The sequence below is a fragment of the Centruroides sculpturatus genome, unplaced genomic scaffold (assembly GCF_000671375.1).
Source record: "Centruroides sculpturatus isolate CEXI.00-Female unplaced genomic scaffold, Cexi_2.0 scaffold1979, whole genome shotgun sequence".
In the NCBI taxonomy this organism is placed as follows: domain Eukaryota; kingdom Metazoa; phylum Arthropoda; class Arachnida; order Scorpiones; family Buthidae; genus Centruroides; species Centruroides sculpturatus.
In genome coordinates this window covers 26622-92382 of record NW_019386106.1, presented here as the reverse complement: position 1 = coordinate 92382, position 65761 = coordinate 26622, and the positions used below count along the sequence as shown (strand labels likewise).

Here is a 65761-nt window from a genome sequence, read left to right as displayed (position 1 = left end):
AAAAATAAAAGACAAGATCTAGTTTTAAAAAGACTAAAATGCTAAAATGGAAACACTGGTGACCAAATCCATACATTTGCTATTTGCTGAATGCCAAGTAGTGTGGATGGACAACACGATAGGTGGAAGCAAATATTTGTCTCCACCTATTGTGGTGGAGACAGAACTATTCAACACGAGAATTGGAAAATGGGGAATGCCGAACATTCATTGTGAGTAAACTATTCACACTTCTCTCAGTATTTGCTGAATGTTTGCTTGGAATTTGCAAATAACAAATATGTGGATTTACTGCCATCACTGAGAATTTTTTACTGACTCATGCTGCAGCCAATACAGTTTGGCATAAAAGGGCCAACTAGTGATTAGCACATGATTAACTATGCAGTAGAAAATTCTCTTCAAAGATGGCATTAAACTCCAGGTCTACTTTTTCCAAATCAAATCATCAGCTGCTGTTGTTGCATTTTTGTGTTAATTAATTATAGATAATAATATGCATAAATTATGTTATTTTAGATTTGCTTGGTCCAAATACATCTTGGTGATATTTTCATATTTTGAAATTTTAATAAAAATTCAACATAAAAATGATGCAAGTTTGAAAACATTCTTGGATCATTTCCAAATTTGCTATGTAAAGTGACACTGCTGGTTCTCCAAAATTATGCTATGAGAAATTGCTAGTCCTTCTAGCCCTCCTTTTGCTCACATTACCATACTTTCTCTAGCATGATGAACTGTTGCGAGGTAGACACATTATTAATGATTATCCAATCTATTTTGTCACAAACCTCATAAATATGGCAAATAGCATGTAACATACACTCAATCTCAAAATTAATGAGAATAGTGAGTTGCTACAAGCTCTGATATTACAATATTGAGCTAAATTGTATCACTATATATGAAGCATTTTATGACATTAGCTCTATATACTTTTATACAGAGCTTAAAGTTTATATACTTGTCTCATCTACATTACAAACTTGCTTAGAGTATAAGCCTTCTTCTACAATTCTCTAAAATTTGTGTGTGAGCTGCAGATGAATCAGCAGACAATTTTTCTCCACTTATAGATGAACAAAATGTAATTTTTTTCCAATGTGAAAACCATCCATCTTTTGCAAAAAATTCACCCACATTATTAATTTTTAAATAGAGAACAAGAGTTTTCTGTTTTATAATCAATTCACTAATTAATGTTCCTCTCTAACATTCCTCTTTAGACCACAACAAATTCCATCAATATAATAATATTCACATTTTGGTTTCTTCAGCATATATCAAGATGAGAATTTTTTCTAATACAATCCGTGTGCAGAAGTTCTATAATGACTGCCTATTTTGTTGTAAACTTTTGTTTTACAGATTCCCCTTAACAATGTGTTCTAAAGCACATATTTTCATTGTAATGACATGTTTACATTTACATCATTCATGTTGTAAATTACATTATGTAATCATTACAGTATAACAAAATAACCACACTGTTTCAGTGACATGCAAAAATTGAATAAAAGTCAAATGCCAATGGCCAGTTAAAGTGGCAGATGATTGATCTGCATATTGTATATAGTTTCATAAATGTTACAATAAAAACACCCCTATGTCATTTTAACCTTTTCCTTTATATAAATCAGACCCAAATGTGAAAACAAAATCTGTTTTTGTAAATATAGATTTATTGTTTAAATATTTTAAGTGGAAAAAATATGTAATTAATAAGTAGAGTCTAGAATTTAATGTTTTTTAGAATGAATTTTATTGTTCAATTGTGTAAGTTATTAGGTCACACAAATTACAGGATCAATTGTGTTGTTAAACAGTATAACTCCCAAATAAGAACAACTTAATTCTTATAACATGATTAAACTTCATGGAATTAACAGGAAAAAGACTATTACAGATTAAGTTGATATATCTTTCCATTCCATTTTTACTCCTCTGTTTGCATTTTAATACTACATAATGAAAAAAAAAAAATAGATATTCATCTTTTGTTTTTTTCTTTGAGTTTTATCATCTCCATGAACAAGTTTGTTTGTTAGATATGATTCTAAATAGATAAAATTCAAAAATATTGAAATATGTTATTCATATTTCATTTACTTCACACAAAGCATATTTTATTAGTTATCAGAAGGTTAAATTAAAGTTTTGCTATTTATTTTTTCCAATTCTTGAATTAGATTATAACTAAATCTCATCTTTCGATTTTTAAAGAACAGATTAAAAATAGATATAAATAAGAATATAATGAATAAATAGAAATAATGTGTAGTTCAAAGCTGGAACATATCTTAACATTAATCAACATTACACTGTTCAATTATAAAGTATGAAACAGGGGTGGCAACTGTTTGGACCCAAATATGAAAATTGTGAACATGTAAGGAGAAATCATCTGGCATGTGATGTATCATATGATTTTGATTTAAAATCTGTCTTTTTCAATCATTCTTTTGGTTTACCACTTGATCATCCTTTTTTCAATCAGCTATTTTTACATTTATTCTAATTAAAGCATATTCATTTAATTTCTTTAAATATTAATGTACGAGGTGCAGTCAAAAAGTTCTGGGACTGGTCCAATAAAAAATGTCTGGCATACATCTTTTGTCTCTAAAAGATAAGTATATAGTAGTTTTTCAACCAGTTTTTTATCTATAGCCTCAATTTTGTTATATCCGATATGGATGACTGGACAATCATATTAGGGAACATTCTCTATCTCAGGAAAGAATATTTTGAGATAGAGATAATGCTTACGATTTTTTTAAAATTACTACTCAGAAACACCACTGACTCCATCTTTTTTTAAAATGATTTTACATCAATTAATGAACCATTGAATATGCTGTTAATCCTATCTGTTACTTCCACCCATCTGTCTTTCTAAGTAGTTTTTGAAATATTACGCTTTAATTTCTTAACTAAGTTTGCATGCTTTTCTAACTAACTTAGTTTATTAAAATTTCTATTTGTTAAGAGAACATTACTTGAAGCATTTGATTTTACAATCTGTAAAACAGTTATAAAACAAAAACATATCTCAGTCAAAATTACATACTTTATTTGAACTGTGTGATTTTCTTACTATATAATCTATAATTTCATACTCTGCATTTTCAAAAATTTTACAATTTTATTGGTTAAAATTCTGTATTGTGTTGCACATGGAGATAACGTGAACATGTAGAATCAACCTAATAGAATGTGACATCAACAACAAAGACATGATTGTTACCAACAACCAGAATCACCTCTGTTTCTGAGAAATGAATTTCATCTCTTGTTTTGACATTATTTGACTCTAAAAGAAGAGACAAGTGACCAGAATATGGCCCCGGTTCTGAGCTTTTCAAAGATCTGGTCTTTTTTATCTGGCATTTTCATGCAGATCTCTCAAAAATCCATATAAAACTTTTGATTTACATTTTAGCCTTGTGAAACAAGTTCTTGAATAATTCCCTCCCTATCAAAAAAGCATGTTTTCTTTGGTCTGGACTAGTCATGATTTTTTCACTGAGTCGATTGTTGTTTGGTTTCAAGGACGTAGTTGTAAATACATGTTTCATTTTGTGTAATCAGTCTCTTTTTTGTTGCAGCCTTGCCAAGTTCAAAACAAAATTTCACACACACAAACACATTTCTTAGAAGAATTCTTTTTACAAAGCAATGAAAATTGCAAATTGATAAGTACATGCATCTAATCTAAATAGCAAGAAACAAAAACTATATATGATAATGGCATAGAATTTGGCAGGAAGCTAAATAACAATGTCTATTACAAATCCTAGTTCATGCAAATTCAGTACATAGCCAACTGTGGCGCCACATTGTCAGTCCCGGAACTTTTTGATTGCACCTTGTATAATGCCATGTCAACATTAGCTATATAGAGTCACTTTTATCTGCCTATTACAAGCAGTTGTTAATAGAAAGCAGGAGTTTTCACTGTTTCTGCCAAATGTTTGTATTGTATCATTTATTATCATTATTATTAAATTTAACTTTATTTTATACTTTATAGTTTTTTTTTAAAGTTTTTGATAGCTATTCTGTAATATTAGGCAAACATTAAGTAAATATAAACATCCAAACCCAAAGTTATATGTTAAAGCCAAATGACTGCCAAATTATATCAGGCTATATTACTGCTATTATTATTATTATTAATAAAATGCTAAGTAATTTGTAAGTAATCAAGTATGGTTAAGTCTAAATTAAGAAGTCCTAGAAGTGAGAATTGGACAAAGGTCTGGGAAGCATAATTGGCAATGCAACTGCAAGGTATGCATGAATTGCTGGTTTGAGTTTCACTTTTTTTCTTCCAGAACCTTCAAAATTATTGAAAATATTAATTTAATTATAATTTTTTGATTCTGATGAAACCGTGTTGTTGTTATTAAGCTGTTTCTTTGCAGACACACTAAGGTGACATATATCAACACTTGGCAACTTATTGACTATTTATTCAGTTGGGACGCCTTTTACATTACGCGTTTCGGGCATTGGCCCCTCTTCAGCCAACTAGACATAAAAAATAAAACATGAGAAAATTTGTACAAAAATACGCGAGTAGATAAACTGTTTTTTTAAAAAAATTTTTNCGGTCGTTGAAAGTATAACGGCATTTTGTTCGCTTACGATCGAAACATCAACACCTATAAACGATAAACTTCGAATAACTTTTTTAGACTAAACTAATCCTTCCAATTCACTAAGATGGCGGCAGCCTAATACAATACATCCGAATGAAAGAAGACATATTTTGATTGGTTGTTCATTTCGGAATCGGTCAAGAATCAATGTAAACCCATACGTTATTGGTCAAATTTCTGTTGCGTCACGAGTACATTACTATAATATCTTTTTGGCGGCTTATTGGCTAAGTGAGACATCACGTGAGATTTAGGCTCTCCTTCCAGTAATTTGGCAGGTAAGCACGTGACAAAATTAAACAATTTATAAATATTATTAAATTAACTAATTAAAACTAATTTTTATATTTACTATTTTACTATAATTAATAATATCGAAAAGAATTGTCAATTAGTTTAAAATTATTAAGAAAATAATCAGGTTTAACAGTGAGTAAGTGTATTCACTTTTGCCACCCCCCTCTAACGTAGAATAAATATTTATAAAATTCAAATTAAATAAATAAATGTTTATAACTTAAATATAAATTACACAACATCGTTATTATTAATAATAACTCCACGTATTTTATAACTATTATATAATTACAAAAATTAAATTATATTTTTGCTTTTAGTAGGGTGGCGTATTAGTTGACAGACGAGCTTTGCCGCGCCCTATCGGTATCGCGGTACCGGGCTTCAGAGTGGGGGAAGAATAGACGGTGAGTTAGAACGGAATTTAATTGTGAAATCTACAAACTTTCATAGTTTAATGTTAAAATAAATGTTTATATATAATCCGATTTCGTTCAGGCTTTCTAGAACATTAAAAATCGATAAAAAATGCTTAAAATACTAGATGGTATGTTAAGCCTAACGAGAGCTTTCGGATGTAAAATGGTGTAGAATTTTGAATATTTTTCTTATTTTATATTCATTTTCTTATATTATTTAAGCATTTTTTATCGTATTAATTCTTACTTATTCATCTATGATGGATCGGCATTAATTCTTAATCTGTATTAATCATCGGATTCGATTTATTCCGTAATTTATCTAATTTTCATCCATTTAAGCCGAATATTGAGTATTTTTGGTGTTATTTTATGTGTTTTTAGTGTAATTTATAATTTAAAATATATTTTAAGTTGTTTTTAACGTATTTTTCGTCCTAAACTACACACCCATTTATCCAAAAGAATTTTTTTTTAGTAGCGAATATTATATTGATCAGTCGATGTGTTATGTCCTTTCGGAATATTTTATATGCTTATATTTTTTAATTTTAGCGGCATTGAAATACGCTGTTTTTTTATTTTTGGTAAATTTTTAAAAATTAAAAATAATTTATTTTTTTTCCAGTTTGATTATATTAAAATCATTAATAAGATATGAAATTAATTTAAAAAATATGTATTCGTGATATAGAATAAAGTCCCGTTTTTATCTGTCTGCAGATAACATAATTGACCGGTTTTGCTCTTAATAATTACTACTTCCGCAACATTTTCTCCGTCTAAAGCTGCCCCTTAAATGATATTAAGTTAGTTATTTTAAATGATTATTCTACGTTAATGAATGATTTATATCGTTATATATATAAAAATGTTTTTTCCTTTCAATTCTTATAATAAAAGTAAGGGTTAAAATTGGGTTGTTTTCTTATTGTGGTCGTCTTTGTGTATCATCCCACGCCAAGACGGGTTATGTGATGGAAATTCTGCATTGAACTCTTGTGAGGTCGAGTGACGTGTCGGAAATAATTCCCAGGAAGTGAATGATTTGCTATTCTTTGACTCATCATCTGAGTGATATCGCCACGATTTTCGAGGTAGGAAGTACGTGGAAGCGATGTAAGCGTTTAAAATGGATGCCGAAGATGATGATCTCAAAAAATCAAGTTACTCACTCAAGAACGATTTCTAGTAGATGAATTGAAGTGTACCGAACAAATATAAACTAGATATATTTATTATGATAACATATCTTGTGTTAATATAATTTTCCAACATTTATATCAAATAATATTTGAAAACAGTCATGCGATTTTTATCGTTTAGTGTAATATATATATATATATACATACTGTATATGGAAGTTACATATTAGCATGTACTGTACTGTATGTAACCTTGATTGACGTTAATGCTTCCTCGGTCTAATTTGATATGGTCGGTCTAGTGTTTTCTTAAATTTAGTTGTAACTTCAATATTGGAATTAACTATCAAGGTCTTGCGTTTATATGAAATGCGTTTTCATGATGTACAGTACATGATAATTATTCCTACTGTGTTTTAAAGCCCATATTTGCCAACGTTCTAATAATAGCTAATAATAAAATTGAAGTTTGTTAATAGTGCATCGAAATTTTTACAGTTAATTGAAGGTTTGTAAATGGGTTTATTATGAGTAAAACTCCGTATGACCTGGTTAACGGAAACTTTTAAGAAATATTGATTCACAGCCTGTTCAGTTATCTACCCACGTTGACCTGGTTTCAGTTTGAGAAATTTCGTTTTATTATATTATATTTTTCAGTAACTTTTATTGTCATATTTATATTAGAGAGACGCTTATATAATTTAAGATAAGATCCTTCATCGATTTAACTGTTGCTGCGTGATAAGTAAAATTTAATCCTGGAAACTTTAATTATATAATTTCGAATCATGACATTTACGAAATTTTAGCAATTTAATTTCAGAATTTGAATAAACCGAAAATATTATTATAAATTTATGGAGATAATTTTTTCTGTTCGTGTTAACTTTTTTTTGCTTCGTTCATTAAAGTATGAAATTATATCGTAAAGATCGAAGTTTGTCCAACCGCATCCATTATCTCATTGCGATGACAAACTGTTGCCAGACGAGCAGGTTTGATGGTGAATCTGTTATGCTTTGTTGATCATTTGAAAGAGGCGATTTGTCTTATCTGAGATATAATGATGTAGATCAGCTTTATTAATCTAATTTTTCTTGCTCAGTTTTAAGCAGGTGGAGCTTCATCGTGTTGAGTCAGTCATGTGACTAATAAGACCATATTTCCTCATTTGTACACGAGGAAGTTAATATTTTAATAATTTCTTTTTCTAGTTTTAAATAATTTATATTTATACAAAACGATTTCTATGATGGGAATATTTTCCATTTGTTTTAATTTAATTTTTTAATAACAACTTTATTTTGAAACTTTGCCAATTACCTTGAGTCGATTATTTCCAGATACTTTTAAAGTTGCGATTATGATTTTTCTGCACGAATATAATGTGTAATGTTAAATTTAAAAGCGAAAATGATAGTTTTATCAAATTTTACTCATTTTATTATTTCCAAGGGCGTGTCTAGTTCATCGAACTTAACAAACACGAATGGGACGATTACATTTTCTTATTTTCGATGCTTGTTTCTCCTTGTAACTATAGATCGGTTTATTAACTGATCTTTGTTCTGTAAGAACTGGAGTTGCTAGACTACTACAGGATATATTTTGGTATTTGAACTATCCTTGTAGATCGGTAAAAATACGAATAAGAAACGAAAAGTAGGATAATTTTAACTTATGACAATTTTTGATTATTTTGACCTATTTGGGTATTAAAACAGGAAAATTTTTAATCCGATTATTTTAATAAATTTTATAATATAAACAATGAAATAAGAAATGTGCAAATTTATAAATTATTAAATTATTTAAGAAACTTTTTTCTCAAAATGTCTTGCCTTTCTGGAAACTTACTGTTGATTAATAGAAACCAAAACAAATTTTATTATTTATTTAGAAATTTGAAGGCCATACAAACTGTGTAAATTTAAATTACTACAAAAATATCAAACGAATTTTAATTATTAAAATTTTTCGTAATGACAGTCATTAAAATTTCATAAGACTACGTTACTTTTAGTATTGTTTTATCGAAATAAAATATCATTCAATTTAAAATTGTATTGTAATTGTATCATGACAAATCAATTGTGATTTAAATAAGTAATCAGTTGTTACCATATGCTGAAATTAAATGATGTAAGATTTTAAGATCTAGAGTTATAAATTATTGAAATTTCTTAGATATGTGATCTTAGTTTGAAAACATAATTTTTGTATTAGGCTAGTTTTGCTAAAAGTTTAATAGTTTTATGTTATGATAGAATTTGTCTACTGTGTGATTTCAATGAAAGTTATATTTGTAAAATGTTTTAAATTGTATATCATTATGATGGATTTTTAAAACTCTATAAATTTTTCTTTCTACATTTTCTCTCTTCTATACTTGTGATTTGATTAAAATATATAATATAAAAATGTTTTTAGGAATTATTTGAAATATAAAATTCAATCTGGGATTCAGATTTTAAAGAGAATGCAATAAATTAAGAATTATCAAAATTTAATATTTAATTTTATAAAAATTAAACGTCAAACTGTTTTATATATATTTTTAAGTAAGATTTTTTAGTATCTGATTTTGTTTTTACTTTATATTATATATACATTTTTTAACATTTTTGAAATTATGATACCTAAAGATTTTAAATATATAACTAATTTATTGTAAAAATAAGTGCAAACTTATTACATCATGTAAAAATACCTGGAGAATGATGGTGAAAAATACAATTTTAATTTTTTGAATATTTAAAAAACTTATTATATTATACTTAATAAATATATGATATGAATATTGTAAATTCAATTGACACTTACTGATTAGATATATATAAAAAAATTATGAGCTTGTTTTACATTCTATAATTTGGAGTGAATAATTTTCAAAATTATTATTCAAATAAATCAGAGCTTTATGTATAAATATAATTAATTTTTTTATAACTTAATAAATTTGTATTTAAATCATAAATTTATAATAAAAAAATGAAGGCTTCTAAAATTTACTAATATTTTTATAATAATAATTTCTTATGATATCAATCCTGCTGTAATCTTTGATACTGTTAATCATTTTTGTATTCCTAGTTTCTTTTTTACTTTTGATCATTCAGCATTCTAATTTCATTTACATCAGATATTTAATGAAATTTATTGGGGTTTATATTGATAATGATCATCTGCTTGAGAAAAAGATTTAAGATTAAAAAAGATTATTAATGACTTAGTGACAATGTGATTTTACATTTCATATTTCATTCTAAAGTTTTGAAATACACAAACTGTTTTGAAGAACAAATGAATTACTCATTCATGATGAAAACTAAAAGTAATTTCAATTTAATTAATGAAATGAAACACGTCATTTTCATATGTTTACATATACTTTTCTGTTGTAATTGTATATTAATACTATAAAAATGCATGTTTTTATTCAGAAAATCTATCCCTATAATGCCATATTATATGTCAAATTATGTAAGTGTAGGTAAATGTATAGTCAAGATAAAATTTTATCCAGCAGCTAAATTTTAAAACTTTGATTAAGTTAACTGATGTTTTTCTTTGAACATTTTAACATGTTTTGCCAATTTTACTTCTCTTTATAATTGTATTGATTTGAAAACATTTAAAGTGACATTGAAAAGCAAAAGTGCATGTCAAAATTCAGATTTTGTACTTGTATCATTGACTATTGTATTTGTTTAATAAAATCCATCTAACAAGAAGTTTGTCAAACATTTTTATTACTTTAAGAAAATTTGCATTCTAGTTTTCATATAATTTAAATTTTAAATGCTTTTAATTATTTTTCACATTTATCTTAAGAAAAAAGATACATTAAATTTTTTTTGCAATTCAAGATGCAAATTATATTTCTACAATTTCTACAATATTTAAAAAAATATTTTTTCAGTGAAATTAGGTGCATCATTATTAAAATCATTTATAAAAAAAATTTTAATTATTTGAGCATAAGAGTTAAATTTGTGTTAACAATTTTTTTACAATTGCTTTCAAATTAAGTTTTTGTGAAAGAAAATATATCTAATATTTTGTTTAATCATAAGACTAAGTTTTAAATCATGTTATGTTTAAGCAATTTAAAATACAGTATACAGGGTTCCTACACATCTGGAAAGTCAGGGATTTTCATTAGTGTTCAGAAAGTCATGGAATGTCAGGGAATTTGCTTCCTTGGCTGACTTGTTGAGTTTTTGCTGACAATATGTTTGACCAAGTGTAGCTGTCTGCAGGCAGCAAGAAGTAATGTGGTGCAATGCAACTTATGAAAAGCATTGCAGAATATTTTTAGTACCCAAAATTTTTCAAAAATTTACAAAGTACAAAAAATGATAAATAATTTTAATTTAATTTTTTAATAACAACTTTATTTTGAAACTTTGCCAATTACCTTGAGTCGATTATTTCCAGATACTTTTAAAGTTGCGATTATGATTTTTCTGCACGAATATAATGTGTAATGTTAAATTTAAAAGCGAAAATGATAGTTTTATCAAATTTTACTCATTTTATTATTTCCAAGGGCGTGTCTAGTTCATCGAACTTAACAAACACGAATGGGACGATTACATTTTCTTATTTTCGATGCTTGTTTCTCCTTGTAACTATAGATCGGTTTATTAACTGATCTTTGTTCTGTAAGAACTGGAGTTGCTAGACTACTACAGGATATATTTTGGTATTTGAACTATCCTTGTAGATCGGTAAAAATACGAATAAGAAACGAAAAGTAGGATAATTTTAACTTATGACAATTTTTGATTATTTTGACCTATTTGGGTATTAAAACAGGAAAATTTTTAATCCGATTATTTTAATAAATTTTATAATATAAACAATGAAATAAGAAATGTGCAAATTTATAAATTATTAAATTATTTAAGAAACTTTTTTCTCAAAATGTCTTGCCTTTCTGGAAACTTACTGTTGATTAATAGAAACCAAAACAAATTTTATTATTTATTTAGAAATTTGAAGGCCATACAAACTGTGTAAATTTAAATTACTACAAAAATATCAAACGAATTTTAATTATTAAAATTTTTCGTAATGACAGTCATTAAAATTTCATAAGACTACGTTACTTTTAGTATTGTTTTATCGAAATAAAATATCATTCAATTTAAAATTGTATTGTAATTGTATCATGACAAATCAATTGTGATTTAAATAAGTAATCAGTTGTTACCATATGCTGAAATTAAATGATGTAAGATTTTAAGATCTAGAGTTATAAATTATTGAAATTTCTTAGATATGTGATCTTAGTTTGAAAACATAATTTTTGTATTAGGCTAGTTTTGCTAAAAGTTTAATAGTTTTATGTTATGATAGAATTTGTCTACTGTGTGATTTCAATGAAAGTTATATTTGTAAAATGTTTTAAATTGTATATCATTATGATGGATTTTTAAAACTCTATAAATTTTTCTTTCTACATTTTCTCTCTTCTATNTAACTTAGAAGGTAATTTTTGTTTTTTAAATAAAACATAATACAACATTTATTGTAAATTTTTATAATAAGATTTTAAAAAGCAATGATGGCCAATATTCTGATCACTCAATTTGATTCTTATTTTACTGAAGAAAAGTCCTGCTACTGAGAATGCCCTACCCGATTCAATTTATGTGGGTAGAATCATCTTTAATGCATTTAAGACAAAACAGATGTTGTTTTATCGCCTATAGCCTGGAGAATTTCTAGTTCATTTTTGAGATGCATTACAGTATTTCTTTTGTTATCTAGTATTATTGATTTGTCTACCTTGGCTGCTTTAATAGCTGCATCAAGCTTACAGCCTGATAATTCGGCACGTCGTTTGGCTTTAATAATCAGGTTTATGAAGATAAACTTCACACTTTCATACTACATACTCGTTTGTATCCTTGCCCAATTTGCACTACCTGGCACAATACAATTATTGAAGCTACTGAGCATGGTTAAAAATTAAGACAACATAAGCACAATTATTCCAGATATTACGAGTTCTGACAAGTAAAGAATTTTCAGAGTCCAGTTACAAATAAGTTACATATTGATTATTGACAGTCTGTGACATGCCGTAACAAGTAAAAATTTAAAAAACTAATAAGCATGCATAGAACTAAAGTTACTGTGTTTTCTTGATTATAAGACATGCCATAAGTTTAAAATTGAAGTTTAAGATAATTTTTTTTATGGAGAGAAAAATTTTCAGTGATCAATTGATGGGCTCAGTGGAAAAGTGGCATAGTACAATTCAACAAAATTGTCAGGAAAACTTAATTATTTTGAAATAACTACATTTAGGATGCATATATTTACTTAAACATTCATCAATTTTATTAGGTTTTGTAAATAACAAGTTAGAAAATTAATTATTATTTAATCAAATTATTTGAACTGATGTGATTGTTGAATTCTAGATCTGAAAATGTCTATTATTGGAGTGTGTATAAGGCATCTTGTAGTCCATTCACAATGACTTCTGATTATTGTTTTGAACTGTGAATGTAAGAAACCATTGATTCTAAGATGCATTTCTCTTTTAGACAAGTAAACAATGGTAAAAAAAAAGTTACAGAATTGAGGAAATATAGTAATAAAAATTTCCACAATCTGATTGTAAAGAATGCATATTATAATAAGATTCTAATGGTTATATACATTTTTGTTTTTTTCATGTATATTTTATTGACACAAGTAAAATTCAACCTTTGAAATTCCAGCCAAATGTTTATTATAATAAAAACAGTTTCAATTAGATTGATTGGTCTTCCTCAGTTATAGAACATTTGAATATAAAGTTGTAACATTAACACTGGATTATTTTCCAATGGAACTCATATCAGGTTATATATGACCTGAAAATTGCATTTGTTTAAAATTGATTTATTAATGGGATATAAAATTAATAAATTATTTCACCCTAATGAAGAAACATATTTTTCTTCATTAGGGTATAAATTTTTCAAATTGAGTAAAAGTAAATGTAAATTTAAACGTTTTGAAAATTGTAATGTAAGAAAATGTAAAATGACATTGGTGAAAAAATGAAGGTGATAAACATACTTAAAATATGACTTTTTGTTGAAATATTATTGATAATAACTAAGTAAATTTTATACTTAATTCATCTAATAAAAAAATTTTTTAGTCATATATTACGTAATGACATGCAAATGGTATCGTAAGAACTCGTCTCAGGTCAAAACAAGTATGAACACATTTATGTTTTTTAGTATCGAGATGATAATAGCACTAGATAATAACTCATTCTCCAGATAGAATATTACGAAAAGTCTGTTTCTTCAGACAAATAGAAAATAAAAATTTTTTAAAATTGAAAATGCATCAGTCAGTCCAGTTGTTGGTAACCTATGGCATGCATTCCACCTGGTGGCTTGCAGAAAGTTTTTTGATGGCATGGCCTAGGGAATGTCAATTAATGAAACTTTTCCAGTGCTTTAATAAAAAATAATTTATTAAAAAACATTTTTAATAATATAATTTATAAGACAAACTTAAAATTTTGTTACACAGTAATAACTGAAAGGTGGAATAAACTTCCAGACAGATTTTCATATATGAAGAAAGTCTCCTTTGCTCTTTTAGCTGTTCTCAATACAACCATACTACTATGACCAAACATTCAAAATGATGAAATATTTTATAAATCCTTATAAAAATTGTTTAACTGAAGAAAATTTGGAAATTGCGTAAAGTTAAAAGAATTGAAACTATGAACCAAATATTGAAGTGTTAGCTTCAAAATTTGAACCGCGAGAGTCAGTAATGTTTAGATATTGTAATTTTTAATCATGTTTTTATTGTAGTGGTTTAATCAAAACTTCCAAGAACGTCAGTCTATGAGGCGTTAAATATACATATTATATGTATATTTAACGCCTCATAGACTGACGTTCTTGGAAGTTTTGATTGACATAAGTTGGCGTGACATCCAACCCGTGAACTCAATACACCTAACAAGTTGTAGTGGTTTACTGTAGTGTGTATTATTAAAGTCAAATGAAGTTTTCTTAACATAGTTTGACTAATTGAATTTCAGTGGCCCAATACTGAGAAAAAATAATTAATTGTGGCACTCCAATATATGTAGATTGCCGACAACTGGGTTTGTCGATTAGGGTTAAAGAATGAAAGTTAAAAATTTAAATAACCAATGTAAAAGAACACAAGAAGACTCTTCACACCAACAATCAAATAAAATAATTAACACAACAGTGTAGGGGCATTACAATCACCATTTATTAGTGCTAATAAGATGAAAAGAATAACAGTAACTTTATAATTAAGAGTTCTTGGTTATAGTTATATAGTCTTTAAATATATGCTTTTTTAATTGTATATTTTTTGTACCATTATTAACTTTTATATTTATTGTTACTTTTAATTCTGTTCTATATATTTCAAGAATTTATTTTGTGTCATTTTTCAAAAAAAAATCATTGTTTGATTTAATCATTCCATCATCGAATATACAGACCTGAAGATGATCTCCAATTACAGATCAAAAATGTTAGTTGAAAAAACCTTTTTCAAATTAAATCTTATTGGAATATAATTTAATGCTTTTGATTGAAGTGTTTATTTTCTCAAGTATTGTTTGTTAGATGGTCTGCTGTGAAATTTTAAATGTGTGAATTTAATAGTTTGTTGTGATTGATCAAACCAAACAAGTTTTGGTATTTTTTCAAGAAATGAATAAAATTGAATAATTGAAAATTGTGCTGTGATACTTTATTTTAAAAGGTTAAATGCTAATGGATGTAACAAAAGAATTGGATTCCACTTTGAAAGACTCTTCTCCATCATTTTCTACAGTGAAGAAATGGGCTGGTGAATTTGTGTGGTTGTCCTTCCATTTTTGGCAATGAACATTCAGGATGCTCAAAAATTGTGACCGAGGAAATCTAAAAAATCCACAATACCGTATTAAATGATTGACAAGTGAAAGTATATGAGCTTGCTGATATTGCAAAAATCTCATCTCAATAGATTGTGTTCACAATATCTCACACAAGCACTTGCTTATGAAGAAGCACTCAGCACAACAGGTGCCACATTTGTTAATGGTTGATCAGAAATGCATTTAAATGAGCATTTCTCAGGAGTGCTTAGACATGTTTAAACACTCGTTCAACTGAGTTTCTGCAATTTTTCATTACTATGTCTTGACAAAGCAGCAGTCCAAACAGAGAGCAGAAGAGGATGAAAGTGCTCTGAAGAAGGCAAAATGTGTTTTATCAGCAGGAAAGATGATGGCTACTGCGTTTTTTGGATGCTCAGGCTGTGGTGCTCATAGACTATCTAGAAAAAGGCAAAATTGTCAACAGAGTATTATGCAGCATTATAACCAAACATCTACATCTGGTAAAGAAAAATGCTTTTCCATTATGATAATGCATCTGTGCACATTTTGTCAATTGCAATTGCAAATCTCCATGAATGGCACTTTGAATTGCTTTTACCTAGCCAGTGACATTCCTCTTTCCAAATCCAAAGAAATGGCTCTCTGAATAAAGATTCACTTGGAAGTCGTGATTCAGAAAAGTGCTTATTTTACAGTTAGAGAAGTCATATTTTACTGAAGGAATAAAGAAGTTAGAACATTATTGATCTAAGTGTATTGAATTGAAAGGTGACTATGTGAAAAGTAAAAAAAAAAAATTGGTCAAACATCTTTTCTTCTCAGGCCAAGAACTCTTAGAAGCATCCTTGTACATTATGTATCCCAATTATTAATATTGAATTTTCTTTATAAACAGTAAAATTGATTATATGGGGAGGGAAATAAATGCTGGAGGTTGCAAATACAGTCCAATTAGAATAATAATAATCCATTCTAACCCAGCTCCTATTTTAACTACATATAAAAAAACACCATTTTGAATTTGTAAAGAAATATTTGATGATGATCCGAATTTAAACATAATTTACCTGACAAGGGCACATAGAGCCAAAAAATGTTTAGTAAAGAAATTTAAATATCCCAGTGGTAAGGTGTTTTTATGTTTAGTTAGAATAATAATGGCTGAATTATGTCTTGCTTATGTCAGTTAGCCTATGGTAAAATTGGTGGTGGTGTTAAGTCATTTTTGCTTAACATTGCAGTTTCTAAGAACCTATCAATGATGTTACGTGAGGACTTCCTTTACATTAAATAAACTGCCATATCAAATTTTTGTATTTTTTGAATTGTATATTCAGTATAATTAAATGTTTTTTAATCTTTGTAATGCCATTTCAAATATTTAGTCTATACGATTTGATGATTATTGGCAGTTTGAAAGATTATATTGACAAAATAATCTTTCAAACTGTGTGTTGCAAATTTAAATTTTAGCTTTCAACCTTATATCTTCAATAGATATAACAGTGGAAGCTAACATTTTTGGCAAGGAAGTACAAAGGCTGTATTGCATTTTATTAGAGAAGACCTGAACAAACTTTCTTTTGTACTTAACTTTCTGATATAAGATTGTGAAATAAATAAATACAGTGATACCTCAATTTTTGTGGACAATCCATTCGAAAACAATTGGCAAAATCCAAAACTGACGATAATCGAGGCAATTATTTCCATATTAATTCTAAGAAACAGCATTAATACTTCTATACAGCAGGAAATTTCTCATGTTTTAAAAGAAATTATTAGAATCTGCATTTATGGCTGTTATACATGTAAATTTTGATTTGACTTTTTTTTGTTTTCTTTTTTTTTATGATTTGAACAAGTAAAGTGGCAATTAGTCTTTAATTTCAACTTTATCCCATGATTGAAACAGTCAAAAAAAGATTTATTTTAAAGTTTGACGATTTGTATGATTGCATTTTTTCAATATGGAATAGATTTTGTATACTGTTTTTTTTTAAATGATAGGTTAGTTTGCAGAATGGCTGAGGTTGAAAATAAAGTTAATGGCGTCATTGGGGAAGAAGAGGAACCTGTTGAGAGATTTGATCCAGATGATCCAGAGTGTCAGAGGCAGATGTGGCGTCCCCCAGATATTGAACAAGATATGAAGGAAATGGATCGTCGTAAAAGAGTTGATATGATTATGAATAGGTAATATTTTAATCCATACAGGTAGCATATGCTTTAATTTAATAATTGACATAAACTATAAAAACTTTAAATTATAGTCAAGTTTTTCGAGAGGAATTAGAAAGAATTATAGAATCCCAAATCAATGAAGGTTATCTCCCTGCTGGGCTTACAGCATTACAGCAAGTGACAGAGATCCTTTTACCACATACAGCTCGCAGTTCAACTGCATTTCGTTCAGGTCACTGTGTCATTCCAATTAATGATATTAGAGGAGTTGATGGTCTTCGCTATACAAAAGGAGAAAAACTATTACGTTGTAAATTAGCAGCAGTATATAGGCTTATAGATTTGTATGGATGGTCAGAAAATATATACAATCATATAACAGTAAGTTTATAGACATATTTTTAATTAGGTTTTATTTTTATTGGAACTTTATTATAAAATATTATTTTAGGTTCGTGTGAGTCAGGATCAAGAACATTTTCTTCTAAATCCATTTGGACTTCAATATCATGAAATAACTGCATCATCTTTATTAAAAGTTGATATACAAGGAAATGTTGTAGATCCAGGCACCACACATTTTTCATTTAATCGAGCTGGATACATATTGCATTCTTCCATCCATTCTGCACGTCCAGATGTTAAATGTGTTATTCACATACATTATCCTCCTTGTGTGGCTGTATGTATAAATTACTCAATGTTATTGTAATCTGAAAGTAATAGATAGTCATAACAATTGAATTTAATATAATTACTTGCAGGTTTCATCTTCAAAATGTGGTTTGTTATATATTAGCCAAGAAGCTGCCATTATAGGTAATGTCAGTTACCATGATTACAATGGAATATTATTAAATATTGAAGAGAAAGAAAAAATTGCTCGTGATCTTGGCCCAGTTAACAAGGTAACTTTTTTAATATATAATAAAAGTAGTAATAATGATATTTTTCATTTTCTGAAAAAATAATCTTAATTTAGCCCATAATTTGAAAAAGCTGTATAATTGTAAAGTTCTGCTATGTTATTTTACTAGATTATTAATTTACTTTTCTAAGCTTGCAGTTTTTTAAAGTCCACTATTTACATGTGTTAATTATTTTAAAAATTAATAAATTGGGCCCACCAGTGGTCAAGCAGTTTTGTTCCCTGAATACTGGGAGTTTGGCTGTGGGTTCATGCCTCTTCCAAACGGGTTGGCCACGTGGAGTTTTCCAGGTTTCTCTACCTGAATAGGGTCCAGTTACCCTTAAAAAGACATCCTGGAAAGCATCCCCCTAAGCAGATTGCCCCAGTGTTGCGTTGCCATAAACATACAATACAAATAAACAAACAGTAAATTGTGATAGCTTGCTTAAAAATTGGACTAGAATTAATCTGTTTTTTTGTATTTTATCACAAACATATCAGTTTTTACAATCATTAAATTTAATATGTAATATAAATTTAAAATAATTTTTTTTTATATTAAATTATTGAGAAAAAGTATTATTTAAAAAAAATTAAGATGATTCCATTAATAGATGCCTGTACATTCATAAATCGCTGCGATTTATGAATGTACAGGCATCTATTTTCTTTCAAACAAAACAAAGTGGCATGTCTAGCTGCCTGGGGTCAAAAGATATTGCTCTTTTTATGTTATCAGGTTTCACCCTGCTTAACTGCAAAGGGTGGTGGGGTTTGCAGAATCTACGTCAAGCTAAATGAACAAATTTCTTGCTTCAGAAAGTGAATATTAGACATTATTTATATATTATATAAACGAATATTACTATAATCAACTAAAATATGTAATTATTTTTCCATGATTATGCAACAACTGGAAGTGATGAGTTTCATGTAAGACAGTTTCTAGTTTAAATAAAGTCATTTAACATGAAAATTAGCAAAAGTAGAGCTAAAAAATGAACAAAAATGCAATTTTTTAGTGTTTATTTACATTCTAACTCCGAAGGCATGACTTTGAAAGGGGTGAGGCAATTTGCAGGGAAAACTCAATTGGACTTGTCTAAAAGAATGCTGATTTGTTGATCTAATATCTTTCATATTAGAAATTACCAATAAGAGCTTATAAGGTGTTTAAAGAAGAACTGTAAAAGCCAATTAAGGGCAAGAAGGTCTCCCATAGATTTACTATAGAGAGGGAACTTTTTGCAGGATTGTTTTTGGCTGGAAGGTGGTAACAATGACCTTATTTGTCAAAATAGAGCCACCCAACCAAGACAACAGCCAACCCAAGCTTAAATCACAACAAACTCATCTATGAATGATTTAATTAATTTTCTTGATATCAAGTACTCTGCAGTTAAGTGGTTGTAGTGAATGGGAGTTATCTTTTATTTCCAGAGGTCCAAAACTCTGGAAATAGAAAATAAAGTTAATGTCTGGATTAAGATTATAAAATAAGTTTTGAGTAATTATCCTATAAGTAACTGATATATTTAAATTGACTTAAAAGATTGATGTACTAAAAAATGTATTGTTAATTGTCATTTCAAACTGATGGATATGTAATATTGATCATATTTTCATATTGACTAAATTCAATATGAAAACTATTTAGTCATATTGACTAAATTCAATATGAAAACTATCAATAATTTATTTATATAAAAAAATTACTTATTATTGGTTATCAAAATGATAAATGGTGCAAAAGTTAATGTTGTATATTCTCATGAATGCATAACTTGTGCTGTTGAGTTGAAAATTATGATATGCAAAATATGTGCATCATATATCAAATTTTTTTGAATGTTACAGTGGAAAGGAAAAAATTTTATTTTCTTTTTCCGTATGATAAACATTACTTTATATTTTCGTTTTTTAATGTAAATATTTATTATAATAATTATTATAATATAAAATTATTATTGATTTCATGAAATTATGTTTATGTAGGTTTTATTTTTGAAAAACCACGGTGTTGTTGTCTGTGGAAGTAATATAGAAGAAGCTATGTTTTTAATCTCTAATGTTGTTGCTGCTTGTGAAGCACAGGTAATTAAATTTATTTTGAATAAATAAATAAGATACATTACATTTTGAATAGTAAACATTTACATTGTTGACTGAATTTTATTGTTTTAGTTTATATTAATTCTATATTATATTACTGCAGATAATTATAACTTTCAATAATTTATTTATATAAAAATAGTATTTTGTATTAAATTAATTGAAGCTTTCATATATTATATATTAAAAAGAATGCACAATTGCATAATTGATGCAAGAAAGAGTATGATACATATACAGCAATGTTTTCCAAAGTGGTTCCTATGGACCCCTGGGAGTACTTGGAACCACTGATGAGGTCTGTGGCAAATTAAAATTAAATTGGGGGGTGCAAGGACATCAGGGGTCCACAAAAAGTTTAATAAAAAGTAAAATGATTGTGACTCATTTTTATTATTATGAAAGTTAAAAATAAATAGTAATTATTACTATTTATTTTTAACTTTATTATTTAAATAAATTGGTAGTCATTTTTAAGTCCTGATGTAAATGTTTGATCTGTGAATAAAGTTATTGCTGGTAAAGTACAAATGGTGTGTTTTTTTGATTTTATCATCAATTCTCAGGTTATTTATCCAAAAAACTGTTAATTAAAAAGTCTCATATTATTAAAAAGTCTCATATTATCAAAAACAATATTAAAAAAATAGAAAACAAACTGTTAATTGTGTTTTACTTAAAATTTATGCATTGATTAAGTACATAATTGTTGTTTTTGTTATAAATGTAATTTTTAATTTTAAATATATTAAATTCAAATATAGGACAAAGTACTTTTTAATTAAATATATAGTTCATTTTATACAATTTTATTATTTATTTTATTTTATAATCATCTATAGTTTTTTAATATATGAATCATAATAGAATTTATAATTTTAACTATTAAAACTATTTAATGACTAAAAGTATATAAATAATTCATTTATTTTCATCAAAAATGTTTTTTTATGAAAATTCAATAGATAAAATAAAAAACTTAATTTTATATTTTTGTAATGTAATTTATAACACAGTTAAAAATAAATTATACATTCTTTTTACTATATTANGCTGCCCGATGACGTTTTACGTATTATAGGAGTTATTTTTACCATTGTTTACGGATAATTCCACAATTTTTATAAGAATCATAACTATAGGAAACGCTTTTATAGGGGGATCTACTGTATATTCAAAATTATATTTACTTATAATTTTGAATAGTATTCTAAATTTTTAAAATATTTTAATTTTCTAAAACACTGTAATAGTGTTTTAGAATACTATTTTTAAAATTTTGAAGTAATGCACATATAAACAATAGACTTATTTATAAATTATTTTAGGTAAGAGTAATGCCAATTGGTCTAGATAATATTCAGATTATGTCAAATGAAGCAAGAAACAAAGTTTATGAATCAGTATGGGTGCAACAGAATTTGCAAGGTAAAGAGGATGAAAAAGATGAAAAAGAAAAATCAAAAAAATTAAAAGTTTGGGATTTAGAATTTGAAGCTCAAATGAGAATGTTAGACAATGTTGTAAGTTTTAATTGATTTTTAAAGCAATTTTTTACATATGTGCTTTAATTTAGGAATTAATTATTTTTAAAATATGAATTTAGGGTTTTAGAACAGGATACATTTATCGACAACCACTTATCAGATCAGAACTTCCTCGCCAGAAGAATGATGTTGAAGTTCCTCCAGCTGCTAGTTCTGCAACTCAATTTTTTGAAGATGACAAATGGCTTGGGTAATTTTTGTTTTATATTATTAAGCAGTTAAAAATCAAAAGTTTTAAATATACACATTAATAGGCCATTGAAGAAATTAATTGATGGTAAAAAGACACATGAGAAAATGCGATGGGTTAATTCACCAAATGTTTATCAAAAAGTAGAAGTTTTGGAGACAGGAACTCCAGATCCTAAGAAAATTACCAAAGTAAGTAATTTATTTGTTGTATTGGAATTAATATATGTATTATATCATTAAATAGTAACATTACATATTCATTTCATCTTCAGCTTTTGGACACCCTTTAATTAATAAAAAAACAATGAAACACCATTTTAAAGTACATTTTTATTCAATATATTTATAAATAATATGTAGCCCAAAATGTAGCCAATGAGCCAAGTGATATTTTTTATGCCAAACTAAAAAAATGGTAGCCAAATCTTGCAATGCTGAAAGGAATTAAAGCTAGAGTTGGGACTCAAATGATTATAGACCAAATTCAAGGAAAGGAGAGAGGTCAAAAAATAAAGAAGTGAGAAGGGTTAAATAGACCTGTTATGCAAATATTGATCCTTAATTTTCCAACCTTTCTCGCTTCTTTTTATCTTTTGGCATTTCTCTGCTTTCCCCGAATTTGGGACTATAACCATTTGAGTTGTGACTCAAAGGGTTATAGGTCCAGCTTTATTTAGTATTCCTTCCTCATTCACACATTTCAAGTATTTGAAAATATTTCCTTACTATTAAAAAGTAAAATATGTATAAAGGTTTATGGCTTTGTGAAACTTTTTTTTGAGGTTTATTCCATTGAAATAAATAATAAAAAAATTTGTCAGTTTTGTTTACACATTTATTGGGCTGCAGGTTGGGCACCCCTGCTCTAAACTATATTTTTTCTTAGTTTCTGGAGTTATTTACTTACATATATTTCAAACATTGTTATTAATCAGAGAATCAGGTTTTGCATTTCTTTCCAGAAGTGACATATACTGTATATTGTTAATTTTAATGGCTTTAAAAATTTTGTTTGAGTATTTCAAAGTTAATGTATAAGAATATAGAACAAAATAACAATTAATAGTGTTTGCCTGTGGTGTATAAAAGTTACATATTACATACTTTCAACTCTAGCTATTTACCACTGGTGGCCTGAGAATTGATGATAAAATCAAAAAAAACACACCATTTATACTTTCCTGCAATAACTTTATTCACAGAACATGTTATAAAACTGCATTTTCTTTTATTCTGCAAATATATTTTTTGTTACTTAGTAATATTTATAGAAACCTTCACGATTATATAGTCTAAAACAAAGGCTATCAAGCAGTATTTCAAGGAAGTTTAAGCAGCATNAATAATTTTGAAGAAAGTTTTACTGATTATATTTTAAGATTAATAAACAAAAAATGTATTTATATATATGTAAAAGTAAATTTAAGAAACAGTAAGGGGAAATTTTTTTCAGATTCTAACTTGAGACACATTGCTTATTATAATTTGTAAAATGAAATTATCATGTTATATTTAGACAATAGGCAATTAAGATTTATTTAAGATCAATCTTTAACCTTTTATATACAATGTGTAGCATTTATTAATATCAAGATGAAATTATATTGCTTTGAAAGACATATCTAAAAAGAACTTACTACAGTTTTAATTAATTATTTTCCTGTTCTGTTTAAATATCAGAGAATAAAATTCAGCAATCAGAGAATAAAAATCAGCAATATCAGAGAATAAAATTATATATTAATTTTATTCTCTGATATTGCTCTGATCTATTGATAAAATTTTCTATTATACCAACATCTGTAACATAAATAAAATGTATTTAATATAATAAAATCTTTATAAAACATTTTAATGTGTCTAAGTTGAAAAACAAATTATTGAAAATTTTTTTTGAATTGGAACTTTACTGGTAGGAGTAAAATTTCCTTGTTGGAATGCATATATGTAATGGAGTGAAATTATCATAACTTTAAAGGTGAATATCTCTGAAAGGGTTGTACTTAGAATCATAATTTTTTTTAATTTTTTGGCTGTATAAGGGGTTAACAAATTTGGTAGTTACTTCCAATTCATTTCAATCTAAAATCTTACTTCTCACTATAAATAAGCCAACCTAATAAATTATTAGATAAAATTATTTGTTATTTGCTTACACAATGATGAATTTTAAGAAATAGTTTAATTAAATAATATACAATAATTGACATCAAATAATTTTTAAATTCATTAAAAGGCCTAGGTGATTTATGCCTAATATGCTGATACATGAGCTACAGTTAATATGGTTGACAAGAGCTTAATATTGAACAACAAAATGAAATGTTAAAACAAGTAAATTTTAATAAATAATCTTGAATGCAAACATTAAATCAAATTTAGATTTAAACATTTTTCACTTTCTTCATGTGCCAATGAAGAGTATCTGCTATTTTTTGAAAAAGATAAGGCCATATGACTAGAACAAATGTCATTGTGGGAGATGTCTACTGTTAATTTCACGGCATAAAGTAGAAATTTGGTCTAGTTGATTTTCTGTTCAGTTTCAGCAGAAATTTCAAAAAATTATTCTTTTGTTTGTCTACATTTATGTTGTATTTTACTTGTATCTGAATCCAATTCAGCTTTTAAACAGTAGAAAGAATTTTGCTTAGATAAGCTTAGAAAGATTTTTTCTTTCCCAATGCAACAACAAATTTTAAGAACCTGTTTCCAAAAATGATGTAATGTATAAGGAAGGCAGAACACATATGAATGATGATAATTTCATTGATATGCTGATGATAGATGGGAATTTCAGATATTAAATTTTTACTGAGACAAATGCAGTACCCAAGTAAAGTACCCAAAAGTCACCTAAAAATCTACATTTTCACTGAGAGAAAACAAAATTTCACTTAGAATGTATACATGCTGGGCACACTTTTTTTTTATTTAAATATATATATATTGAGACTAATACAATATACAGAGTGTTTACAAATTATTGAGCCTTGGCCATTATGATTGCCAGAACTTATTTCTCTGAATTTTTTCCTGGGGTAAAAGACCATGTATATGCATCAAATGTACCATATTTACTCACATATAAGATGACTTCGCATATGGGATGAGGTGAGAGTTTAAAGATCAAAATAAAGAAAAGACAAGTAAAACAGCAAGGCTGTGTTTGTGACAAGACTATGTCTCGGAGACTCACTACCAAGCAGAATCACTTTGACCCTCTATATACCTTGCACTTTGACACTCAAGGTGGGTCTTGTTCTCATTCTCCAATCTTCTTTGGTATTGCTGCTTTTGGGTGCAATTGTTCAAACTTCACCAGCCACGACCACAAGGTCGTCCACAATGCATTTTCGATGAAATTAACCTATTCAATTTTGAAATTTCTCTCCGTTGTGCGTTGGCCTGGGTTGAATTTTTATTGATGTGTAATAAAAATTTCCCATTTTTGAAAAAAATAATTGTGGCTATTGTATAGTCTGAAATTATTTTTTTATTTTGCACAAACAATATACAGTTAAACCTGATTATAATGTCATCGGATGTAACGACAACACTAATATAATGTCAAATTTTTATTGGTCCCATGATTTTACTATACTAGGTAATATTAAAAAAACCCACTTGTAATGACATAAAACCGTTTTAATGTCATATTTGAAGCACTCCCAAATTTACAAAATTAGATTACAAATTTTATTTAGCATAGAAGAAACTATGTGTTCAACTCTCAACATGCACTCCTTCATACCTCTATGCTGGTAACATAAAATGGCAGTACGATAAGTTTAATTTTTGACAAGACATAGTTTTGTCAAAAATTAGATTTATTAATATGATTCTAATTTTATTTTGTTTAATCACAAGTAAAATATCAAATGAACATAAATGCACACATTATCTTGCAAAAATTACTGGCATTTTAAACTTTTATGTTGTTGATTTTATAGGATTTTTCCTTAATTTGTTCATGTAAAGCTAGACAATCGGGAATTTTTTTTGCCAATTATTAACAGTCTAATCCACTCCCTGTTGATTACACTTATGAGTTTCTCCAAATTCTGATTTCCAAATAATAATCTGTTTTCACGTGGAAATGGATTAAAACTTATATCAGGCTCTGTGTGATTTTGGAATTTCAAATTGGAATTCAATTCAAAAGCTTTGCTTTTCCTATTGCTATTCATCTTTACTCCTGACAATATACAAGAATGATTTAAACGACCCAGATAAAATACTTATGTTTTTTAAATACAAGAAGGTAAGCATCTGGTAAAAAAAAAATGCATATAGATAGTTCACAAAAATTATTTGCAAAAATGCAAAGAATCCTTTGCACACACATATAGGACAACCTAGGAATTTGAAGCTATGATAAATGAATAAAAACCTTGTCTTATATGTGAGTAAATATGGTAGTTACATTAAGAGTGTAATTTGTCTCTTATTTGAACTTAAGAGATAAATTACAAAAGTCATCCAAACAGTTATTCCTGGAAATGCTATAGAATTACATGGCAAGAAATCAAATATTAGTTGGAGGTTGTTTGCATCACAAATGGAGCCCATATTGAAGTCTTTCATTAAAGGTGAGTGTTTTTTGATTAAAAATAAACTGAGCTGCTGTATGATTTGTTATACAGTATATCTTTCTAAATTGTTTGGTTTATCTATGATTCATGAATGAAATATGCTCAGTCATTTGTAAATTTGTCTAATTTAATTATTTTCTGTTAATTTATCCTAATTATTTGTTTTATTATAAGATTAGATTTTTTATTTCTTAGATATTTACACTAATTTTTTTACATTTGTTTGTTTTTCTCCTTTAGATTTTAGTTTATTTCTCAGCAACCTGTATGTTATTTGCATACTAAAATTATCTTGTTAATAATTATGCTACAACTTTGAAATTAGCATTAAAGTTTATAAACAATTAGTTATACTGATCTATTTGATAAAATGACTAGGATAATAAGTACACACACAGAAAATTTACAAAATATTTTCAAGAGAGAATATATTAAAAATGTCTTTACAACTCATCCTTTCTACACAGCTCAGAAAATAAGTTTCAGGAGGTATAATTTGCATTCATTATGGTTTCACTTTTTTTCAAATAACATGAATGTATATTCATATTCATGTAAGACGTCATTTAATGTTGAAGTAACAAATGTGCTCTGTTTGCAATTGCTATTTTAAATTTTATGTAAAATATTACACTCTTTCTTGGTGGTGATAGTTTACATATTGAGGCAGACAAGCCTGTAAAGAAAGGCTGACTGACTTCATGATGAAACCATTATTTTCTGAGCTATGTGGAAAGTACAAGATGTAAAGACATTTTTAATATATTTTCTTTTTTTGTTAATTGTTTGGAAATTTTCTAAGTTACACTGATCTAATTTATAATTTGAACAATATTAATTAATAAGTTAGAAAAAGCATATTAATACTTATTTTATCTCTAATGGTATAATTTTAACAGTTGTTAAGAAAATAATTTAAATTTTGATAGATTATTGTTAGTTTTTTGAATCTCAGATGCATCTTTATTTATAAATAGTATTTATGAAAATATATAGGAGAATCAGTTTGAATTGTGTATTTTATCACTGGAAATAATTGGAAAAATATAAAAAAGGAAGAAAACAGTAAGTGTCTGAAATAAAACAATGGTGATATGGAGATTCTTAAAAAGTTTTAAAAAATGACTTTTAATAATTGAAGATATGCTTCATAACTTTAATGTGCAGCAAGTCCTAAATTAATGTTGTTTCATTATAACATTATTGAGGAAAGATACATTTACAATTGTACTGTTTTTATAAACAGTAAAATTTACAATTACATTTACAATTGTTATTGTTGAATTTTCTATAAAGAAAATTCAACAATAACAATTGTAAATGTAATTGTAAATTTTACTGTTTATAAAAACAGTAAAATTCATTTTATAAGGTGGGAAACAAATGCTTGAGGTTACAAACATGATCCAATAAGAATACAGGTACTGTACTTCTCACTTAATGACTGAATTCTGTTCCTACAACTAGGTTGTTTAGTGACTTTGTCAATAAACAAGGAGCTTAATCGTTTTATATATTCTTGATAAAGAAATGATCTAGGAAACGTCAACTTAATAACTTTGTTTTAATTTGCATCTCTTACATCTTACAGAACATAAAAATACAATCAGCAAAAATTATCAAAATGTTGTACAAAAAAAATTAAAGTTCATTCATTTAAAATGTCATTCACATTAATAGTTTTTATCAAATTTGTCAAAGGGTGGTAATGGTTTCAGGTTGTTGTCAGTGTCATCATTGGCATTCTCAGCAGGGTAACACAAAAATATAAAAATGTCTATTGGCATTACTGATAAATACATTTTATTAATGAGTACAAGCACTTTTGACAGTATAGAAATTTAAAAATACAAAATTATATGCCATTAATTTTTGTGTTCCATGCTTGTGTGAAGAGCAGTTTGAAAATGTGTTCTATCTCTAGATTTATAACATCCCATCCACTATATTACCTGAAGAAGACAGTGATCATACTTATTAATTAAATGTATTTACCAGTAATGGCAATAGACCGTTTTTATATTTTTGTTCATTTCTAGTAAGTGGTGTTGGTTGTTTTTATCTCATTATTATTAGTTATTAGGAGCTATAGAAGGCATGGGTAAGGGGTAACTGTGAAGAAATGGAAGTAGTTGAGTCCTGGATGTAACTTTTGAGATGAATCTTGTTAATGATCTGCTTTGTAAGTTTCATTTTTTTTACTTTTTTCATAAATTTTATGACATCATAAAAGTTCATTTATTTGCTGTTCCACTTTTCTGAACTGTTCATCATTCAGATTCATATCCTCTAGTTCTAATATAGCTAGCTGCATTCAGTTTTGAGAAAATACCAGCTGACCCCTTTACAGTAAACTTCTTCTGTACTTCTGTTCTTTCCTCTTCTTCCTCTTCCAAGTGCTGCTATGCTTCCAGCTGTGTTGCCCTTACTTTGATTCTTGGTAGTTATTCCAGGTGAAGTCATTTTGTTTTTGTTCTTGTCTTGTACTATGGGTGCACAGTAAAGCATATATTTGTAAACAAAATATGCATTTTTGAAGATTGCAAATGTTTTGTGTAGTAAATACTAACTGTGGGAATGAGAGTAAGACTTTGAAATTGGATTCCTGAGACTCATACTGAGAGGGGAATTCCATGCTGGAGAACTGGTTGTAAGTCTGATCAGTTGTTAAACATGTAGGTTGTTAAGTAAACCTATATTTACATTAATATGTTAATGTTGAAGTAACAATGTGCTGTGTTTGCATTTGTTATTTTAAATTTATACAATGCTCTTTGTGGTTTGATGGAATCACGTATTGCTTTTGAACTGTGTGATAGTAGAATGGGCTTGCAATTTTCTATTTGCAAACATTTATTTATTATTATTTACCTTATCTATTACCAGTGATGAGGATTAAGTCTGTCTTTATACTACCCACCACTACTATGATTGCAGTCACTCACCAATTCACAAAACTTAGGTGAATAATTACCTTGCTTGCTTTTTTCCTTCCCATAGGAACTTGGCTGTAATATCATTTAGCGTGTGGTAAAATTGGTTTTGTTATATGTAATTTTGCTTAACATTACAGTTTTCAAGAACTTATTATTGACAGTGAAGACTTGCTGTATATATTGGTACTTAATTCAAGATATCATAAATCTTATAAAATTTGTTATCTTTTAATCATTTTTTCTATTAATACAGAAAATAATCAAGCTAGAAAAATTTTTAAGAATATAAATTATAAATTTTCTGTTCTATATGCTGTATGTATATAAATTTATAAATACGAATTATGAACATAAAAAATTATGTAATGCACTTTTTATATTTTTATGACTTTAATTACTATAGCTTTTCAGTGTCTCAAAAGTAATATTTATTAAGTAAATTGCTCAGATAAAAGTATTTTGGATTTTAGAATAACAGCATTCACATAGAACAACATACTTAGAAGTCTTAATTGTTTTAATATGCTAACATTGTTTTTGAAAAAGTAGTTTTCTTGTCATCAGTTCATAACTTTATGAAATATTTGATTTGAACTAATGACATCAGAATATTTTAAGTTAATATTGATTTTCAAATTTATAATTCTTTGCGTAATCTTACTTGAGAAAAAATAAAAAGATTTAGATTATATTTTAGTTTAAACTTATGAGTTTCAGAGAAATTCTATAAAATTACTTCATTAAGTGACAGTTATTAATAAATTTATATTAAGTTACAGTAAAGTCAAATTATTCTAATATTGAGATAAATAGTTTATTTGATTTGATCAAAATTCTAGACTGGGCAAGTTGCTTATTTTACATAATGAAAAACATCTCAAAATATGCTTAGTTAAAATTAATGATATATAGAGTTAACTTTTAAGTTTTTTTAAATTTAAGCTGAAGTTTTTAATATATTAATAATTTGACTTAAATTATAAATTAATTTAGCACTTGAATAAACATTGCTACCATCTCTTAATAATTTTAATGATTAAGTAATGATAGATTAATAATATAAAATATACAGATAAATAATTTAAAATTTTAGTAAGAAAATAATGACATGCAAGTTTCTAACCAGACTTTTCTAAATATATAAATAATTTAGAAAGAAATATATAACCATGGTGATTGTTGTTTCATAATTTTTATTAATATTATCAAGAAAATAATGCCTATTTTAAATATAAAATTTATTTATATTATGTTAAAATAGTTTAATAATATTTAGACTTTTTAAAATAATTTCTACAAGTTTATTGAGAAATTTTTTCTTTAAAATAAATAACAAATACCAAAAAAACCTTTAAAATTTAGTAATACACATAAAATGTTTAATAAAAATTAAGCAAATGCTTTTAACCTTAACCAAGGGTCTGCTTCAGGTTTGTAAACCGATGGAATTTCAAAATTAGAATACATAGAACCGAACATTTTGAAAAATATTTTAAACAATTTGGAACACAATCTGCGTTACTGGATTTTAAAGGTTTTTTTAGTGTTTGTCATTACTTCCAGTAAGTGAGTAAGATGATATTCTTTAAAATAAATGTATGAATATATATATATTTTATGAAACATCCTTGGGTGTACTTGAATATGGATTTTATACTGTATCTTTTTCACATGTTTAAAAACTGTTTTGGCTATTATTTTATGACAGTGCAAATACTGATTTTTTTTTTCCAATTGTAACTTTTCAGTTCAGAAATTTAAGTATTTAACTATACTTGAAAATTGTATACTGAGTAATTTTGAAATTTAAGCAAATAAAAATTATTTGTATAATGTTTTAATATATTTTATGATATTTATTTTGATAGATGGCAAATTTGAAATAAATATTAGCTTAAAACATTGTTGAGTTTCTCTTAATTTGAAAAAATGAAAACTTTCACAAAGTTATGAACCTTTAATAATAATAAAACTCTTTTAAACACATATTCAATGTATAAAAATGCTTACTATTAAATTTTACATTAAAACAATTATTGTATTAATAAGGAATAATAATAATTGCATATTTTGAATTATTTAATTATATTTGAAAGTAAGAAATATTTTTCTTTGACTAAATAACAGTATTTTTTAAAATAAATTTTATGATGATTATTTTAAATTTATAACATAGCATTTCTCTTAAAATAATGAAAATTTAAACTGCATGAACTTGCATGAGTTACTTTTTGTTTCTAATTATTTCTGGGCTTTATTTTGCATAAAATTCCTGAAGGCTAATATTTATTAGCAATTTATTTTTTATGTCATTTTATGTTTGTTTATTTTACAGTGGGTGCAAGAAGGTTCTCCATCTCACAGTACGCCAGTTAAAATTAACAGTACACATCAGTTCATTCCAAAGAGTACTGATCCAAAAGAATTTAAGAAAAAGCAAAAAGAGGTAGTAATGATGATGATAATTTAAATTACATTAATATTAATATTATATTTAAACTCATGGGTTTTTGTTGTTTTTCAGATAAAAGAAAATAGAATGGCTGCTAAAATAACAGCAGGTCCACAATCACAAATTTTAGATGGTGTTACCTGGGAAGAAATCCGTAAAATGCAGGTATGGTCTTTCTTAATTTCATTATGTAATTTGTAACTAGATTGTTTTAAAATTTATTTTATTTTTAGGATGCCACTATAAGTAGCACTGGAGATCAAGTTGTACTTGTTGGAGCAGCATCTAAAGGAATCATTCAAAGGGATTTTCAGCACAATGCTATGGTATACAAAAGTGCTTACAGCAAAAATCCATTTGATAATATCACTGATCAAGAGTTAGAAGAATATAAAAAAATAGTTGAAAGAAAACAGAGAGGAGAAATAGGTATTTTATTAAGTTTTTAAAACACTGCAATTTTAAAAGTTTGAATTATTTTAAAAAATAATTTCAGTGGAGGATGAAATTCCTGATGAGATTAAACCTTTATTAATGGAACCTGTGGCGGTACCAGAACAAGTAGTTAGCAGTTCTTTAGAAGAATCTAAATCACCACCTATGTCACCAACTTCACCATATTCTGATGAAGAAGGTAGAGAGTTTATAGAATTTAACAGAAAAATTTTCATTTTTATATAAATTTATTTGAAATAGATTTTTATTCAATTGCATGGCTAGCTATGTTTTGCTTTATTATTATTATTTTTTGTTTTGTTTAACTCTAATTTCTTTTAAATATTTCAATTGTTTTTTTTTACTAAAAATAATTTCATATATTTATAAAATTTATTAAATGAGAGATTTTTGAAACTGTTTTCTTATATTTTTCTAAACTTGAAATAAAGTTATATCATAATTTAAATTAGTAGAGAATTAAAAAAATAGCATTTAAAGATTATTATAGACATCCAAGAGGGCAAAAATTTTAATGTTTTTAAATAGAATAAATTTGCTAATACATTAATAAAATGTGCTTTGTTGCTAAAAAATGTTTAATATGTTGTTAATTTTGCAAAGCATGTTTTCTAAAAATTTTTAATTCAATTTTTGATTATTAATTAATTAAATCTCAAAATTTAGAGTTAAACAATGCAAAATCAGTTTATTTTGTTTGCTTGCAATTAGTTTTTGTTAAGTTACTGCATGTTTGAATCCTTCACAGGACTTAAAGCAGGCGGTCCTGTGCACAGATCTCTCTCTGCTCGGCTAGCTGCTGAAGGTATTGTGCAATCATTTCAAGCAAATGAAAATTGCTTTTTTTTCTTTTTGCTTGTAGAGAATTGCTTTTAGCTTTTAATATTTTTATTTATTGAATTTTAGTTTACTTTAAATATTTTGAAATAATTGTATATAAATAAATTAGAATTTCTTTAAAATATTTAAATATAATATTAAAATTTTGAAAAATTATTAAATATAAATTTTAATTGATGAAAACATCTTTAAATTTAATGCTGTCAGATGCTTCTGAATCACAAAGGGTAGAAGGTAAGGAAATTAAATAAATTTGCTTTTTTTTCTGCTTTGCATGTTCTTGCATGACTTGCATGACTACATATAGCTGCCGAAGAAGAACGTGAGAAATATTTTCAGCGTAGAGCACAATCTGAACGAAAACCAAAACGTGCCAGTGAGTGGTATTCTGAATGAGTATTTTAAACATTTATTGACTGTTGATTATTTAGTTATTTTTAAAATGAAATAAAATTTAAAATGATGATCATAATGATTGAATTAATAATTATTATTATTTTGAAATGAAAAACTTCATATTTACTGTGCATTTTAATGTGAAACAATTTATTAATTTAATATTTGGTATGCTGCATTAACTGTTTACACTCATTGTTTAATCAGTGGATTAAAATTAAATATAGAAATTTATCAATTAGCATTTATTTGAAATATGTAAATGCTTAATAGTTAATTTTTAACTTTAATTTTGATTTTCTATCTTATTAATAGCTAGATTCATTATTTTTGTTCAAATAACATAGATCTATTAAATTATCTTTTTAAATATTTTGCTTGTTATCAATCATTTAATGTTATCAAAAAGTAGATGCTCCTACAAGCTAAAAATACATTTATAAAACTTTTCTCATTTTAATGTTAATCATCTTATTATCATCATTATCTTGGGTAAGTAAATTAGCATTTTCAAATTCTCTTCTTGTTGTCATCCTCAATATGAAGCTGATTAATGTGAAGGCAATCATTATCAGTAATTAGTTGATGTTTAATGTTTTCTTTTCAGTCTTGTTTAATTTTAAAACATTGGTTAAATATTTGCTAAAAATACTAGATGCATTACATACTAATAAATGTTCAAGTTTTATAATTTTTGTTTTAACACTTGCTTTTTATGTCAGAGTAAAATAAAACAAGAATTTTCACATACTATTGTTTTATTTACTTACTCCATATCACTGAAAGATGAATTAGAAAATTCAGAACATTAGAAAAGTTGTCTTTGGTTGAAGCAATTAAAACATGATTTAAAGTGACAGTTATTATTTCATAATGTCATTATTTGGATGGGGATATTGTTCAGAAAATTTGGTAAGCAGCTATTAGTTGATAAGATCATAAATAAAGGTGACCTTAAAATTATTACAAGCAGTGATGATTAGCTCTCTAGTCTTTTGGGACAGTTTAAATAACCACAGTAAATAACTGATGTTAATGGCTTTCATTAATAGATTGAGCAAAGGACTTTATTTTGGTGAGCCTGGGTTACACGACCAATTGCAAAAAAAAAAAAAAATTAATAGAATAGAAAATTTTTTAATAACTTACTAAATTAATTTAATTAACTACTGATGTGAATTTATAGACTATCTTTTCATAAATCAGCATATAAATGTTACTTTAATTACACTTTAGCTAACATTTTTTACCTTTTCAAGAGGTCGTCATCAGGCTTGATACATTTCTTCGACCTAGTTCGCACACCTTATATCTCCACAATACTTACATCATGCATTTTACAGGAAGCATCAAAAATGATTTTGGAGAGCATTGTCACAAATGTGATAATTAAGTTTTTTGGTTTATCATTTCCATTACTAGTTTCTTTTAATTTACTAAGCCAAAATTTAGCTTAGGTAAAAACTTCATTTTTATTTACTTTCTAAAATCAAATGCACCAGAAACAGTCTGTGACCATACAGATGTGTTACACCATTTTGATTATGCTGGTACAATAATTTTAAATACATGAAATTTGGAAATGTGAGATTTGTGAACTAGACTGATGATTTGGAAGTTTTCAAATACAAATTGAACATTGAGTATGATATAAAACTGAAGTATTTTAAAAATTGCATTAGCTTTGTAATGTCTTAATTACTTAATTTTTATATTGTGTTCAATGTTCCATTTGTATTTGAAAACTGTTCCAAATGTATTAAGCCTTGGAAAGGTTGTGAAAATGTTAGCAATGTTTATTTACTGATTATGAAAAGGTATTCTACTTATACAAATTTATAGGAGAAAGATGACAACAACACTATTTTGGATGTCTACCAGCCATGATAATTGTTTGTTGAAAGCAAATAAAGTAATAACTTACTAACTTTGAATTTAAAATAGATATTTAACAAAGCACTAAACCATGTTGATTGCAATGCTGCCAAAACAATGTAGCCCATGTATTGGTACACACTTCAGACTTCCAATGATTTATTTAGTAATTAAACTTTAATGAACATGCTTGTTTTATTTTATTGATTGAATTTATTAAAATAATTTTAACATTTTGACCAGTAGTACTGTCACATGGTCTTTTGTTAGAATATTTTATGTTGTATGATAATTTTTATATGAAATCAATCAGCTTAACATGTATATCAACATTTTGCTTACAAATAATAATGTCAAAGTGAAGCATGTGATAACACAAATAGTCATGTGACAAAATGTAATGTTTTTGTAAGTCAAAATTTAAACTGTGTGCATACATTTTAAGCTTAACATGTTAAGCAGATTAATTTCATGTAAAAATTAACATATAATACAAAAATGATTAAAAAAAAACCTTGTGATGGTAATACTGGTCAGGTGACTAATCAAAAATCACTAAAATTGTTAATAATTCAATCAACCAAAATATATTCAAATTTGTATAATTTTATGAACATCTAGAGGTCAAGGTTTAATTTGAGCCTCATTGACTGAATTTGATCAAATAAAGTGTGTGAACTAAAAGTCTTTGTTCACTTTTAAACATATATCCTGATTTTAATATAGATTTATTTTAAATTTAAAATGATTTAGATTAATTTGTCATGAGCAAAATACAATGTAGAGATTCTGTATTTTATTTCATTAATATTTTAGAAATTTGGGAGATGTTCTTAGAATTATTATATTCAAAATTTTCACCTTTCTAAACATTTATTATTTTATCTTTTAAAATCCAATTAGCAATTTATGATATGAAGTCTGTGATATTAGAAATATCCAAACATTTTTAATGAAATTTCTTTAATCATTAAATTATTTTTACTTTAGCTGTTATTTTTATACAAAATACAAATTTTTATTTCAGAAGATTATTAATAAAACTAAATAGACAATTACATTGCAAGCCATAATTTGAAAATATGAAAACTGATTCTCATACTATTGAAAATACTTTATATAATATCAATAAAGAATTTATAATTATGGTGCATTTGAGTAAATAATATAAATTAAAATAATGTGATAAAAAATAATCTTATTAAAAATAAAAAAATTTTTCTGAAATCTTCAAACAATTACTACATAAATATAGTGCATTTGAATATAACATAATAAATCCTGTTTGTAATATTGATAGACAATAAAAAAAAACAAATCTTAAAATAAGAATAATGTTGAGAATATAGTCAAACTCTGTTGTAATGAGCAAAATTAATCATGTTTGACTGTATTCAATTTTAATTTACATGTATTTCCAGACATTTTCTCATGGTTATAATGGGTCTTCAAGGATATACCAATTTTTGGTAGCTAATCGAACAAATGAACATTCTTAATTGTTCAAGTAATAAGAAATGCAAATTGAAAGAGAGAAAATTGAAAGGATTACTTAGTTTTATGACCACTGAACTGGATAATTAGTTTTATGACCTGCATCAATTATAGACCTAATTATCACTTAACTTTCTTTTTGGAGACTGTCCCCCCTCTCTTTTGACTAACTACTGGCTCTTGTCTGCCAATTTATCTAATCATCATAAGAAAAATTAAAATGGCATTCATAGTGAAAATTCACTTGTATGCTACATGAGGAAAAAACATTGATCTTACACAATTTTTTTATTATGCTTCTTAAATTTCAACATGGCAGTTTTGAATCTCTTAGTTTATTAAATTGGCTATTAGTTTTTACTTGCATAAATAAGTTTCATTAAATACTATATTAGAACTTATGTTGTAAGATCACATTGTTTTTAAAAACTCAATATATGGTCTTATTACAAAGTTTCATACAATGTTGTAATGAACTGTATTAGATGTTTAATTGAACAAAAATTATCTTAAATATTTTGTACATCTTAGTTTGATCTTAATGTAAATAATTTAGTTTAAAAATACTTCTAAAATGTTTGCAATATTTGTTGCTTTCAATAGATTAATCCTGAATCTATTGAAATTCTGAAGATATTTCATTGTTGCCAGTATTTATTTACGATAATAATTTATTCTAGGTGATACTGCTGTGAATGGAGGAGAAGATAAATTGAAATCTGTTGATAGTGGTGATGTTTCTGGTGCTTCCCGAAGTAGTAAAGAAGTTAGTATTAGAGCTTTTTTTAAAAAAAAAAATTTTTTTCACTGATTATAGTCTGTTATAAACAAATTTAAAGTTACCTAATTTTTATTATTTTAAGTGTAGTGGTATGGTTGGAATATCAGTAAAGAATACTTAAGTTGTTATCAGTCTAGAACAGTTGTTTCCAAAGTGGGTGCTATCACCTTGTGGGGCAATGAGTGGGGCAATGAGGCAATGGGGCATATTTTATAAACAATTGTATAAAAGGAAATAAATTTAATAAACATTGATTAGATAATATAGAAAGTTATAAATCTAGGGGTGAAAATAAACGAGGGCATGGGGACAAGATCCTGACTGAACAATGACCATATGTGAAGGTTCAGTTCACTGACAACTTTTCACTTTCCTTTATTAAAACGGATAATAAGAAACATTGTGTTTACTGGTTTCCAGATATGGAGACAATGTGCAATAAGTACACAAAGTGTGAGGTTTGTAGAAAAGCATTTCTAAGAATATTTCCAAACCTTTCTAACTCAAGGGAAAACTGATTGGGGATGTCGATTATATATAAATTAATGGAACCAATGTGATGTTTGCTTGAAAAAGTTTGGGAATCACTGATCTAGAATATAATAAAAATTTTCAGTACTGAAAATTATTGATCCTCATAATATCAATTTACAATTGATATTATGAGGATCAATGTATATCATGCATTTATTTCTATAATGTTATTTTTAATTGTACAATTCCTTTGACTCAAGTTTGGAATGTGCACAATCTCCTTTCGTTTACTGGGAGATTGTTTTCTGTAGAACTCCCTTTGCAGTTTTTCTGATCTCTACTTTGACTCTATGCTCCTATCTTTGTCTCTTCCCAAATGAGTTAGGTCTGGGTATCTTCACCTCTTGGCAAAGTAGACATTATCAACTGATTCAAGAATTTATACCATTAGAAATATAGTTATTTACATAAAATATTTATAGAAAACTATTTACAATATTACACATGGACACTATACTTGAGAGTTTCTTGACTACTCATTCTTCTCTTCTCCCTTTCTTGGTCCAAGTTTGATATCCTGACCAATCAGAAAACCAACAATAATATTTCATCACATGTTGGAATCTTGTTGTTTTTGTGTTGGATGGATGCTAAAGACAGAAGTGATGATGGACCAATTCATTCCAATACATGTAAATGTCTTATGGGATTGTTTACATGTTTGTTGCCCCTCTAACAAAGAAGTCACTGCCGTTTTTTGTTTTTATTTCACCTTTAAGACTTCGTTCAATTAATAATAGGTAGTAATTAATAAGNAAAATCTATAGATTATGATGATTATTTTAAATTTATAACATAGCATTTCTCTTAAAATAATGAAAATTTAAACTGCATGAACTTGCATGAGTTACTTTTTGTTTCTAATTATTTCTGGGCTTTATTTTGCATAAAATTCCTGAAGGCTAATATTTATTAGCAATTTATTTTTTATGTCATTTTATGTTTGTTTATTTTACAGTGGGTGCAAGAAGGTTCTCCATCTCACAGTACGCCAGTTAAAATTAACAGTACACATCAGTTCATTCCAAAGAGTACTGATCCAAAAGAATTTAAGAAAAAGCAAAAAGAGGTAGTAATGATGATGATAATTTAAATTACATTAATATTAATATTATATTTAAACTCATGGGTTTTTGTTGTTTTTCAGATAAAAGAAAATAGAATGGCTGCTAAAATAACAGCAGGTCCACAATCACAAATTTTAGATGGTGTTACCTGGGAAGAAATCCGTAAAATGCAGGTATGGTCTTTCTTAATTTCATTATGTAATTTGTAACTAGATTGTTTTAAAATTTATTTTATTTTTAGGATGCCACTATAAGTAGCACTGGAGATCAAGTTGTACTTGTTGGAGCAGCATCTAAAGGAATCATTCAAAGGGATTTTCAGCACAATGCTATGGTATACAAAAGTGCTTACAGCAAAAATCCATTTGATAATATCACTGATCAAGAGTTAGAAGAATATAAAAAAATAGTTGAAAGAAAACAGAGAGGAGAAATAGGTATTTTATTAAGTTTTTAAAACACTGCAATTTTAAAAGTTTGAATTATTTTAAAAAATAATTTCAGTGGAGGATGAAATTCCTGATGAGATTAAACCTTTATTAATGGAACCTGTAGCGGTACCAGAACAAGTAGTTAGCAGTTCTTTAGAAGAATCTAAATCACCACCTATGTCACCAACTTCACCATATTCTGATGAAGAAGGTAGAGAGTTTATAGAATTTAACAGAAAAATTTTCATTTTTATATAAATTTATTTGAAATAGATTTTTATTCAATTGCATGGCTAGCTATGTTTTGCTTTATTATTATTATTTTTTGTTTTGTTTAACTCTAATTTCTTTTAAATATTTCAATTGTTTTTTTTTACTAAAAATAATTTCATATATTTATAAAATTTATTAAATGAGAGATTTTTGAAACTGTTTTCTTATATTTTTCTAAACTTGAAATAAAGTTATATCATAATTTAAATTAGTAGAGAATTAAAAAAATAGCATTTAAAGATTATTATAGACATCCAAGAGGGCAAAAATTTTAATGTTTTTAAATAGAATAAATTTGCTAATACATTAATAAAATGTGCTTTGTTGCTAAAAAATGTTTAATATGTTGTTAATTTTGCAAAGCATGTTTTCTAAAAATTTTTAATTCAATTTTTGATTATTAATTAATTAAATCTCAAAATTTAGAGTTAAACAATGCAAAATCAGTTTATTTTGTTTGCTTGCAATTAGTTTTTGTTAAGTTACTGCATGTTTGAATCCTTCACAGGACTTAAAGCAGGCGGTCCTGTGCACAGATCTCTCTCTGCTCGGCTAGCTGCTGAAGGTATTGTGCAATCATTTCAAGCAAATGAAAATTGCTTTTTTTTCTTTTTGCTTGTAGAGAATTGCTTTTAGCTTTTAATATTTTTATTTATTGAATTTTAGTTTACTTTAAATATTTTGAAATAATTGTATATAAATAAATTAGAATTTCTTTAAAATATTTAAATATAATATTAAAATTTTGAAAAATTATTAAATATAAATTTTAATTGATGAAAACATCTTTAAATTTAATGCTGTCAGATGCTTCTGAATCACAAAGGGTAGAAGGTAAGGAAATTAAATAAATTTGCTTTTTTTTCTGCTTTGCATGTTCTTGCATGACTTGCATGACTACATATAGCTGCCGAAGAAGAACGTGAGAAATATTTTCAGCGTAGAGCACAATCTGAACGAAAACCAAAACGTGCCAGTGAGTGGTATTCTGAATGAGTATTTTAAACATTTATTGACTGTTGATTATTTAGTTATTTTTAAAATGAAATAAAATTTAAAATGATGATCATAATGATTGAATTAATAATTATTATTATTTTGAAATGAAAAACTTCATATTTACTGTGCATTTTAATGTGAAACAATTTATTAATTTAATATTTGGTATGCTGCATTAACTGTTTACACTCATTGTTTAATCAGTGGATTAAAATTAAATATAGAAATTTATCAATTAGCATTTATTTGAAATATGTAAATGCTTAATAGTTAATTTTTAACTTTAATTTTGATTTTCTATCTTATTAATAGCTAGATTCATTATTTTTGTTCAAATAACATAGATCTATTAAATTATCTTTTTAAATATTTTGCTTGTTATCAATCATTTAATGTTATCAAAAAGTAGATGCTCCTACAAGCTAAAAATACATTTATAAAACTTTTCTCATTTTAATGTTAATCATCTTATTATCATCATTATCTTGGGTAAGTAAATTAGCATTTTCAAATTCTCTTCTTGTTGTCATCCTCAATATGAAGCTGATTAATGTGAAGGCAATCATTATCAGTAATTAGTTGATGTTTAATGTTTTCTTTTCAGTCTTGTTTAATTTTAAAACATTGGTTAAATATTTGCTAAAAATACTAGATGCATTACATACTAATAAATATTCAAGTTTTATCATTTTTGTTTCAACACTTGCTTTTTATGTCAGTAAAATAAAACAAGAATTTTCACATACTATTGTTTTATTTACTTACTCCATATCATTGAAAGATGAATTATTACATTAGAAAAGTTGTCTTTGGTGAAGCAATTAAAACATGTTTTAAAGTGACACAGTTATTATTTCATAATGTCATCATTTGGATGGGGATATTGTTCAGAAAATTTGGTAAGCAGCTATTAGTTGATAAGATCATAAATAAAGGTGACCTTAAAATTATTACAAGCAGTGATAATTAGCTCTCTAGTCTTTTGGGACAGTTTAAATAACCACAGTAAATAACTGATGTTAATGGCTTTCATTAATAGATTGAACAAAGGACTTTATTTTGGTGAGCCTGGGTTACACGACCAATTGCAAAAAAAAAAAAAAATTAATAGAATAGAAAATTTTTTAATAACTTACTAAATTAATTTAATTAACTACTGATGTGAATTTATAGACTATCTTTTCATAAATCAACATATAAATGTTACTTTAATTACACTTTAGCTAACATTTTTTACCTTTTCAAGAGGTCGTCATCAGGCTTGATACATTTCTTCGACCTAGTTCGCACACCTTATATCTCCACAATACTTACATCATGCATTTTACAGGAAGCATCAAAAATGATTTTGGAGAGCATTGTCACAAATGTGATAATTAAGTTGTTTGGTTTATCATTTCCATTACTAGTTTCTTTTAATTTACTAAGCCAAAATTTAGCTTAGGTAAAAACTTCATTTTTATTTACTTTCTAAAATCAAATGCACCAGAAACAGTCTGTGACCATACAGATGTGTTACACCATTTTGATTATGCTGGTACAATAATTTTAAATACATGAAATTTGGAAATGTGAGATTTGTGAACTAGACTGATGATTTGGAATTTTTGAAATACAAATTGAACATTGAATATGATATAAAACTGAAGTATTTTAAAAATTGCATTAGCTTTGTAATGTCTTAATTACTTAATTTTTATATTGTGTTCAATGTTCCATTTGTATTTGAAAACTGTTCCAAATGTATTAAGCCTTGGAAAGGTTGTGAAAATGTTAGCAATGTTTATTTACTGATTATGAAAAGGTATTCTACTTATACAAATTTATAGGAGAAAGATGACAACAACACTATTTTGGATGTCTACCAGCCATGATAATTGTTTGTTGAAAGCAAATAAAGTAATAACTTATTAACTTTGAATTTAAAATAGATATTTAACAAAGCACTAAACCATGTTGATTGCAATGCTGCCAAAACAATGTAGACCATGTATTGGTACACACTTCAGACTTCCAATGATTTATTTAGTAATTAAACTTTAATGAACATGCTTGTTTTATTTTATTGATTGAATTTATTAAAATAATTTTAATATTTTGACCAGTAGTACTGTCACATGGTCTTTTATTAGAATATTTTATGTTGTATGATAATTTTTATATGAAATTAATCAGCTTAACATGTATATCAACATTTTGCTTACAAATAATAATGTCAAAGTGAAGCATGTGATAACACAAATAGTCATGTGACAAAATGTAATGTTTTTGTAAGTAAAAATTTAAACTGTGTGTATACATTTTAAGCTTAACATGTTAAGCAGATTAATTTCATGTAAAAATTAACATACAATACAAAAATGATTCAAAAAAAAACCTTGTGATGGTAATACTGGTCAGGTGACTAATCAAAAATCACTAAAATTGTTAATAATTCAATCAACCAAAATATATTCAAATTTGTATAATTTTATGAACATCTAGAGGTCAAGGTTTAATTTGAGCCTCATTGACTGAATTTGATCAAATAAAGTGTGTGAACTAAAAGTCTTTGTTCACTTTTAAACATATATCCTGATTTTAATATAGATTTATTTTAAATTTAAAATGATTTAGATTAATTTGTCATGAGCAAAATACAATGTAGAGATTCTGTATTTTATTTCATTAATATTTTAGAAATTTGGGAGATGTTCTTAGAATTATTATATTCAAAATTTTCACCTTTCTAAACATTTATTATTTTATCTTTTAAAATCCAATTAGCAATTTATGATATGAAGTCTGTGATATTAGAAATATCCAAACATTTTTAATGAAATTTCTTTAATCATTAAATTATTTTTACTTTAGCTGTTATTTTTATACAAAATACAAATTTTTATTTCAGAAGATTATTAATAAAACTAAATAGACAATTACATTGCAAGCCATAATTTGAAAATATGAAAACTGATTCTCATACTATTGAAAATACTTTATATAATATCAATAAAGAATTTATAATTATGGTGCATTTGAGTAAATAATATAAATTAAAATAATGTGATAAAAAATAATCTTATTAAAAATAAAAAAATTTTTCTGAAATCTTCAAACAATTACTACATAAATATAGTGCATTTGAATATAACATAATAAATCCTGTTTGTAATATTGATAGACAATAAAAAAAAACAAATCTTAAAATAAGAATAATGTTGAGAATATAGTCAAACTCTGTTGTAATGAGCAAAATTAATCATGTTTGACTGTATTCAATTTTAATTTACATGTATTTCCAGACATTTTCTCATGGTTATAATGGGTCTTCAAGGATATACCAATTTTTGGTAGCTAATCGAACAAATGAACATTCTTAATTGTTCAAGTAATAAGAAATGCAAATTGAAAGAGAGAAAATTGAAAGGATTACTTAGTTTTATGACCACTGAACTGGATAATTAGTTTTATGACCTGCATCAATTATAGACCTAATTATCACTTAACTTTCTTTTTGGAGACTGTCCCCCCTCTCTTTTGACTAACTACTGGCTCTTGTCTGCCAATTTATCTAATCATCATAAGAAAAATTAAAATGGCATTCATAGTGAAAATTCACTTGTATGCTACATGAGGAAAAAACATTGATCTTACACAATTTTTTTATTATGCTTCTTAAATTTCAACATGGCAGTTTTGAATCTCTTAGTTTATTAAATTGGCTATTAGTTTTTACTTGCATAAATAAGTTTCATTAAATACTATATTAGAACTTATGTTGTAAGATCACATTGTTTTTAAAAACTCAATATATGGTCTTATTACAAAGTTTCATACAATGTTGTAATGAACTGTATTAGATGTTTAATTGAACAAAAATTATCTTAAATATTTTGTACATCTTAGTTTGATCTTAATGTAAATAATTTAGTTTAAAAATACTTCTAAAATGTTTGCAATATTTGTTGCTTTCAATAGATTAATCCTGAATCTATTGAAATTCTGAAGATATTTCATTGTTGCCAGTATTTATTTACGATAATAATTTATTCTAGGTGATACTGCTGTGAATGGAGGAGAAGATAAATTGAAATCTGTTGATAGTGGTGATGTTTCTGGTGCTTCCCGAAGTAGTAAAGAAGTTAGTATTAGAGCTTTTTTTAAAAAAAAAAATTTTTTTCACTGATTATAGTCTGTTATAAACAAATTTAAAGTTACCTAATTTTTATTATTTTAAGTGTAGTGGTATGGTTGGAATATCAGTAAAGAATACTTAAGTTGTTATCAGTCTAGAACAGTTGTTTCCAAAGTGGGTGCTATCACCCTTGTGGGGCAATGAGTAAATCTAGGGGTGAAAATAAACGAGGGCATGGGGACAAGATCCTGACTGAACAATGACCATATGTGAAGGTTCAGTTCACTGACAACTTTTCACTTTCCTTTATTAAAACGGATAATAAGAAACATTGTGTTTACTGGTTTCCAGATATGGAGACAATGTGCAATAAGTACACAAAGTGTGAGGTTTGTAGAAAAGCATTTCTAAGAATATTTCCAAACCTTTCTAACTCAAGGGAAAACTGATTGGGGATGTTGATTATATATAAATTAATGGAACCAATGTGATGTTTGCTTGAAAAAGTTTGGGAATCACTGATCTAGAATATAATAAAAATTTTCAGTACTGAAAATTATTGATCCTCATAATATCAATTTACAATTGATATTATGAGGATCAATGTATATCATGCATTTATTTCTATAATGTTATTTTTAATTGTACAATTCCTTTGACTCAAGTTTGGAATGTGCACAATCTCCTTTTGTTTACTGGGAGATTGTTTTCTGTAGAACTCCCATTGCTGTTTCTCTGTCTCTACTTTGACCCTATGCTCTATCTTTGTCTCTTCCCAAATGAGTTAGGTCTGGGTATCTTCACCTCTTGGCAAAGTACTGATTCAAGAATTTATACCATTAGAAATATAGTTATTTACATAAAATATTTATAGAAAACTATTTACAATATTACACATGGACACTATACTTGAGAGTTTCTTGACTACTCATTCTTCTCTTCTCCCTTTCTTGGTCCAAGTTTGATATCCTTACCAATCAGAAAACCAACAATAATATTCCATCACATGATGGAATCTTGTTTTTGTGTTGGATGGATGCTAAAGACAGAAGTGATGATGGACCAATTCATTCCAATACATGTAAATGTCTTATGGGATTGTTTACATGTTTGTTGCCCCTCTAACAAAGAAGTCACTGTCGTTCTTTGTTTTTATTTGACCTTTAAGGCTTTGTTCAATTAATAATAGGTAGTAATTAATAAGGGCCAGATTTGTATGCAGTGCATGCTCTTTTTCTTAAATGCTGTGATATTGAAACCTTGATATAAATACAATTTGGAAAGTAAATCAATTTAAGATTGTCAGATAATGCATATAAATTAGATTAATAAATATAATATTTACAATAATTTTAAGTTTAAGTCTTTCAAAAAGCTATGTAAACATAATGTTTAATTAAACATAAGGACGATAATTTCTTAGGAATAAAGTAGTCAAACTTTAAATATGGAGCATGAACAAAAAAGATTATTATATAAAGTTCATTTCAACAAAACAATATGGGTAAATCAGCAAAACTAATACTGAATTGCTAAGAAAGTATGTACTGGTGTTTGGATTCAAGACATTTAAAGCAGATGGAAAAATTCTGTATTGTAATGTATGTTGCAAATCATTTTCTTCTAATAAATGTATCTAAATAACCCAGCAATTTGAAAAGTCCTCAAATCAGCACAACATGAAACATCAAATGAGCCACAACAGCAATTGATCACAGGTAAATTCTAGGAGGTATTGAAACTAACTTTAGTAAATTTCATGATATCAATTGAGAATGAAACATTATCATCAACTTTAACACTAAATCTGTATTTGAGAACTTAGTAAGGGCATTCACTCATTTCTTCTCGTTTTATAGGACTATAAAGAACAAATAAGACTTTACATATTTTATAAACAATTGTATAAAAGGAAATAAATTTATTAAACATTGATTAGATAATATAGAAAGTTATAAAATTTTTATAACTTTCTATTTTATCTATTTAAGTTTATTACAAATAAATTTTATAAATTTATTTGTAATAAACTTAATTGAGTATCTCCTAAATGAAACATTATTCTAATGTGTTTTGTGTTGTCATAATTTTTAAATTTCTTGTGTCACTATTGTAACACAAGAAATTTATCCCTTCCCACATAAAAATGTGTGATGTAAAAGATATTAGTAAGAAATAAAAGTATGTAAGCATTTCAGTCTACAAATTTTAGTGTATATTACTGGTGCTTTTAACATATATATATAAATCTGGTCCTTAGTAATTAAAAATGCTTGATCTTGACATTTTGGAAAAGAAAATTATTTAATGTTAAAGAACTTTTTAAAATGAGTTGTAACACATTGTGCTGGTATTAGTAACTAAGTAATTGGAGTTCTTTTTTGAATTGTCTTAAAGAGTTCACCAGTTAAAGAAATTGGTGAAGAATCACCCAAAAAAGATAAGAAGAAGAAGAAAGGTTTGAGAACTCCATCTTTTCTGAAGAAGAAGAAACATAAGAAAGAGAAGGAAGAAAAAGAAAAGGCTGCTTCTGAAGTCTAGTTTAATCGGTAAAAATTGCTTTTATTTCAAATTTATTATATAATTTTTTTATTGTTGCTGACTCCTTATTTATTTTTCTTTAGGTAATACCACATGCAACAAACTGCCAATGTTTTCCATGCTTGCATAAATTGGCATCAATAGTGGTCATGTTGTTAACATGAAAGTGATGTCTTTTAATTTCATTCGGTGCATCACAAGGATTGAAACCCAAGTGCTCTTGCTTTGCCATAGATATCCACAAATTCCAGATCACTCAATGTTAATAATGATGACAATAATAGCAACGTTTACAAACATTTTGGAATCATTTAGCTTTTAGCATTCTTTCTTAGTATATATTGAGAATTTATATCTATTACAGGATGGAACAAACTTCTGTGTATATGACTATTTGTCTGCCAAAGGAGATAGCAAAAAATATATATATGCGATTCTTTTTCCAGAAGTTTTTTCCATTCTGCAAAAGAGAATATTAGAAGTATGGGGATAAGGTTGTTTCTTGTTTATTTCAGATCATATCTATCTGGTTTTTCTTTTTGAAACTTTTTTATACAACATAATGAATGTATATTGGGTTTTTAAAAGTCTTTTTTTTTTTTATTTCTAGGATTGTAAAATGTTAGCCGTGTTTTTAGTATAGTTAATACATGTTAATTTCTGTTGTTGTTTTTATAAAAAGAACCAATATATATTCAAAGGTCAAGTCATCCCCATTTTTGATGACCATGTATAGAAAAAAGGTCTTCCTGGCAGCTGCAGCCAAAATATATCTGGAAGTGTATGATTAAAGTAATATGAATGTAAAAGATTCAAACTTCATATCAAGGAATCCTATAAACTTAAAACTTTAAGCACAGAATATTTTGGTTTGATATTAAAAAAAAATATAGCTTTACTGGTTGTTACTGTTTAGTAAAAGATTTGGTAAGAGACATGGTACTCTGCGGGATTTTCTAATTAGAAAGCAAATCGAGTATTAATATCATTCCATTTGTTACTATTTTTAATTATAAATTTCATAAAAAGAATGAACAATTTCTCTTTTAAAAACTTTTTAGATATTTCTAAGCCTATTTTTTTCATAGGCACATATATTGGTTCTTACAAATTTACAAATTTTATGCTCTCCTTTTATTTATTGACACTATTGATGCTGTAATGGATTTCTATTCAAAATTTGTATTGAATTTAGTTTAATTAGTATCATTGTCATTTTTCCAAAGCTATTCAACTAAGTATTTTAGCATTTATACTTCATAAGTAGCAATATTTCTCTTCTACAAAGTTTCTGAAAGTCTTTTCTTCTTGTCAGGTACAAAATTAAATATATATATAATATTTAGGTTATTATAAATCTATTAACATGTAAAATAAGGTTATCAGAATAAAATCCTCTACATTTTGTACAGTGTTATAACTTTACTGTAAACAAGTAATCTTGTAAAAGTGTACATGTGAATTATTTGTATTTTCTTCATTCTTATTGTTTTTTAACTGGAGAAATTGAAAGTTATATCTATTCCTGTAGAGTTCCATGTATTAACACCTTATGTATACATGGCATGTTGCATTTTGTGTGTGTTCTGAAATAAGAATCAGAAACTATGATATATATATATATATATATAGATATATATTTACAGATAATCTAAAATCAGTAAAGCTTGGTGCAGACTGCAATTTCTCCTCATGATTTGTTTGGGCCAATTCAGTGCAAATGTTTTGTCTGCAGCCAAATGTTATTAAAAGAAAAATTTATATGAAAGTTACTTAGTACTGTGTTCCATGGCTTTTTTTTTAATTGCATGATTTTAGACAATATTATTATGTGAATAAGACGATCCGGAAATACTGTTATATGTATGTGAATATTAAATACGCATAAATTTATAATTAGAAATTGTTTTTTATTTATCATAATTGACAATGGTTTATAAAGTTAAAAAAGACAAATGTATCCATTAATTTTAAAAAATCTAGGAACATTAATACACAGTAAATACGCGTTTAATGATGATATAAATTATAAAACACCAATAATCATTTGTATAATCATAAATTTTTTCATTACTTAAAACAGTTTACATTTAGAAGATTAAAAGTAAATTTTTTCCATAATTGCTCCTCTTAAACTTGAAGTTAACGAATAAAAAGACCAAAATAGTCTGGCTAACAAAAACTCAAGAAAATTCATGCGAAATATAACGGAATGATAGTTTTCCTTAATTTATTTTGGAGATAATCAAGAGCATTCTTACATATCTTTAGGAGAAGACAAACGTAGAGTGCATGAATAATAATCTAATTTTCCTCGAGTTTATATTCAGAAAAATTTAATAGAATTACAAGATTTTGTTAAGAAAAATCAATAAATGTTCACTGATAATAGCTATTATGATAACAAGATAAGTCTATTAATGGCTCATTTGCATTATTACAGAAAAATAAGTAGTACAGAAGAAGAAATAATTTTTCACAACTTGTTAACATTTCAAAACATGCGTTATTTTACGATTCATTCTAAGTAATGAAACATTTCACTATTTTGATTGGTTAATTGCGATTGTTTCTGTATGATTGAATACAGTTAATGGCTATTAATTATCAAATTAATCGTCGACTGCAATTAATTTGTGATAAGCGAAATATAATGCGCGCGAGCTGATTTTTAATGCTCCTTGACCCAGCACATTTCAAACTCTTATTGCTATTTGTTCGATTCAAATAATAAGTTTATGTACTTTGCAAATACATTTACCTTTGATAAGAAGGGGAAAATTGTTTTTACTTAATTCTATTTTCAAATAGGTTAAATTTGTTTATTAGAATTAATCTAAAAATAAAAATGCTTTGATGGATATAATCTATGATACGTTTTTAATTAACACTGTCAGAAGTAATTAATCTGTAATATGACGTTATAATAATTTATTATCCGCCTTTATACACTATATAGGACAGGCAAGTACTTTAATCTTTATAATGAAATCTTAAAATGTTTCAATTCAAGGAGTTCTTTCATGTAAGATAACTTATTTGTAGTAGGCACTAATTTATTCAATAGAAGAAAATATATGTTATGAACATTTTATGTATATAGACATGCTTTTATGATGTCCAGTGAGTGTGTATATGAATCTGGACTATACATACATTACTGTGTATTCCAGATTATCCGGATTATCATCGATAATGGAGATACGGATAATCCGCAAGCCCGTTTGAATGAAATCTAATCGATTTTTCTTTTAGTTTTTAATAAACTATTATGTTAAATTTGAATTTAGCACAATAGTTTGTATATTATGAATAAAATACAGGGTTCCTACGCACCTGGAAAGTCAGGGATTTTCATTAGTGTTCGGAAAAAGTCAGGGAATTTTACACCTTATTTAATAAGAAAAAAAATACATAAATGTTCAAGAATTAACTGTGTTTATATTTGCATTCTTGACGTAAGCGTGCAAAGATAATCGCTAGTAATCCGTTTTTTCATCCTGATCCGTATCGAGATCGATTGGCATAAATGAAGAACCACGATAGTTAAATTCCCAGTATGCGTAATGGGAATTTAAAGCCGACCATGTAGCATAAAATGTGTTACGTCTCGTTAGTCGCTATTTGATATATTGAATAATACAAATACAAATCTTAAATACAAAAATTTTATTGGCTCCTAGGCTAAAATTAGGGCCCTTTACAAAAGGGTCGTAAGACGAACATTCGTCGTAAGTTGAGCCACGACGCTTTTGTAAAGGGCCCTAATTGCAGATAAGGCATATCGTAAATTTGTCGTATTTAACTACGTCGCGAGAATACGACGCTTTCGTGAATCCAGGGCATCTTTTTAAACATTGATTATTGGCAGTCTATGTACGAACTCGTGTTAAAATCTCATTTTTGCGACTAAATTGTGCTGTAGAAAATTACATAAACGTTTCTAAGCTTAGTTTAAGTAATTTCCTACTTAAGCAGAAGATAGTATCGAATTAATTAATTTGCTAATTAATACATACGAAAATAGAATTACTCATCGAATTGATACATTTAGGTTAAGTCGTATTTAAAATGTGGAAAATAAGGAAACCATTGAATTTATAACTGGAGAGAGAATTAACGATGATTAAAAGTCGATGATGATTTCGAAGGTTTCTCGATTTATGACGCGATGTAATTTAACCCTCGAGCTTCAATTTAAACGAATTGGTCGGGAAAATAAAATGATAATGGTTCATGTAAATTACAAATCGTACGTTTACAAAATAATTAAATTAAAAAAGAAATCATGGTCGATTGACATCACTTCGGGATGTAATAAAATTTGATAGAATTTTTCTTAACTTTTTTAAATTTTCATTTTGATTTCTTTATGGATAAAATTTTTAATAAATGTCGAAACGAAGCCATCCAATTTCGCATAAAAGTTGTACTTCAGATTTGATTATAGTTGTAAATCGATATTCCCGTTTAGTTCTAACTTTTAAATCTGAAATTACTTTTTACTTCGCATTTTAAAGTAGAAGTTAGTGCTGAACAGATTAAATTTTATTCTTTCCGCGATGATTATTTTTCAAATTTATTAAACATACAACAATTATTGGGACAAAATACAATTTTCTGTATATAACAATGGCGGTAATACCAGACTAATAAAATGTCCGGTAATAGAGTCGACTAGTGAACATGTAAAGCTAACGAACGTGCGGATTATCGAGACTAATTTTATTAAATTATTGATAAATAACTGCGAAAACTAAACATATTCAATGTATTGTCTATCTTAGAGAGATAAGTTCGTGTTGATAATTCATAACTGGGCCCAACAAAACATAATAGCCAATTTTGTGGAAATTGATATTCATATTTGCCTATAAACTTTATATTTAAATATAATTCATCATTTAGCCTTTTCGAACCTCTCAGTCCGAGGAGCTCGGATTCGAGTGCGGTTTGGATCATAAATTTGTATAGATGGGCAAACTTGCATGTGACAACTTTCGTCCTCACCAGTTGGCCTCCTTCCCCATTCATAGGCTTGGCCGAAAACATGACGAGTATGGATAAAAGTCATAATGTCTCTGAGTGTAAAGCGTTAAAATTAAAACTTCTCTACAGTATACAGTAATTGTCATATACAAATCGTACTGTACAGGCAATGTACAGTACCGTACGAACTAGTATTTATTAAAGTTAAAGATGTATTTGTTTTCCTAAATTTATATTAGACATACGTGTTTTCAGTGGTTCATGAACACTTATTGACGTATTTAATGCTGCAATGAATACTTTTTATATTGACATATAATGTCTTTATTCTCTTACGTGCTTTTGAAATCTACCAATTTATTTATTTTATTTATTTTTAATATATAAAAACCTAATACTTTCTAAAATTATAAATAGCTACGTACAAATTTTTATGCAGCAGTTGGAGTACTTCATCAAAAGCTAGGATCAACCTCAACAGTAAAACATTATCAAAATAATTTTTTAAATCATCTTTACCGAGTGCATTGGATTTATTTTAAATAAAATTGCTATTTGTGTTATGCATTCACAAAATAATAATTGGCATTATTAACATTTGTATTAATTTTAGAAAAAAATATCAATTTTTTTTTTTGTGAAAATATATCGATATATTTTTATCAATACGTTGCATATATTAATATAACATACGTTGATATGTTATATATTTTCCGATGTATCAAATAATACATATATATTGATATTTATTTATTTATTTGCCATTCTTCTAGGAATGGCAAAAAAAAAAAAAAAGTTAACATTAGCATCAATGTCAATTGCTCTTGTAAGCAGCCATATTGTTATTGTTCTAATGACGTTATCCTGTACTTGCATTTGATTGGCTGCTCATTGCAAAATTACGAAGTGAAATTTTAAACTTTTATTAGATTTTTTTCCAAATGTTCCTCATTTTCCTACACAATATAATGTACTGTAATTATTTTGTAATTATAAAGAGGATTATACAAATGACACTAGTAGCAAGATTTGCAAGCTAGATAGGTTTACTATCTAGAAAGAATGTTTGTTTGTTGTTCCTTAGTCGTTGGGTCGCGGGCAATGGATATTTGTGTGTTATCTGTTTTAATGAGAAATGTCGTCGAGGAGCCAACATGCCGAGGCAGTGTTGGCTCCAGTGGCTCACCCAGAGAGAGACCAAAGGGTTCTTGCACCTTTTATAGAAAAAAGAAAAAATACCAGAAAATTTTCTAAATAACTTTTCTTAACTAAAATTCATTTGTTTATTTATATTGTGTCGTGACTTCTACTTGTATAGGCCTACTACTAATGAATTAGCGGTCATTTAAGGTGGAAATTTTATTGAATTCGCATAAAAAGTTTTTTATCTGTTCAACTTGGTTCCTCCCAAAATATAATCCCAAGTTCTCCACTACTTAAATCGATGGTAATTTGCACCTGAGGAGAAACCGATTTTTCCTTCCAGAATGGTTATGGGCAAATTAACTAGATTTTCTGTTATTAGAATCGGTACATTTCTGTATTTCTCATATCCATGGAAAAAAACTACGTTCTAATATAACATTTTAGCAATTGAAAATTTTTGTAATATACGTAATTTATAACATTGTTTTTATTCATTAATATTAAGCATTGTATTATAGAGGTATTCTCATTTGAAAAGTTCAAACAAGAATAATTTTTGAGTTTTTCCACACATAAAATAACAATAAATATTAAGCACACAACTTTAAATTTTTCTACATATTTTAACATTTTATTTTGCATATTTGATTTTTTAAAAAATTCAAAATTGTAGTAGTTCTAGTCTTTAGATTAATGAATTTTCCCGGTAACATTTAAAATTTTGGAACATTTATAATTTTGAGGATAAGGATGAGTTTTATAAAAAGAAAATTGTAAATGCTAATGACGAGTAAAATCGTCATTAAGTCCGATCTTACTGGAGATACACACGATCCATATTATCTCCGTGGCCCTTCGACCTTTAACCACCAAAATTTAATAGCATCGATTCTCCTAATAAACAAACCGCCCTACAAAATTTCAGATATTTTCGACAAAAAGCACAAGAGTTATTAAGCTTTAAATTGGGTGAATAAAATCGCACACTACGAGTAACATCCATCCATACATAAATTATCACCGAATATTTTTGCATTTCTCGACGTTTCAAGTTATCCTAAGTCCAAAATTGTAAAAATATTGGGGGAGGGGGTTATTTTTGACCGATTGCCATACTTTCCTNTTTAATAATTAAGATTATAATTTTGTTTCCGTATTGCCTATTGATATAATAATTAGTTTAAAAAATAAACATTAATTATTATTAATGTAAATTATGCGAATACAGATCAATATTTATTCCACTGATTAACATTATAATTGTTATATATACAGTTTAATTGTTTCAATTAAATCAAGGAACTTACTTGTCAAATATAACTAATTAGCAAATGGATCTGAATATTATACTGTATATACAAATAATAAGAGTAATATAGAATTAATAACATTGAAACTTATAAATATATTAATAATAATTCATATTATTAAATTTGTTAATTTCTATTTCAATGATTAATAATTTATAAAAATTTATCAATTTTTATCACTTTTTAGTACTTAGGTTTTATTCTGTTATTACTTTTATTGAATATAAATTTAGGTTTATTATCATAAATAATCTATAAGTTATGAATGTATAGAATCTCGTATGTTTCAAACAGGCATCCAGACACAAAGACATTGTTAATATTAGTCTTTGTTGGAATTAATTACTACTGCAAGTGAAACAATAAATTCGTCAATATATAAATAAGCAAAACAGGTGGACAGATAAATTATCTTTTATGTTTCCTTATATTAAAAGTCTTATTCCTACTGTCTCCTCATTTACATATTTCTGTGAATTCGAAATCTTTAAAGATTTCTTTATTTCTGAAGAGAAATTTCTAAAATTTTTATACAGTAGTGACTTTATTTTACTTTTTAGAGAATTTTTACTCAGTAATTTTATAACTTTTTATGTTCTATTATGTGTTCAATATTTATTTTTTAAATTTTAATACAGGTTAGCTCAAAACTCAGACCGATATATATTTTAAGAATGGTGAAAACACGTTTGGATTCAGTCACTCCTAATAAAACGATTAAATTATGAATAGTAACTGCTCTCAAGCAGTTTCCATTCATAATTTGGCTATCTTGAAATATAATACCCCCACTATATGTGAGAAGCATTACGGAACCTTTGAACACATCGTTCATCGCCTAAAGTTTTTACACCAGAATGGAGACCATATTGGTCACGGTCCTTGCATCACTTTAAGTTTCTGTATAACGCAATAGTCTTTATTGTTGATTGCAGTAGGGATGTCATTGTAAGAAGGAGAATAGTCCTATTGCCTGAGCAATAGGACTATTCTCGTCAATGACTTTTTTGATAAATAAGATTTTAGTCGCATGGAATGGCCAACAAGATCTCCAGATCTAAATCCAATAAATGTGTGAGACGATCTAGAGACGAGTTGCATCCCGTTAGCCTCCACTAAGAACATTCCAGGAGCTTCAAGATGCTCTTATTCAAGAATGGACTTTGCTTCCGACAGAGCTGATAAACAACTCAGATTACACTTTGCTTTTTAATTGTTTTCTTGAATAAAAAATACAATGATATGCTTGTACGTTAAGTTTCACGCTATTCTGATCAGTAATTCCTATGATACGTATCAAATTAATGGTTATGTTAATTTTTTGGTCATGACTGTATACAAACGCACATACCTACACACCTACTAACCATATATATAATCTATTATTATCATGCTTGTAAAATAATAAATCACATAAAGAAAGAAAGAAATTATATACAGGTCTATATATATATACGTATATATAATTTCTTTTTCTAAATATAAACTTTTAGAATATATTTGATTCCTATTTAAATTACTTTAGACACTTTCTAATATTATATTAATTTATCGATCGAACTCATTTACAAAAATAATTTCTACATTTTTGTTTTTTTTTCTAATGAAAAAAGTAAAGAAGAGAATCAATTGAAAAACTTTTGAAGCTTTTGAAATTAATATTTGGTCAAGAGTAATTTAAATTTCAATTTGTGTATTTATGAACACATTCTGTAATTTATTATATATTAGTGGAATGCAAAAATAAACCAAAATTTATTTAAATTAGTTATAAAGTTGAATTTCCAACAACGGCGGCCATTTTTTTTCACGTTTTTATCATTGGATGTTATTCAGAAGTTTGACTATATATTGAATAGTTTCGCACTGTAATCAATATTTCAAGATAAATATTGTAACATAGATTGTTTCTTTAGTTTTTATTTCATTTCATTTTGTTTTTCTTCACAAATAAATGGAAAATTGATTATTTTTTTTTCATTTTATCGAAAAAATCGCTAAAAATAAATACTAATTTTCTATTAAAACGTGGTTGTTTGTAGTTATACATCTAAGGTAAAGAGATATAGATGTAATTTAGATATATATCAATACTGTATATTAAAGTATTAATATAAAGGTTGGCCCAAAAGTCATTATAATTACTAAATTACTGTCTTATTCGAATGTTTACAAACTTTACAAAAATTGTTTAAAATGTGGTCCTTATTGTTCAATATAGAAATTACTACGCTTTTACACACCCAGAAATTGTTTGATATAAATTTGTATTAAGATAAATTACGGTTAATTAACTTTTGGACCATCCTAAATTCTTAATGAGGAAACAAGATTATTTTTATATTACTTATATTAATATTTAATAGATAATTTAATAATACATTTTCATTTGGGGGTCATCATTTCCCTATACAGGGATTAGTACTCTCGCACCGCTAGGCATAGCAGGGATTTTATGTTTCAAATTACTTTAATTAACAAAATACAATACTTATAAAAGTAAGGCATTAAATAATAACAACAAATCTTATTACGAACTTCGCACTTGGGCTGACTTCGCCCTACATATAGTACTAACAAAACTTTTCAACCCTAGGAATATAGATTTGTTCCTGATTAACTCATAAATGGGCAAGACCAATTAGCCCCAACACTGTCCACGACTTGGAACAAAAAAAACTCTCTCTCTGGAACGCATTACAATCGTAAATAAGGTGATTGATAGGCCTATTCTCAGTATTACCGCCTTATATACATTTAGAGTTTTCTTTAAGATGAAACCTGGAGAGGTAATCCCCCAGGCCATTATGGTCAATATTATCATTGAAATCTTGTCACGGTCAATCCAGTTTAAGCTTTTGGTTCGTTCTTCTATATTCGGCAAAAGTCTATACGTAAACCGACCTTTTGTACTTGTATTCCACCTCTCCTGCCATCTCTGCCAAGTGTTTTCCTTTAGTTTCCGCTTAATAAAGCCGAACGGCATCTTGTTATACCTGATTTCTTTGTTGTTTACTGCTTGATTAGCCAACCAGTCGGCTCTCTCGTTACCAACAATTCCCACATGCGCCTGGACCTACTTAAACTTGATTCGGTTGTACAACTGATTGTCTAGTATAGTCCTCTTAATTTTGTAAACTTGCGGATGTATCGCTCTTGTGTCATGCAATGCATCCAATGCACTCCTATCTGTATAAATACAGATGCTTTTATCTATATGCACTTTCATACTCCAATTAACGGCTTCCTGAATGCCGAGTAGTTCCGCTTGATAATTTGAACAATATCCTTATAACTGAAATGTCTGAAAATGTATTTCCATATGCCGCTCATAGGCGACAAAGACCGCACCAACTCCCTTTTCCGATCTCGAACCATCAGTATAGATGTGTATAACAGTCCTAGACTCTTTATTATCCATATTAATACCAAAATTGATGTCTGGTCTGGGTAATTTCCCAGAATCAGACGTCCAACTCACAATCCGCCGACTCATTTGCCAATCCCAAAATAGGGGGAGAGTACCCCTGCGTGCCAGGAATCGTTTAGCACGTTCCTCAATGATGAATTCTATGGGTGGTTTGCCAGTTAAGACGAGCAATGCCTCATTAGAGATTGTCCTGTAGCACTTGGACATCCTCAATAACGCCATCCTCTGAGCCCTTGCTAGATGTCTTATGCGCAGTTTGCTACCAAGCAGAGGCGGCATATGCTATCATTGGGACAAAGAGTCTCTCATAAATAACGTCCAGAGCCTCAGACCTAAGCCCCCGGAGCCCCTGGCCACTTGGGAAAGCTTATTCATTACTCTAATACTTTTTACTTTCATTGCCTTTATGTGTTCATTCCATGAAAGCTTATTATCCAAGATTACACCCAGATACTTCATCGTCTTTACTATCCTTATGGATTCATTGGCCATTTTGATGAGAGGTGTGCGCCATAACAGCGTGTTATTGCCGCTGGAGTACACAACGCCCAATGTTTTCTTGGGATTAAATAAGAGTTTCTGTTTCCTACCCCATTGAGTAACCATGTTTAGGATCCGAGTACCTTTATTTTCAATTTCACTACGAGAATGCCCAGGGATTATCAACAAAAGATCATCGGCATAAGCCGTTGCTTTAATGCCTTGCTTATCAATCATACTTAGAATGTCGTCAAATACAATTTTCCAAAAGCTGGGACCAGATTTTGACCCCTGCGGGCATCCTCTTTCCAGGGTCCTCTGAAAACTTTTATAATTAGTTTCTTAATGAGCTACTCTATCTGAAAGGTAGTTGGCAGCCAATAAATATAGGTTCCTTGGACACTAATTTAACAATACAGTAGACCCCCATAACACTGTTGATAATTCCGTGTTATATGAATTCCATGTTGTACGAGTCACTTAGATTTTACAAATACGTGAGCTATTCACAGCCCGGCACACGTATTTGTAAAATCTAAGTGACTCGTACAACATGAAATTCATATAACACAGAATTATCAACAGTATTATAGGTGGGTCTACTGTAATTAACAAGTAAATAAGTTAGAAAAATAAAACCACGTCAAATCAAACCTTCAATAACGTCCAACTCCGCTATTTTTTCAGGAATGTTGAATAAAAAATGCATAAAAAATAACCTCTAAACCACGACCACTTCCAACAACGGACATTTTCTTTCTGTATCCTTCAGTGGCCGTTGACTGTATTTAAAATGCCTCATTTCCTGTAAATAAATGCTGTTTAGACATTTAGACGTTTAGGATGCACGATAATTATTTTAATCCTTTGAAATTTAATGTGATAAAAGACGTATATTAACAAAAAATTAAACAGTAATTATTCGGAGAAAGTATCTTCCATTCGAAAACAAATGTAAAAATTTAATGAGGTGATTGTACTTTACAATTTAATTAATCTGCTTTATTTTTTTTTTCATTTGTTCCCCTTTCTTTTAATTTTTCTTGATTTTAAGTTAAATCCCATTTAGACAGGGAAAAGCAAATTAAACCGTTTGAAATATTAATGGATCTGGAATTAAGTAACAGATTAGAGTATTTGTTTTAAATTGGAACAGAAGAATTAACAATTTGTCGAATAGCCTGTGTAAAATTTACCAAATCTGAATATTAAAGGGATAAAGGTAATGCTAAACAGTTTTAACTACGTATAAATTTCTATAGAAAGTCAACGTATATCATTTAATTAATACGGTAAGTAACAAGTTTTAATAGTGTTAAGTTTAATATAATATGATTATGCTGAAGTTTCATTAAACTTTCAAAGGATTTAGATTATTTTAATTTTAAACTGTATCCATATTGTACTTTTCTTAACAATTAATTAAGAATAAGCAAGTATTTTTTTTTGTAAAATAATTTTATTGAAAAATATACAATTCAAATACATTTTTATTGACGCCATTTATACACAATTATTTTAATATTAATTTATTCGAAAAGAATCAAAGAAAAAGAAATCGAAAACCAATTCCTCTGCGGTTAAAAAGTGATAATGAAAAATAAAAAAGTAACCAATCATCGAAATACAATACACTGAAAACAATTGGCGATAAAGTGATATTGAGTTTCTCTTTTGATGATAATGTATCATTTCTACGATGGTATCTAGTTGAGTTGACAGGCTTGTGGTTAAACGAGAATTAAATTCTCCTGTTACAATGAAAAAAAAATCAATAGTTTACTTAAATTACTTGCTAGAAGTAAACCGATAATACATTAAATTAGTATTATTAGTAATAAAACGACTATTTTTGTCTCAAAGAAAAGTGAAGACTTTCATTGAGACACGAATTACAGTTGAAATAGTGAAGAAATGGCGAGTGAAATTCATATTTAAAGTAATATTCAAATCTTTATTCTCAATTTAAAATGTGATTAAAAAAGCTTGAGCACAGTAGACCCTCCTATAACACTGTTGGTTATTCCGTGTTATATGAATTCCATGTTGTACGAGTCACTTAAATTTTACAAATACGTGAGCCGTTCACAGCCCGGCACACGTATTTGTAAAATCTAAGTGACTCGTACAACATGGAATTCATATAACACGGAAAAATCAACAGTGTTATGGGGAAGTCTACTGTATTAAAATACTTAATTATAGAAATTTTATAATCGAATTATCTTATTTTTAAGAAAGTCAATGATAATAGTGACTATATATTTAATTTCAGTAACGTTTCAATTTAGAAAACTCTGAGATTTGAATTTTAATAAGTTCTTGCAGCAGTTTTTATTGGCTCGTTCATTTTAAAAGTTAATTTTCTTGAATAATTAGGCTCGTTCCTTAGACGCATCTCACTAGTCAGATTTTACTTATAATTCTACTATGTATCATTTCGATTATTTTTATGATAACGAAAATATTTGTACAGTAATAGAAGTATTTATACAGCAATGGAAGCACCTTTAGAAATTCGTATATGTTAAAGGAATAATTTTATTTTAGTAACGAAATAAATAACTGTACTATCATTTGTTAGAAGTAAATATAATAAATGTTTACCAAGGCTGCAGGCTAAAATCGACAAAAAGATAAGATGTACTCATCAAATTTTGCAGTCAAATGATAATGATTGTTAGACAAAACCCGCGAAGAAACCAAGATTTACCATGTGATACGAAAGTGCAAGAGTAGAATTTGTTAAAAAGTATATTACTTTTGACCAAGAATAGAAGAAACTGTTATTTTCTAATAAAAACAAAGTTTATTTAGATGGCTCAGATGGCTGTCAATATTACTGGCACGATTTGCGTCACAAAAATAAAATTTGTATAAGCTGCAATTTTTATGGAGGCACAGTGATGATATGGGATGCTTTTTTCTTTCGTGTCAAAGTATCCTTTGTATATAGCGATCGTATATTTCTATGATATACAGAGATACTTGAAGATAGTTTTCTTGACTACGCTGAAAATATTATTGGAAAAAATTTCATATTTAGCTTGATAATAATACTTATACAAGACAATGGCTTAACGAGAGAAATTTTCACATACGCGATTGGCTAGCTTGTAGTCCAGACCATAATCCGATTGAGCATCTTTAAGCTATTCTGCCTCCACGGCTATAATAATGGGTAACAATATAATCATTGAAGAGCTCAAACAAATTCATTTGAAGGAATGGAATGAAATTGTTAAGGAAACGCTGCAAAAACTTGTTTTATTTACGAAAGATAGGCTAATAGATGTGATAAAAAAATAATGGTACCAACAGAAGTATCAAATTAAATTTTTCTATTACGATTTTCAAGACAACGGGAATAATAATTCTCGCTCAATTTTATTATGAACAATAATATGATGAGAAATGCAAAATGAAGTCCCAATTTTTTCTAATACGAAAACTGATGATCTCCGAATCAGATCGACTTTCGTATAGTAGACAATATTCTTTCTGTACAATATTTAGTTAATTAATACGAATATTTCCACAGAATTCTCTTTGAAACTGCTGTACTTTTAACCTTTCGTTTAGCTCTATCCTATTTTAGAAGCATTTCATATACAGTATACAGTAGACCCCCCTATAACGCTTAGATACGTTTCACGTTATTCGAATTTTACGTTGTAGGAATCATTAAATACATGAGCCAATCGCAACCCGACACGTGTGAAGTTTACGGACTAAGGCTGTTTGAAAGGTTTTCTTCTATAAAGTTAACCGATTCTAGACTAATTCCACTCAACATTTCCAAAACACGTATAATTTTTTGGGAATAATCCGTATAAATTATGCTATAAACAAAAAATTATAGGATTACTTACCGAGTGTGCACCGTTCGACTACGCCGTTGCTCAAGCTTGTTTTCGTCGCGGAACAGCGCACGAAACGGCGGCCGCGATTTCTGATAACGAATTTTTCGCAGAAAAATAACTTGACCTTTGGAGACATCATTAATATAAATAATTTTTATGGCCGTTGAATAAGAAATGTTTCTTTTACAAGAAATGTATAAAATTAGTGCTGTATTAGACTTACGGTACCTAATTTACATATTGTACAGACGATAATAAACTCAACTTACTAGCCTAAACTATCCGTAGCGTGACGCTAGAAGGCCGAAATTATATATATAATTATAATAAAGTTACAATAAATTAAGTTAATATATAATTATATGTACAGTACCTAATTTATATATAATGCTGTACAGACAATAGCAAACTCAATTTAGCCGCCTAAACTCTCCGTAGCGTGACGCTGGGCGGCGAAAAGTAGTTCGGCTGCTCGTCCACTATTGGTCCAGATTCGACCAATCTTGTCACGACAGGAGTCGACGACGACGTTTTACGAGTCACTTTATAAGAATACTGCTACAATTTTTTCACTACGTTATAGGAATTTCCGTTATAGGAACCCACGTTATAGGGGGGTCGACTGTATGTTATAGACTGGTTGATTATGGAGTAAGTAATTAATACGGGCATTATGAATAATGACAAACAAAATCGGTCACTGTAAGAAATTTCAGGTGTTTTAACATAATTTATCAGATTGGCCTGTCATTATGAATACTGCTATCGCTTATTCGGGCAAAGTGATAATAATATTTTGAGGAGTGATCCATCTAACATACACTAGCCAATCAGCACTCGCGAACCTTCACCAAAAGATACTGACAAAATCCCTGTACTCAAATCAGGAGCTAGCAAATATGCACTTTAAAGAGATTATCTGCTAGCTCCTGATTGAGTACATGGATTTTTCATTATCTTTTGATGAAGGAGATCACCCGCGAGAGATAAGTCATTTCTGTCAATAACTCAGAAACCAAGACAGACCTTTGTAAAAGGGATGTGAACAGTTGTGTGTTATAGAACCTTCATTTTCCAATTTAATTTTTTTATAATAGGAGTCAATTGAATTATTTTACTATTTTTCATATTCTAAAGCTTAGAAACCATAATAAAACCTGTATTTTGTGATCATCAATGGTTCCAAACAAAAGTGATCTTTATGAGGAGTTTCATTGTATTTTCTTTTGTAATTTAATAATTAAGATTATAATTTTGTTTCCGTATTGCCTATTGATATAATAATTAGTTTAAAAAATAAACATTAATTATTATTAATGTAAATTATGCGAATACAGATCAATATTTATTCCACTGATTAACATTATAATTGTTATATATACAGTTTAATTGTTTCAATTAAATCAAGGAACTTACTTGTCAAATATAACTAATTAGCAAATGGATCTGAATATTATACTGTATATACAAATAATAAGAGTAATATAGAATTAATAACATTGAAACTTATAAATATATTAATAATAATTCATATTATTAAATTTGTTAATTTCTATTTCAATGATTAATAATTTATAAAAATTTATCAATTTTTATCACTTTTTAGTACTTAGGTTTTATTCTGTTATTACTTTTATTGAATATAGATTTAGGTTTATTATCATAAATAATCTATAAGTTATGAATGTATAGAATCTCGTATGTTTCAAACAGGCATCCAGACACAAAGACATTGTTAATATTAGTCTTTGTTGGAATTAATTACTACTGCAAGTGAAACAATAAATTCGTCAATATATAAATAAGCAAAACAGGTGGACAGATAAATTATCTTTTATGTTTCCTTATATTAAAAGTCTTATTCCTACTGTCTCCTCATTTACATATTTCTGTGAATTCGAAATCTTTAAAGATTTCTTTATTTCTGAAGAGAAATTTCTAAAATTTTTATACAGTAGTGACTTTATTTTACTTTTTAGAGAATTTTTACTCAGTAATTTTATAACTTTTTATATTCTATTATGTGTACAATATTTATTTCTTAAATTTTCAATTACTGTATATTTAAGTTTTATTAAAAAATATAAATTACACGAATTTTTAATAAGCGATTTATTATGAAATATGTAGTAGTGTATAATAAAATCTCAATTAATATTTTGTATTTATATCAACAGTATTTGTCTTTATATGTTATTATTGTTAAATTAAATTATTATTGTATTTTTATTAGATATTATTTAACTGTAATATGATTTAAAAGATTTTATAACAATTATTGTATATATTGATCTTTATCTTGATTTACCTTTATGCTAACAAGGTTTCAGCCTAGTGCCTTAGGACTTTAAGTCTCATAACTTCTGCCCTTCCTC

General features: G+C 27.3%; 1 protein-coding gene across 1 annotated transcript; it reads left to right on the top strand.

Moving 5' to 3' along the window:
- Nucleotides 1-5284: 5284 nt before the first annotated feature.
- On the top strand, nucleotides 5285-50071 carry LOC111613630 (protein hu-li tai shao-like). The gene is made up of 25 exons (XM_023354985.1): nucleotides 5285-5371; nucleotides 17447-17632; nucleotides 17710-18001; nucleotides 18072-18302; nucleotides 18385-18528; nucleotides 20526-20624; nucleotides 21971-22165; nucleotides 22249-22379; nucleotides 22444-22570; nucleotides 32248-32358; nucleotides 32437-32529; nucleotides 32598-32793; nucleotides 32861-32998; nucleotides 33569-33625; nucleotides 33968-34036; nucleotides 38106-38218; nucleotides 39657-39809; nucleotides 39888-39980; nucleotides 40049-40244; nucleotides 40312-40449; nucleotides 41020-41076; nucleotides 41419-41487; nucleotides 45548-45633; nucleotides 48025-48176; nucleotides 48252-50071. Exons 2-24 carry the CDS (start codon nucleotides 17460-17462, stop codon nucleotides 48166-48168), a joined length of 3105 nt encoding a protein of 1034 aa, XP_023210753.1. The 5' UTR covers nucleotides 5285-5371; nucleotides 17447-17459; the 3' UTR covers nucleotides 48169-48176; nucleotides 48252-50071.
- The last annotated feature ends 15690 nt before the right edge of the window (nucleotides 50072-65761 follow it).

Coding starts and splice junctions, on each gene's coding strand:
- LOC111613630 (XM_023354985.1), top strand. CDS start 17,460: ATGGCTGAGGTTGAAAATAAAGTTAATGGCGTCATTGGGGAAGAAGAG. Junction 39,981..40,048: donor AAGAAATCCGTAAAATGCAG/GTATGGTCTTTC, acceptor TTTTATTTTTAG/GATGCCACTATAAGTAGCAC. Junction 45,634..48,024: donor CTTCCCGAAGTAGTAAAGAA/GTTAGTATTAGA, acceptor ATTGTCTTAAAG/AGTTCACCAGTTAAAGAAAT.